General features: G+C 35.0%; 5 protein-coding genes across 11 annotated transcripts; 1 reads left to right on the top strand and 4 right to left on the bottom strand.

The window, feature by feature from the left end:
* Positions 1–12006: 12006 nt before the first annotated feature.
* LOC120270583 (isopentenyl-diphosphate Delta-isomerase I) lies at positions 12007–17492 on the bottom strand. The gene is made up of 6 exons (XM_039277639.1): positions 17131–17492; positions 14393–14448; positions 13803–13894; positions 12649–12751; positions 12425–12562; positions 12007–12346 (listed from the first exon to the last, which is right to left on the bottom strand). Exons 1-6 carry the CDS (start codon positions 17388–17390, stop codon positions 12093–12095), a joined length of 903 nt encoding a protein of 300 aa, XP_039133573.1. The 5' UTR covers positions 17391–17492; the 3' UTR covers positions 12007–12092.
* A 20617-nt stretch (positions 17493–38109) lies between these two features.
* LOC120270463 (guanine nucleotide exchange factor SPIKE 1-like) lies at positions 38110–44662 on the bottom strand. 4 transcript variants are annotated; one of them, XM_039277476.1, is made up of 6 exons: positions 44555–44662; positions 40265–40432; positions 39980–40171; positions 39757–39800; positions 38590–38659; positions 38110–38362 (listed from the first exon to the last, which is right to left on the bottom strand). In XM_039277476.1, exons 2-6 carry the CDS (start codon positions 40406–40408, stop codon positions 38318–38320), a joined length of 495 nt encoding a protein of 164 aa, XP_039133410.1. In that variant the 5' UTR covers positions 40409–40432; positions 44555–44662; the 3' UTR covers positions 38110–38317. The 4 variants fall into 4 exon arrangements, with proteins under 4 accessions (XP_039133410.1, XP_039133411.1, XP_039133412.1 ...); XM_039277477.1 differs by lacking the exon at positions 44555–44662 and adding an exon at positions 41445–43903; XM_039277478.1 differs by lacking the exon at positions 44555–44662 and adding an exon at positions 40826–41437.
* LOC120270464 (signal recognition particle 9 kDa protein) lies at positions 44141–47801 on the bottom strand. The gene is made up of 5 exons (XM_039277481.1): positions 47603–47801; positions 47403–47515; positions 47240–47308; positions 44872–44965; positions 44141–44730 (listed from the first exon to the last, which is right to left on the bottom strand). Exons 2-5 carry the CDS (start codon positions 47472–47474, stop codon positions 44654–44656), a joined length of 312 nt encoding a protein of 103 aa, XP_039133415.1. The 5' UTR covers positions 47475–47515; positions 47603–47801; the 3' UTR covers positions 44141–44653.
* A 2285-nt stretch (positions 47802–50086) lies between these two features.
* On the top strand, positions 50087–52821 carry LOC120270785 (seipin-1-like). Its single transcript, XM_039277849.1, has 2 exons — positions 50087–50790; positions 52075–52821. Exons 1-2 carry the CDS (start codon positions 50275–50277, stop codon positions 52738–52740), a joined length of 1182 nt encoding a protein of 393 aa, XP_039133783.1. The 5' UTR covers positions 50087–50274; the 3' UTR covers positions 52741–52821.
* A 341-nt stretch (positions 52822–53162) lies between these two features.
* LOC120270668 lies at positions 53163–59805 on the bottom strand. Of its 4 annotated transcripts, none has more exons than XM_039277736.1 (8): positions 59610–59805; positions 57658–57728; positions 56978–57042; positions 56685–56896; positions 56193–56266; positions 56015–56118; positions 55843–55911; positions 53163–53536 (listed from the first exon to the last, which is right to left on the bottom strand). In XM_039277736.1, exons 4-8 carry the CDS (start codon positions 56750–56752, stop codon positions 53297–53299), a joined length of 555 nt encoding a protein of 184 aa, XP_039133670.1. In that variant the 5' UTR covers positions 56753–56896; positions 56978–57042; positions 57658–57728; positions 59610–59805; the 3' UTR covers positions 53163–53296. The 4 variants fall into 4 exon arrangements, with proteins under 4 accessions (XP_039133670.1, XP_039133671.1, XP_039133668.1 ...); XM_039277737.1 differs by having other exon boundaries at positions 56685–56890; XM_039277734.1 differs by lacking the exon at positions 57658–57728.
* Positions 59806–72089: the final 12284 nt, after the last annotated feature.

Genomic DNA, 72089 nt, shown 5'->3' with positions numbered 1-72089 from the left:
ATCTAATTATTGTCATCCCTTCCCACTGCTACAAGTATTTTTCCTTTCAATAAACCTTTCAAAAAACATCCATCGAGGCTAATCAATCTACTGCAACCATTAACAAACCCATCTATAACTGCTGCCAAACATATATATATATATATATATATATCTTCTTAAACATTGGTAATTCAGTTGGTCTTTCTCTCTCAGATATAACAAGAACACTACTACTAGGGTTTGTTGTTTTTAGTTCCAATGCATAATTGTTCAACACAACAAAGTCTTTCCTGAATTGCCTTGTAATCATTTTTAATACCAAACTCTTAGCATTTTTGCAAGTCTTGTTAGTAATAAAAACACCCAACTCTTTTTTCACCATTGCTTTTAAGTGTCTTGGCCTAATGAAGGGCATTAAACTTATCACCTCACCAAACTTGTTAGCAATTGCAGTGGTTGTCACCCTTTTATTTCTTGCAACCCCAAGAAAGCATGTATGTTCTGAAATGTAATGCTTGACAACAAACAACTTCTCCCTACTACAACAAGAACACAATATTAGCCATTTACAACCTTTTGAAGAATATGTAGCCCTCACTCTCTTTGCCTCATTTTTAATATATCTGAATTCAAAGGCTTTCCTAGTTGAAAACTCCACAAGCTCCTTCTTGAATAATGTTAAATTTTGGAAGTTAAGTCCTAAAAAAAATCTTGCAAGGGCAATATTTGGGTCATGGTACTTCTTACAAGTCCTATTTCTGTTTACATCATTAGCATTGGAGTTCTCACTGGTGTCTTCATAGCTTCTAGGATCTGAAGATGCAATGTAGTCACTTTCATATCCACTTACTTTCCTCATTACATTAGCATTTGCATTGATATCAATAGGTTGCCTTATGCTTCCATCATCTTCATCATCATTTGCATCCTCATTGTCTTGAATTGTTTTCTTCAACTGGGCATACTTCCTTACATTTTCGATGGTTGTTTCTCTTTCATCATCAACGTTTGAATTCATCACTGGTATAGTTAATAAATTTTCTTCATCCTCTTTGCTTGATTCACTACTTTGGCTCACATCAAGCTCTATTACATCGATGGGTTGATCTAATGACTAATAAGGCTTTAGTTAGGTTCCTTTCTAGTTCATAATTTAAAGTATCTACATAGATACTCACTGATCTATGTTTTGTCAACTGCTCAACTAGACCAACAAGGCTATTATCACCACAAACCTTTATTGCTCCTCTCCCACCCTCCCACCATCCATGTAAGACAATTCGCAGTTTTTTTTATGTCATATCCTAAGTTCTTGACATCTCTTATGAGATCCCAATAATAGAGTTTGTCAAGATCAACACTAAATTTGAACACCAGTCCATTCACATATGTAAGCTTGGCTTCACATGTAAATTTCCCTCCATGATGATATTTTAGAATATATTCATCCCACTCAAACATTTATTTTTGCTGTATAAATATCAAGATTTTGGATATAAATTCAATATAATTTAGTATATCTAATATGATCTCACAGAACAAGTTTATTAATGGCAAGTAAGGATTATAACCATATTTTGAAACCTAATTCCAACAAGAATCTATAGAAACATATTCAAGAACTTCTTTATAATTCTCCAAAAAAAAAGCCCCCTTTTTTTAATAAAAAGAACTAAACCCCAACTCCATGGATTCTATCTCAATATAACTAAGCATCCATAAGAACACATTAAACAAAGATAAGGCCTTTAAATCGGAGATAGATGGAGGAATTTGTAGAAAAAATATAGCATTAAAATTTGGAAACAAACGCACAAGAATCAACTGAAACCTATCCAGCAAATTCTTTAAGAGAAATACTTATACCCATGAAAATCTTGAAGAAGCCAAACAAAAAGAAAGATAAAAAACGTAAACCCCTAATCACTCACAGGTTGAGGGTTCAAATCCATGGCATGTCCACATTTTTCGATAAAGAGAAACATGATAAAGAGAACCAGAAAAAGAAAAACCTTGAGAGTGGCCTTGTAGTGATGACTCGGAGGGTGTTCGGGAGTGGAAATTGGTGGTGGTCGCTCAAGGGGGAAGCTTGGTGAAAGTCAGGGTGGTCAACTAGTTGGGGACGAAGAAGAGTGAAAAAAAGGGAAAGTGACCCGCGCAGGGAGGGTGACTGTTGAAATTTCGGATCTTGGTAAGTTGGATCCGAATTTATGTGGCAATATTTAATAGTATTTTAAACATTTAATTGAATTTTTTATATTAAACTTGTCCACATCAGTAGTCGTGGATGCCATGTCAGCAAAAATGGACAGCGATGATGACAGCAGTTAGGGCAAGGACCAATATTTCTTATTTAAGAAAAATAGAGGGACAAAAAATACAAATTTTATAATAGAGGGACTAAAAGGGCAAAATTATCATAATAGAGGGACTATTTTGAGGGAAAATAGTGGGTTGAGTTTCTTTTTTTTTTGGGAAAAGGAGCGGGGCGAACCCACTAGAGACCCCAGGGACGTGCGCAAGTCTCGGTGGAACAAGTGGGGACGGGGTCGCGCTCACGTGGGCGCTGGAACCACCCGTACACAACCACTATTCAAAACTCCCAGAAATGTGCCCTCAGCCGAGAATCGAACTTTCACCACTCGGTGAGAGCTCTATCGGTGAACCGTGTACCAATAGACCAGAAGGTCGTTGGCGGTGGGTTGAGTTTCTTTTTTCACATATCAGTTTTATGAGGCTTGGAAAAAAAAAATAGATCCTGCTACACAAAAAACCATGCCTAACTAAAAGTTCCCTTTCTTCAGACTTGAGGATTTTCTTTAACTGCGGCACTTGTCATGCTCTGTTGTGTGGAGAATTCTAGAGCTTCAAACTCTGAGGTGGTGTACTGACTGGTCTCTTTCTTATTTCGTTTTTGAGTTTTCTCCTTTGCACTAGCCTTGCTACTCCTTCTTATTAGAGTATTAAACTAGCAAAGATCATATGCTATTTCCTAGAAAACTCAATCCTATTGTTTCATGGGTATAGAACCAGAAGCAAAAGTTTCCATCAATTCTTCTATAGTGATGAATAAAGTAAAATGAAAAATTCCCTTCCAATTATAATTTCCTCCAGTATGTTGACACTAGACCATACATTAGACAATTTTAACCATATTATTGATAAATTGCATAGAAATACTTATTGCAAAACAACATGATTACATATTAATTAATGTTTAACCACATTACACATAACTACTTCTTACTTAAAAATTTTGAGTGAACCTTGAGTGGAAGCAGGATAATTTTTTTCCCTTTAGGTATAACTGTAGTCTTTTTGGTTTTCTCTTTTGATGCAGCTTTCCCTTTATGACTTCTTTGGACAGCTGAAGCAAATGTTATTAGGATCTGTGGATGGAATTACATCATTTTGAGGGCTTTTCAATGTTTTCCTACAAAAAGATGGTATTATTAGGACCAACAAAATTAACATCGGGTTTAATGAGTAAGATGATATAGTAACAGAGCTTATAGGTTCTCTGCTTCTTTTTGGATATGTCAGTTTGTTGTAGCGCTCAGCAAGGCAAACATTGCACTTGAATACCCTACTTGTATTTGACAGCTTTGTGTTTACCCTTATTTTTTATGAGGACACGACTAGGATAGGTATTGACCTTATTCAAGCCCAATTGGTCTGGTCACTCGTTTGAGAACTAAGCAGTTCAAGGAGGCTTTAAATGGACTGGTCAAAGAAGTTTGGACCAAGCTAATTTGTTGAATGCCATTGAAAGGTGATGAACATGTATCACAAGGCAAGAAATCTATCATTTAAATTCAAATTTTGTGATAATTGGAGAAAGAATCCTTGAAGGATGCAACCTAGTTAGCACAAATTAAATTAAGGATTACTTACCATTTTGGTTTCGTCAGAAAATCAGCTTAATAATCATAGTTAGTTTAGAATGGGTACAACAAAATTACAATATGCGATACGTTAGGATATTATATGTAGTTTAGTTGAAAATTTGAATAAAAATACGGCAAATAAAATGGAATGTTTTATAATATATGTGTTATTTATATGAGTTTTTTTACAGTTTTTAAAATGCCAATATACATATATTTATAGCACATGCTATATATAAACCATATTAACATATCAAAATATGAACATCCAACAAAGTTAAGTGACATAGAAGTTTGAACATCAATAGTATATAGTGAGAATAACAACTCCATCCCTAAAGATGATGTTGAATAATTAAGTTCATAATATGGAAAAACAAGTGAATATCATCCATCCATGAAAGATCATCATCAACATTCTTATTTGCATATGTTGTTTCTTCCTTTTCTCACTATCATTTTCATCTCCCCAATCTAATTCTAGTGGATCTTTCAACATTCTTATTTGCATATGTTGTTTCTTCCTTTTCACACTATCATTTTCATCTCCCCAATCTAATTCTAGTGGATCTTTCAAATTAAAAGGTCCATCAAGCTTTTCCAAATTAATAAGTTACATATTTTTTACTTCCAAAAAATTGAAAATTTTCTATCATCATGGCATTCATTCGAAGATAAACAAAATCATTCAACAATTTTAGAGATAACTTTTTTTTGAATGAATTTTTCTTTTTATGCTTCAAATGGACTCTAATTTCACTTAGACATAGAAAAAATTTATGATTGGCTCAAAACTCAAAAAAAAAATAAGCCATACCACTTTCGGTCTAAATTATCACTTTAGGGATTTTGTTTTTATTTCAAATTAGTTGTCACTTTGAAGAATTCTATAAGTATTAATTATAATTTTTTTCCAATTTAAACCATGTATTTAATAAAATTTTTTTGGGAAAAATTACTGTTCACCCTCGTAATTTTTCAAAAACTTCCCAAAAAAACCCCCTCCAACTTTTTGCACACCTCGGATGACCCTCCGTTATATTTTTACATTCCTTTTTAACCCCTCACGGTAAGTTGAAGTGGGTCCACGATATGAAATTTTTGCCCTTGCAAAAGGTGGGAAAAATGGCGCCCAATCATAACTTTCTTTATGCATAGTTTTTCAATGCCTCCTGCTTGCTTTTTCTCAAACAAAGTTTAGAAGGCTCATATCTTGTTCTTCTTGTTCTTGTTCTTGTTCTTCTTCTTCTTCTTCTTCTTCTTCTTCTTCTTCTTTTTCTTCTTCTCATTTGGTGTATTCAATTTTAGCTCTTCCGATTAAATTATGGAGAGTTTTTGTGCTATTGCTAGATACAACGGGGAGGGACGAGTGCTAATGTTCACGGCGCTGACTTCTTGGGAATCAGTGTTAGCTGAAATATGTGAGCGATGGGGTCTCGAGTATTTCCCGTGTCGAGTGAAGTTTATCACACCCGATGGACATAAAACGAGTATGTCTCATATAAAAGCGAGGTTGACTTCCAGCAGCGATGTGTCACGTGCACTCCATCTTCAAATGTTACATTGTTGATCTTGTTGTTGAGACGGATGATGTGGCATCGTATCCTCACCGAAAACGCAGTTCTTCTCGTTGTAAGTTTCTTCTCGCTTATGTTTATATAGTTGTAGAAGTTAATTATTGTTTTATTATCCCCATCATCGCTTTACATTTATCAAGTTTCCATTAACTTATTAACTTATTATTTAACTTTTTGTTTTAACGCTTTAAGATTTATGTTTATCGTTTAAATATTTTTGTGTCTCTGCTTAAATATTGATCGTGTTCGCTTAAACTAAAGTGTTGGCGAGGAATTTGAAATCTGCGCAGCTTGCTTTCCACATCATGGCGAGCTCGAGGGTGTGGCATGCCTTCCTTCCTCATCCGATCAAGTCGAAGTGTTGTCGCTGGATATTGGACAATGTTTTGAAGGCGTTGAACATTTCGTAGACGCACTTAGGAATTTTGCAATCAAAAGGAATTTTGACTTCAAATTATCGAAGAACGAAACACCGGGTGATCGTGGAAGGAAGCTTCGACTTCAAAAATGGCGTATAAGGAAGCTATATTCCCCATACTCGGACAATGACGGGCGATGGATGAAAAATCGTGAATCGCGTTTTGCGACCGCTCTGTGACGAGAAGGCAACCCGGGTGTCCTAGAGCGAAAGAGGATCGAGTCGTAAGCGTCCCGAGGTCCGCGAAGTTACGCTGTAGCCATTGCCACGTTTCGTGTCACAATCGCAGATCGTGGAATGAATCATGCTGCCGACTAGGCATTGTGTATATACTTCTTATTATTGTTTAAATATTGAACTTTATATTTAAATATATCTCTTACGCTTTTAAATATTTTTATTCTCTGCTTTAATCGTTATTTTTTTATCGCTTAAAATAAATTTGTATCCGCTTAAAATGTACAACGGGATGGTGCTAGCGGTTCCCCAAAGCGTAGTAATACACGCTTTCGGTTCCCCAAGCGTTTCCACTCCCGTCGCACATAAAAAAATCGGAACATTACATTACACTCTATAAGAGATTATTAAGTAATAAGGATATTTTAAACAGAAAATATTAAGTATATTTTTGTTTAATTACATTGATATTATTAAATAATAAGGATATTTTTAAAGCGAGAAAAATATTAAATTTAAAGCAGAGAAACCTAAACTTAAGCAGAGAAAAGCGAAAGTTAAAGGGCAAAAGTTATCATTATACGATTAAAAATGAATGTTGATATTAGCCGATAATGAAAATGAAAAATGAAACAGAACCCTACCCGATAATGTACCTCACTGGGACTACAATATCATCCAACAAGAACGTAACCTCAAAAGCGAAACGGAATGAATTTAATTGAATTTAGATACATGTACATTTACATTGACAAAATTTGTCATGTTCTTCCGAAAAAAATGAATTAATTTAAACCGGTTTACATTTGAAACTATTACACCTATACAATGACTATGACCCCGCTATGTACACTCCCCTTTGGTTCGCTTTTTACGCATAGAAGCGGAGTTTAAACAATTACATTGATATTTACACAATGAACTATATACTTAAACACTCGAAAAGTGTATGTTAAACAAATGAATCGGATTATTAAAGAAAGAATCGTGTATACAAATATAGAAAGAATGACTAAGAACCCTGCGAAGACTCCCCTCCGGGTCGTGATGCCGCGCCTCCCTCCCTAAGTATCGGGAAACATACCTTAATCGCGAGATAAGGGACGTCGGGTCTGCGGTACCGTAGCTTCTCACCGGTGAGTAAGCGCTCGATAAACCGCATGACATAGACGCCGCGATCGACACTTCCTTTTTCTCGTCGTGGGGCTTCGATTGTCGTGAACAAGCGGGTACTACGGTCGCCGACTCGCCCAACTCCATGTCGATCTGGGATGTCGAATAGGTTCCACTGTCGAGATATACAAGTTCATATTAGAATGCCGATTATTTACCGAACACTATTACACAAACACAAATTATTAAAAGCACTCTACCATTTCTAGCGGCTTTTTATCAGTATTCTTCGCTTTGGCATGAAGAATAATGCCCGTATTCTTGTTTTTTTCATTGTCGAGGGACGACATGGAAGTGGCCACTCATAATTATCGGGAGGATGAGCGATGTCCACTTCATGCAAGTTGCGCGAGCATCTCCAATCATAGCCATCGTGGATTCATGTGCGCTCGTCGCCTCGCTTTGACATGAACAAGGCCGATGGCGCGTGTGATGGAGGCGCGCCTCTTATAACGATATGGCACTACGCTCATCGTCTTTTGCAAGATACATACGACGCGTCCCATCACATCGCCTCGTGACCATCTCCTTCCCCTCGAGCGGTGTCGAATAGATTGGCCCGTGTGCGTGCCGAGCAGTCGTTTTCTTCCACACGACAGTCTGTCGTAGTTGAACGGAACAAAGACATGTAAACAATGTTGTAAGTATAAAATTAAACGTTAAAGTATAAACTTTAAATTCTATATTGAATGTTTAAAGCAGTAGCAGTAATATTTAAAAGGGTATCACTTATAAGTTAAATGTTATACATGAAATTTTTAAAGCGTTAACGCTCCTACTTAAATGGTAACTAAAACAGTTTTAAACAATATCATAAAAAAACTTCAAACTTACTTGTCCATAGGGCGCTGAGGAAGATCCTTATCAACTCCTACTCAGTACTTATTGAGTAGCCGATTGGCCAACGTATTTTTTTCTTCGAATGAAGACTTTCCGAAAGTTCTTCTACTTTTTATTGGCTTCCTTTAATGGGGGCACGCACTGACAGCAGCATCAACGAGGAGACACTTCTTTACATGCTTCTTGTTCTTGTGGGATTGTGTCGCGCTTCGATGCGGGCACGGTCGACCGTTGGTTCCACCGTGAATTCCACTCGCTGAGGATAGACTCAACGACCTTCTCAACCGTGAGTTCCACGACGCCAGAGATCAATGGGAGACACAACGTTGTCTGGTTGTTCTTCTTCATGGATTGTGTCCATCTTTGATGCCAGCATCGTCACGCCGCACGGTTCCACCGTATGCATGATGTCGTCAACAATGCAGTCGACGATCTTTTCCACGCGGCAAACTCGGGCGCCATCTTCAATCTCCTCCACCGTGATGGGCATGTCATCAGCGTTAACAACATCGGCCACCGATGGTGCGCTATTATTTCATCGTCGGCAGACGGGTGGAGACGGAGGCATTATTGTTTTCCTCTTTTTGCAAGCTTCTTGAATGAGGCCGTCTTTTGAAGGGGCCACCCGTGATGTCCTCGTCGTCGAACTCCGGCCGGCGTATCCATCCCGGGTGCTTCATTTGTTTGAAGGGAAGGCGCGATCGATTGTAGTCGTGACCGGCCTTCCATACGCTCCACCCGAGCGACAAGTCGAGGGAACTCGGTCATCAAAATCTGCAAGCCTGCGATGAGAGTTGCGATGACATCCTCGCCTAGTGCCGAGGGAGCCGCCACGTTCGGGGCTGACACGGTCGGGGAAGCCACGGTCGGGCGGGGCTGGGGAGGGCTTCTCGGCCTCGACGAATGCGTTTTTGACACGAAGCGAGGAGAATGTCGTCCAGCGCGCAAGGAAGAGGTTGCCCTCTCATCTTGCCTTTGAGCAAGCGGTTCCGGAGCAATAGCATCCGACCGAGCGGTTGGCTGAACAAATACTTCTTCATCAAACGATTCGCGGAACCATCTCAGAAACTAGCATGTGTAAAAGCAAACAATCTTAGCGAAATTATTTAGTTTAAACAATTAAAAACTATATTTACATATGTAACTCGTATATTTAAAGCGTTATAACCTATTGTGTTAAACGATGAAACAAACAAATTAAACATTAAACTAAAAAAGTTTAAAGCGGTAGTTGAACAAAGTTAAACGGTAAGTTATAATGTTAAACGATAGATGAATAAAGTTAAAGCGGTAAATGATATGGTTAAAGCGTTAACGTCTACGGTTAAACAAAATATTTTTGAATTATTACCTCTTTTCCTTCGAGAGATGACAAACTCGTCTCTATCGTCGCTTGCTTCCCGAGTAAGTATTTTTCACCGTAGCACGACGATCCTTGGGATCTTGCAAAAAACGGACTTTCTTTCCGGTTCCGGGTCGACTCAGTAAAACCGGATGTTAAGCGCTCACCTGCGACCCTTAACATACCCGGTGTTGGTCTTCTTCCCCAGCATCTAGATTGCACTCGGGTAGCGGCTTGTGGTATGTCCTCCATAAGCCACTTAGGCGTCGCTTGCGCCCATGCGTAGCGCCCATTCCGGTAGATCATCGACATAATCAGCGATCCGAGTTAGGAACCGAGCGGGAGGTATTTGGGAAGAGGATTGTACCGTGAGAGTACACCATCGATGGTTTGGCAAAATTCTCCTCTTTTCCCCTCTGTCCAACGAGTTGCTGAAGAGTGCTCCTGATGGAGTCTCTGTGTCTCTCGTACGTCTTCGATAAATACCTCTCTTCGAAGTCGACCGTGTTTTCTTCTTCGAAACACGCATCGCCTCCCCATCGCAACGCAGTGACAGAACGATCGCACATCTTCAGGGGCTCGAAAGTCGACATGCTTTCCCGATCCCCGAATTTATTGGTGCGGTTATCGTGATCTCCGCAACGGAGAGTCAAGAAGGGCCCGCTCTTGGTATACGACTTCCAACTCGATAGAAATGTCGTGAGCGGTGTCCTTCGGATGATCTCCCGATGTCGAGGGATCATGTGAACTTTCATTCGACCCACGGTCTCCACTACTAGGGTGTCAAGTAGCATCGCCCATTAACTAGATCGACCGCCATAATCACAAAGCTCGCGACAATAATAGCACATTGTTAAGCGGAAATGTAATTTGTTAAAGCGGTAAACACTCGGTTCTTAAACACCGATATCATTTTTAAGCGATGACGTATACTATTAAAGCGAGATACAAATAATTAAAGCGGAGACGAACTAACTTAAAGCGGTAAAAGCTCGTTGTTTTAAAGCGGAGACCTCATTTTTTTACAACTACAACCATATCAATCGAAAGAGTAGCGTAGATTATAAACATTACACAAAAGCACAACAATCGGGAAAACCATTTTCGATCGTATACATAGACGAAAATGTAAAACAAAAACAAAAAAACCCTAGCGAGACATCTCCCTGCAGACTAACAAAAACCCCGATTGACATCCCACGAAAGCTTCGATGTCTTCCAACAAAAACAAAATCACAAACCAAAACCGAAAAAAATATCTCTTCGTAATGTAATAGTTAACAAAAACCATAATGAATACCTTAGGGATGCAAAGTGATCGAAATGCGAATACTTGCACGGGACTTCTTCTTCGAGCACGGTGGAAAGGGAAGAGTCGCGGGTGGGAAGAGAAAGAGTCTGGAGACGCGAGTCGAGCTGGAGTCATGAGTTGAGAGAAGACAAGCAATGTAATGCTTAAGAAAAACCCACCCACTTCCTCTCACACGCTGAAATGGGTGCAGATACGACTTCCCGTCATGAGGCATTTTCGATCCATAAAAATTTTTAAATACACTCCGTTTAATGCCGTTCACGTACTTTTGGGGTTTCAAAATCATGGAGTTGAAAAGGAAGGGGTTTTTGGGTATTCTGAAACTATGGGGGTTTGTTTGGCAATTTGGCAAAGTGTAGGGTTTTTTTGGCAATTTCCACTAAAATTTATGTACCAAGACTGTGTCTCAATAAAAGAAAATAATCCCAATGCAAGGGTGAAATTATCCTATCATTCCATTTTTTTTTTAAATTTTAATAGTTTTAATAATACTCTTAATTCTTGTACAAACCTAAAATGTGATAAATAATTTGGATTAGATGGAGTAATGTTTTTTAAAAAAAAATGAAAATTCACATTTTTTTAAGTTTAATACTTCAAAATTCTAAAAAAAATTATTTTTTTTCATATGTTTGAACATGCACATAAAATCCTTTTTTTCAATTATACATATATGCATGTATAACTCATGTATTATACATGAATAAACCAACTTAGCGAGTTGGTTTAGGACCTCCTACTGGCAAAATAAAAAAATTATGAAGGGATACAAGGGGCATTTTAACTATGATAGAGACTATTTATGGTATTATACCATAAACAAATAAATATAAAAAATAAATAAATACACTAAAATTTAATCTTAATTGGTTTTAACTATTATTGTTATATATAAGTAATCTAATGAATTACATAAGTTTCTCTTTAAACTACCTATTATATTAAAAAATATTATATTAAAAAAAAATCTGCAAATCATAAGTAAGCTCCCAATTAAACAAAATTTACCTTAAATGAGAAATAAACTTGTTAGACTTTGCTATGGATGTTTAACCATTACTGACTTCATTAACAAATTGATCACAAATTAAACTCTGTGACACCTATCATAAAGTAGAAAACAATAGGGCGATGTATATCACAAAGAAAATTAGTAGTTTAAACATCAAAATTAGATCAATGATTTAAATGCATCAACCTGAGAATAAAGCTTGATCAAATGGATCCAGAATCAAAAAATAAAATAGAATAAAATAATAAATAATAAATTTTCAACCCATCAAACCAAGAAAAGATGGTATCTGCAAATTGTTTCCATATCATTATTATTGAGTTCTGAAAAATTTCCCAAGATAATGGCAGAATTGAACACCTCACAATAGTTTCAGGTCAATTTGTGAATGGTCTTCATGTCTGCAGCTTCCTCAAGAGTACCTTTCTCAACATGATCCCACCATTTTGGCAGGAAGTTGTCCACAACAAGCCTAAACCACGGTGACAGCTTTATACCATCCTCCCCAGCGTCAGCTTTTCGCAGCAGTTCCTTCAGCTGATCCCGATTAACATATTTTATGTCAGCAACCTCGTCGGGATTTGGATGCACATTAACATCACGTACGATGAAAAGCAGATAATCAACTGCATAAGAATAAAGCGGAATACATATCACATTAGTTAGAATAGATAAAAGTTTAGATGTTCAATGCAAGGCTGTACGCTCGTGTTCGCCCCATTTGCCATCAGATGGAGCCTTGTATAGCATGCGCCCGAGAGGAATGAACTGGTCGACAGGTAAATCCTCAGCGGGTATGCCCAGTTCATCCAGTAGTTTTCTTTGTGCAGCGTTCCTTACTCCTGATTATAAAGAAGGGAAAGAATTATTATTAATAATTGCTAAGAAAAATGAAATGGTTATGCTTCAGGTTAACATAGCAGAATACCAAGGTAATTTTCGTCAATGAGCTCAGATTCGCGATAAAGAGGGTGACTGCAGCAAGTATTGGTCCACACTAAAGGAAATGTCACCTTTGTCTCAGATCTTTGCTGTAAAAAACATGAATCAAAGATATCAAAAAATATTTGATAAGCATGTCGATGAAACATAGGCTAGAACAGTGCTATATTTTCTGTTGAATATTTAGTGCTTTGTTCTCTACAATAATCTTGAACTCAAACACATCCGTTGCACTTTTGGCATTATTAAAAGCAGTAACGAGTCAAACGTACTCCAAGCAGCAGAGTGAAGTCTTGCCTACACTGATGCATTGCCCCAAGCCATTTGATATGTCTCGCAACAATGAAAATCGATCTGAACAAATGATCCATTATAACAGTGCCATGTGAACATATCCAATGTGCTTGTTACAATACACCCCATGTAGGCTGGTATCTTCCAACAACAGATAAGCTAGTGGAAGTAGAAACAAATTCTGATGTATACTTGCTTATGTAATATGCTTTCCATCAATATGAGAATAGTTCAAGGTCAAGTTGTGCAACCACATGGTACTTGCAGTAAAATAAAAAATGCTTTTATCAACCATAGGAGTTTGAAGGACATAGAGATCAACACTAGTACAGAGGTTTTTATTGTTAAGGAGACTCACATAGCATAAATCAATACTAACTTTGGCTTGCCAGGGATTTTAGAAGTTCGATAATGTGCATATGCTCACACTACACCTCCACAGGACATTACCATAATTGTAACTCTAACCACTTTTTGCCAGGTGTGTGATAAAATGTACTGATTTGTGAACAGGACAAAAATGCCCTGACCAGAACTAAGAAATATCAATTGCTAATTTGTTTTTGATACTTAGAATGATCTTCCAGCTTCACATCGCACAATTCATTGGAGTAATTGTAACTGGATATTAGGCTAATGGGAAGGATATTTTGTTTATTCAAACTTAAGAAATTTCACAAACTAAGATCTTTCCCATCAAAAAATAAAAAAGGAATTGGCATACACTTGGGCATAAGTAGGGGCACATCACACACGCGCGCACACACACACACACAAAGGGAACCTTATACTGAATAATTATGGACCATTCATGAGAAAGCAGGATCTTCTTAATCATATTCATACCTGAAGGAGTAACTCATACTTTGAGTTGAAGAGGAAAACACTGAAAGCTCTATGAAGCAGATTTTCTGCTTCAATTTTCTCCATCAGATGGCCTAGCAAAGGAAAAAGCTAAATATGATGCTTGCATGCTCTAAAGAGCTACCACCAGAACATAAAAAATTACTCAACTTTTCATCATAAGATACTAATAGAAAGTCATAAAGTGTTCAGCAAGGGAAAATAGAGACAACAAATAGGAAGTGTTTGATATTGAACAATCCTGCCCTATTTAATGTTGCAGAATTCTGGTTTTTGCCCCCTTCATGAAATTGAATATAGTTCATGAAAAATCAAAAGATTCTTGATAAAGTAACAAAAAGAAAAAACAAATAGGAGAAGCTAATCTACCATGTTGTAGCAAAGCATTGTCATTGCCAAATGCATTAGATCAATACAACTATCTATTTCCAACTCCGCATAATAAAATGATACACAATAAGCTTCACCACTCATCAATAAGATGACTGGAATAGTAAGGTGCAATTAGTTCTCTCCCGTTTTGAGGTCTAATATGTAGGATATGATCAATATAAGTGTGATGGGACACTCACAGTTATACTTGGATTCATGTCCAACAACACGATCTTGCTCATCCACCAGAATACACCTGCATAAAAGAAAAAAAATATATATTCACTCTTCACAAAAAATTTTGTTTCATAGGTTAACACCACAATCTTATATTTTATATTGCCAAACATTGTTCTCAACTCCTGACTGCCACTGTAAGCAATTTTAAGACACTTGTGAGAAATAAGTTCTTATAAGCATCAACTTGTTGAACTGTTAAACGCTATACCTACAGTAAATCCACAGATTTCTAGGTCTATTTTTTGGGAACAATACCTGCCTTGGTTGCATTTGTACCATAATTTCTTTTCAGATATTAACTTCATATGGTTATAATTATATATATATATACACATACACAATTGAAGAATAAGTTTTGGTTCCTTGGCAAGTGAATTGAAGCATGCTTTTTAAAACTTGGTGTTTTAATATAGGCTGGTGGCTTCAATCTCTGACTAAGGTGTAATCAAGCTGACCTGCGCTCAAGAATGTTCAGACATGGCTTACATATGTTCATAAACTCCTTAACAAACTTGGTCATGATATTATAACCAAGAATTTAGTGAGATTTTTAAAAAGCCTAAAAGGCCAACACAAGAGGTCCGCAAACATAAAAAAGCTTCAAAATAAAGCTTGAATTTTTCTTCAGTAGTCTTAATAACTGAGTTCTCCATCAAAGCCAAGCTCAAGTTATCAGGAACAATTTGGTTCCTTCACAGCCCCTACCCTGGACCAATGGAACTAAGTGGTTGGGGAGTTACGATTCAGAGGATTCTAAATGACAACAGGGATGAAAATAAGTATCTAGAATAGATCTTCCCCGTTCAATCATTTTATTCATCCATTTTCCCCCAATTAATTTCTTTACAAGTTTCCCTTTCCAAGTGCTCTCATTATTATTTTAGACAAACAGACCCTCAGTCTCAGTCAAAATGTAGGAAGTTGTTTGTCATATAAGAGCACCCTCATCATAAAAATCTCTAGAATAATCTGCAAATAATTTGCTTGTTCTTGTTACAACTTGGAAAGGTAAAATGAAGGCTTCAGTCCAATATGAGCAGAATGAAACGTATGAATACATTGCAAACATAATTAAATAAAAAAAATTCTGAAAAGTGTGAAACAACATTGCTTTTAACATAAAAAATTGGAAACGATAAATAAATAAATAGAAAAACAATAGTAAAAAAATTAACACATTAATCCAGAAAACTAAAACACTATCAAACAAGTAAGAAACTAAAACAACTGGAGGTCCACAAAAATAATCAAAATAGGGGGAAAATCAGTAAATAAGCAAACGCTATTTTTTATACTACCATCAAAATGGGAACATGCAACAATAACAATTAAAGCATTGAGACATAGCAATATCGAGTATTTAAGCAATACAAACTTTAGGTAAGAATTACTGAAACTATGCTACATTGCTTTCATAAAAACAGTCGTTAATCAAAAAGAAAATAGAAAGGTTGTCTCTTTACTTGAAAGAAGTTTGCACACACAATAGTTGGTGATAACAAAAAAAAAGCTTCATTAGCATTTCCCTTCCTTCTACTCGTTCATAAGATGATCCAAGAAAACGATAAGGAGAGGAAAATAATAAACAGATAGAAGATGCGAGCAAGAGCAACCATGCAATAGATGGCTCAAAGAAAATGGGTCAGGTAGGCACAAAAGAAGTGTGAGAACATGGACAAAAAAAAACTACAATATAGTATATATCAATGAGATTTATTACATCTGGAAACAAAAATAATGATTTATTTAATCAAACAAACTACATTTCACTACTTCCTCTTAGTTATTTATCTCCAAATTGCTATGTTAACTTAACATTGCATCAATTCCAAAACAGATAAAATATTATAAATTGGAAACAATTTTGGTTGAAGCCTTGAAAGCACAGGTTCAGCAAAATGTCAGCCTCTATCAGTAATGAGAAAGTCAATTAAAATTTTGATCAGTTGTGGTACACTGGATTAAAATTATTGCTGAAAAAGACTAACAGAATAGTCAGCACAAATCAACAAACGTGTTCCACACATCTAGACTTTGTAATCTAGAAAACAAAATTCACACAGAAACCCAACCAAACAGGATACCTAAAACTGGGAAAAAGGAAAGTATTACGAGAAACAACTATAAACAATAGTGATGCAGCACATGTTTTTTTCACATTTTCATCCTCAAAAAGCACACAAAGCACACACAGACACAGACCTGAGTTCAAAATCACAATCTCGACACCAACACCAAGCAAGAATTAAAACAAAACATGCCAAAGTGCAAAAAAGACAACTATTTTGAGAAACAGGATCACCATTCAACAAGCAACAATAAAAATCTTCTCTTTTTTAATAAAAAAAAAAAGAAGAAATCTCATTTTAATCCCAATAAAAAATATTTTCATTGGAAATTCGACCCACGTTTTTCACGTTTTCATCCTTAAAAACCCATACAACTAACATAAACCTCAAACCAAAAATCACAATCTCCATAACCCAACACCAATAAAAAAACAAAAACATAGACTCTAAAGTTTAAAAATCAACAAAAAAATCAAATCCCTAAACAATATGAGTAAAAGAAGACAATAAAAAAATCAACAAAAATGGGGAGAACAGAGCATAGAAATCCAATCAAACACCACCAGAAAAGAAAAACATACAAAAAAATAAAAAATAAAATTAAAAATAAAAACGAATCAAGAACTCACTCATCCTCGAACATAAGACGCCGCTGCACAGCATCCATCCCAGAATCATCAACAACAACAGAAACAGCAGCAGCGACATCTTTGGAGGCCATGGAAGCAAGGAAGCGAGAGCGAAGAGGAGGAGGGGTGGTGGTGGTGGTGGATCTGAGGGGAAAGGAGAGGATTGAGTGGTGATGATAAATAGGCGCAAAAAAGGAAGGTGCGGATGGTCGAGCGATGGCGCACGAGAGCGCGTGAATAAGAGCAGATGGCGCCGACATGTGCGTTGGGATTCCGCACCCGAGCACTGCACTCTGCAGCGCAATGGCGCACTAGTAACTTTGGTGTTTTTTCCCCCTCGATTCACAGGCCCGGTTGGAGCAAAACGACAATGATTGCTATGTTGCCCAGTGCGTGTGTGTACTATATAAATTTATATAGATATAAAAGATATTTCTTATAATATTAATTATTACATGAAATGATTTTAAAAATTAAAAATTAATAATTTCACCAAAAGTTACTTGGTCTATTGGTACTAAAACCTTGGGCCCATTTGGTAGTTTACAGGGAAAGTAATTACATGTAAAGCTTTTGCTGGGAAAGATTTTGCATGCAATTACTCTCCCTGCAAAGTAATATTACAGTATTTGGTGTATGCAATGAAAATTATAATTAAATTGCATGCAAACTTAATTTCTCCATTTGGTATGAAGGCATTTGCTATGTAAAGTTATGTTTATTCTCAATATTACCCTAAGTTATTTTAGTTATAAAAAATGGATTTTTAATAAACTCTAATGACATACTAACTTAATCCATATAATAATTAACCTTTTTTTCATAAAGTATTTTTACATTTTTTTTAAAGATAGTTTTTATATTTTTTTAATACACTAAAAATAATATATAGCTTTAAATCACCATGAGTTCCTCAACTTTTGTCCATTATACAATTTTGTTTTTTTAATATTGTCATGATTGATATCATCCAACAATGTGTTAGAGTTTTTTTAAAAAAAAAAACAAGGAAGAATTTTTATTTAATAAGAGGGTAATATAGTAATTTAACAATAATCAAAATTTTCCACCCAACCTTGTAATCACTTTCACACCACCCCCATGTGAATCACTTTCTATGGTCAAAAGGAAAGTGATTGCAAAGAGACTAACTATTTTTAAGAAACCAAACGAGTGAAAGTGATTCACTTGTTACTTTCACTCATACCAAACGGGTCCTTTGGGTAAAGCTCTTATTTCGGAAGCAAAAAAAGAGCAAAATATTGTTGAGCTTATAAGTACACTCAAAATTTATACTCGTCCTCACTTAATGTCAAAAAAAATTTTAGTAATTGATTTTAATAATTTGATAAGTAATTGATTTTAAAACCATGGAAGAAATACTAAAAGATTGAATCAATTTATGATAGTGTGTACATTGACACGTGGTTGGTTTGTTTTATAAAAAAAATTATGAATTTATAAAAAAATATTAGAGATTATGGAATAAAAATTAGATGTTTTTTATATTTTACTAGTAAAAAAGGGAAAAAAAATTTATATCATAATTATGATATAATAAACCGCCTTTGTCAATTGGTATCGGGTCTCTTACGTAGGATGTTCATTTCAGAAAAGACCCGGGATCGAATTTCATGTTTTGCGCAAAATGAAGACACATGGGTTGGCGTTAAACTTTGCTCTCATACATGCACATCTCTGGATTTTGGTGCTTGTCATATTTTTAAAAAATAAAAAATAAATAAATATTATGATATAAATTTGAAGAGATATAAACACATGGTTGAGGGATTGTCGGAGCATAGGCCCGCCCTTGGGCATAGGCTACAAAGACTATGCCTAGGCCCATAGTTTTTATTTTTTTAATTATATTTAAAATTTTTATTTATTATTTTATTTATATAATTATAATTTAAAAATTTTAACTGTATATATCAATAACCAATAAATCTATCTATCTACCTATCTATCTATCTATTTATATCTTATTATATATATATATATATATATTATAGGAAAGCCCCTTGCAATGTCAAGCCATGAAAAAAGTTTTACTTTCAAAAACTATATAATATTATATTAATATTAAAATAATTATAATATAATATATAATATAAGAATTAAATTGTTTGATTTTGTACTTTTTAAATATTTAAATAATTATCTCGTTCTTTTTAAAATATAAAAATTGATTAATTTAACTCATGATACATTAAATCTTTTTTCTTATCAAATTATAATATTGTTTATCAAATTATAAAATTAATATAAATGTCCTATTTTATATTACTTTTAAGATTACAGATTTTTTCTATAAGTCCAAGTTTTCATTATTCAATTAATTATTCACATTGATATTTTTAAAATAGTCTTTCAAAACATGATTGAAAGAGTTGATTTTGTCAATTAAAATGTCAGTAACAAAATACAATGAATATTGAAGGTTCGAGTTATTAGACTTTGGGAGATTCAAAATGTTTATAATTTAAAAATATTAATAGTTTCAAATTTTGATAAAACTTTGATATACAAATATCACTAAAATAATTGTAAATTATTAGAGGGGTGGTATTGTAATAACATAAAATATTTGCAATTTAGTTATATATTAATTATAAATTATTAGAGTTACTGTCACAAAGGTATTTGCAATTTAGTCCAAAATTAATTATAATTTATTGAAAGGTAGTAAATTATAAATAATATATAGCACAATGTCATATATATATATATATATATATATATATATATATATATATATATATACAATTTTATGATGGTGTTTTTTAGTAATATGTAAAGGATAAATATTTTTTTTTAAGTGGAAATTACCAAAAAACCCTCTAAGTTTGTAAAATTGCCAAAAACACCCCGTTAGTTTTTGGAATCCCTAAAAACCCCTCCTTTTTAAACAATATGTTTTTCAAATCCCCCAAAGCTCAGTAATCGGATGTTAACGGAGTGAGTTTCAAATTTTATGGACGAAAATGCCCTTGCATGGGGAGTCGTGGCTGCAGCCATCTCGGCGGTTTGAGAGGAAGTGGGGTGGGTTTCCGTGAGGGTAACCCCAAGAGACGAATTTATTGAGCCGCTTTATTTGCTTTTTTTCTCAACTCGCCTTCGCCTTTTTCCATTTCGAGTCGCCTCCGGTTGTCTCTACCTGAAAGCCTCCGAATTGGCATTTCATCGACTTTTCCCTTTCCACCCGAGTATCTCGAAGGAGAAGTCCCCCACGCGACTAGTTGGCATTTCATCGACTCGCAATCTAAGGTATTGAGTATGGTTTTATGTTAACTGCTACTTACTAAAGAAAGATTTTTCGGTTTTGTTTTGTGCTCCTAGTTTTTGTTGGAAGATATCAAGTCCGCAGAGGGATTTCTACTGGGGTTTTGTTAGTCTTGCGAGGAGATTTCTCGGCTAGGGTTTTGTTTGTTTTGCATTTTCAGATGTATACACTATCGAAAATAGTTTTTTTCGATTGTTATGATTTGTGTAATATTTATAATGTACATTTCCCTTTTGTTTGATATGGTCTAGCTTTTACAAATGAGGTTGACGCTTTAAGAAATGAGATGTTACAGCTTTTAAAAATTTGTTGTCTCTGTTTAAGTATTCCCGTCTCGCTTTAAGAAAATGGGTCTCGCTTTAACATTTGATATCTCGCTTTAATAACCGAGAGGTTACCGCTTAAAACCTTATATTTCCGCTTAAACTTTTGTCAATACCGCATGTTGAATGTGTTGTTATTATCGCGAGCTTTGTGATTATGGCGGTCAACCTAGTTAATGGGCGATGCTATTTGACACCGGTCGTGGAGACCTTAGTCGAATTGAAAGATAACACGACCCCCTCGACACTCGGGAGATTATTCGAAGGACACCGCTTGCGCTGCTCATCGAGCTGGAAGCTATATACCAAGAGAGGGCCCTTCTTGATTCTCTTTTTGCAAAGATACGATGGTCGCATCAATAAATTCGGGATCGGGGAAAACTCGCTGAGTTTCGAGCCTCGGGATGTGGCCCCTCGTTCTTGGTCTCGCGTTGCGATGGCGACGCAGCTTGTCTTCGTAAGAAGAAAGACCGGTCGGTGTTCGAAGGGTGGTATTTATCAAAAACCTCACGAGACAGCAGAGACTCCATCAAGAGCACTCGCTGCAACTTGTTCGACAGAGGGAGAAGAAGATAATTTTTGTCAAACTCCCGATGGTGTACCTCATGGGTACGATCCCTCTTCCCAAATACATCATGCTCGGTTCGAACTCGATCGCTGATTACGTCGATGATCTACCGACCATGGGGCGATACGCATAGGGCGCAGCGACGCACAAGTGGCTTATGGAGGATATTCCCAGCTGACCGCCCGAGCGCAAGATAGATGCTCGGGAAGAAGACCAACACGAGGATACATTAAGGGTTGCTCGGTCGCGCTTAATGTCCCTGGTTTTACGAGATGACCGAACGGGGAAGAAAGTCCGTTTCGCGAAGATCCCAAGGATGTTGTGCTACGGTAGAAAGTACTTACCGGAAGTAAAGCGACTGGTAGAAACCAAACTTTTGTCATCGCTCGATGGGAAAGAGGTAATAAATCATGGACAATGTTTAACATAAGTCTTTAATGTTTAAACATATTATTTAGTGTTTACCTTTAGTATTTACCATTTAAAAGCTATTCATACTCGGTTTAAATATTTTTGTTCTCCGCTTTAAATATATTCTATAACCTTTAAATATATAACCAACTGCTTTAAATATAGTTTTTTTATAGTTTAAAAATGACCGATTTCGCTGACATTGTTTGCTTTTACATATGTTAGTTTCTGAAATGGGTTCCTAGAATCGTCAAGAAGAAATATTTATTTGGGGCCAACCGACTGGGATGGATGCTATTGCTCCGAAACCACTTGCTCGAGGCGGGATGAAAGGGCAGACCTCTATCGTGCTCGCTCGACGCAGCTTCTCCTACTTCCACTCACCACGCCACGACGCAATCCTCGACGCCGAGAAGCCCTCCCTCACCCCGGATTGCAACAACCCCCTACCACGACAACGATCCCCGGATTGGGCGCCCCGACCATGGCAGCCCTCCGACCGTAGCGACCTCAACCGGCGACATTAGGCGAAGATGTCACCGTAACTCTTTATGCAGGGCATGCCGATATTGATGATCGAAGTTTCTCGACTTGTCGCTCGTGGTTGAGGCACTCGGAGGGACGTCCCACAACCGATCGCGCCATCCCTCCAAAGAACTCGAGCACCGGGACGAACGAGGCGTCGGAATTTGGACGATGACGATATCATCGGGAAGGTCATTCCAAGACGGCCACATTCGAAGAGACTTGCGAAGAAGAGGAGAAACAATATCGCTCTCGTCTCCACCGTACCGTGACGATGAAACAATACAACACCATAGGCGGTCGATCTAGTATCGAGGTCGTCACCGCTGATGACATGAGCCATGACGGTGGAGGACATCGTCGATGATGTGGCCGTTGTCGCGGTTGAGAAGGTCGTCAACTCTCTTCTTAATGAATCGATGGACCCGGTGGAACCGGTTGCCGAGATTGGGGCATCAAAGATGGACACAATCCTTGCAGATCAAGAACAAGCTAAGGGTGTGTCTCCCAATGACGCTTGCCGTCGGGCTACGGCTGAGAAGATCGTTGAACTGCTGCGGTGCGTGGCCGACAGATCGCATGAAGCGGGTGACACAATCCCACCACAAATACAACCATGTAAGGATGTGTCCGCGGTTGATGTTGTCGCTCGCCGTCCCACGCATCGGGAGCCGTGCACAATCCCACAACAAGAACAACCATGTAAGGATGTAGTCCATGAGCTGATGCTATCGCAGCTGTCCCCTCGCGATCGAAGGAAGATCTCGCTAGTGTCTGTACACCGTGAAGGTGCAACGGCAGTGCCCCATGAAGACCCCGACCGAGCAACGAGAGAGATGATCAAGGCCAATCAACAATGGGACCAGACGGCTCGAAAAGCTTTTATTCCCAAAAGAAAAAAATGGGTTGGGTTGGCCTGTCTCGTTTTAACAAATATGAGCAGGAGTTGATGAGGATCTTCCTCAACTGCTCTATGGACGGGTAAGTCTTAAGTTTTTATGATAGTGTTTAAAGTTTTTATTATAGTGTTTAACGATTTTCTAATGGTGTTTAATGTCTTTATGTTATCATTTAATTTTTCTACTTAACGTTTAATTATATATAATATCATTTAAACATTTACAATATGGTCTTATTATATATGTTATCGTTTAACCTCAGCACTGTCGTGTGGAAGAATGACGCTGTCAGCACCACACGGGACAAATTGTACACGCTGCTTGAGGGGAAGGAGATGGTCACAGATGATGTGATGGACGCTTTCGTATGCATTATACAAAAAGTCGCGAGCAAAGAGCCATATCCTTACAAGAAGCGCCTCCATCACCGAGCACCACTTTGCGCTTTTTTTATGTCAAAGCAGGACGATGCACATGAAACAATTATGGCTATGGTCGGGGATGCTGTGCGTAACCTGCACGAAGTTCAAATTGTCATCCTCCCGATAATCATGAATGGCCACTTCCATGTCGTCGTCCTCGACAATGATAAACAAGAATACAGGCATTATTCTTCATGTCCGGGGTACGATAAAGACGCGTTGGACATGGTAAGATCTTTAATTATGTCCGATTAATAGTGTTTGGTATTTAATCGGTATTCTAATCTCAACTTGCATATCTCGACAGCGGAATCTATTCGACAATTGTGTCGATATGCAGTTCGGCGAGTCGGCGACGGCAAAGTACCCACTCGTGCACGACATGGAAACCCCACGCTAGAAACAAGGAAGCGTCGATTGCGCCGTCTACGTCATGCGGTTTATCGAGCAATTACTTTGGGGTGAGAAGTTACGGCTACCGCAGACAGACGTTCCTTACCTCAGATTAAGATATGTTACCCGCATACTTAAGGAGGGGAGGGCAGCCGGCGTCCATGACAAAGGGGGGTCGTCACAAGCGGGTTAAGATTTGTGACCGAAGAACATGTCTTGTATATCTCAATGTCAATTTTGTTTTCGAATGTAAACCTGGACATTCAATTCATTGTTTTCGTTTCGGAATAACATGACTTGTATATCTCAATGTAAATTTTGTTTGTTTTCAATTGTAAGGCAGGTTAAATTCCATTCAGTTTTATTTCATTGTTTAATTTACGTTGTAATTGTGTACATTTCCGTTTAATTGTTTAAATATACCATATATCGTTTAAACATCAGTTGAAATATTTCAAATTACAGTGTATCCGTTTAAAATAACAATGTCTCTGTTTAAATACATTCAATTCATTGTAAAGAGTAAGAGTTTAAATATGGACAGTTGCCCATTAATACATAATGTTTCCCTGTCATCGTCGGCTTGTTTACAATGCCTAGTCGGCGACAGTTTCATTGCAAGATCGTCGATTGTGACCGGATCCAACACTTCAGTCAAATGAAAAGATCAATATGTTAAGCGGAGAATATAATGTTTAAGTGATAATGACAATATTAAAACGTTAAATTAAATACTTAAGCAGTTAACTACTAACGTAAACGACTAGTACAAGATGTTAACTAGTGACGGACATATTTAAACACTAATGTTCCCAGACATCTGGAACAATTAAAAGAGAAGGAACTTACAATGAGTAAAACTCATTTTCATTAGGATTCGGCAATGTCACATTTTTTCCGTCTCGACGACAAGATCAACTACTGACGACATTTGAAGATGGAGTGCACGTGACACATCCACTGGAAGTCAACATCGCTTTTCTATTGGGCAAACAGCTTTTATATCCATCCGGTGTGATGAACTTAACCCTGACAAGAGAAACTTTGAGACCCCATCGCTCACATATCTCAGCTAACATCAACTCCCAAGAAGTCTGAGCCGTGAACATTAGCACTCTTCCCTCCCTGTTGAATCTAGCAATACCACAAAAAACTCTCCATAATATATCGGCCAAAAACCAAATCGTACAAAACCAAATGAAATGAAGAACAAAAAAATAAGCCAAGAAGAAGAAGAAGAAGAAGAAGAAGAAGAAGAAGAAGAAGAAGAAGAAGAAGAAGTAAACAACAAACAACAGTCAGATAGGCAAACAAAAAAGTGCATATATATATATATATCACTATCGCGATGAAGACAAAAAAGTGCATAGAGGTTACACTAGACGTGATGTGATTGGGCGGTATTTTTCCCTCCATCCCAAGGGCAAAAAAGGAAAATTATATGCCACTGTCGCGATGAAGGCGTATTGTCATCGCTCGACATGAGTATCTGTTTAAACATCAAGCTTTTTATGTTTAAACAGATACATATAGTGTTTAACATAATGACGTTTAAATAACGCTTATCATGTAAATAATCGTAAAACCATTTAAATAAGTCATTAAACGTTAAAAATATATGTTATCGTTTAAATTGAATGCTTTCAGCATCGTTGAAGATGGGTACCTCCTGGGTCACTGTTTAAACATGTTTACGTATTTTCTTAAACACCGTTGTCATTGTTTAAAGAGTAACTTGAGTATTGTTTAACTTTTTCTATTGTTTACAATGACGTTCTTTTGTTTCCCACATTGTTTTTACTAGGTCTCTATTTAAATTTCAGAAGTTCACATTCAAATAAGCTTGTTTCATTTTATTTATAAAACATTTACAACATTTACAACATTTACAACGTCTTCTCGGACTTTGGACACTCACGACTCGACCCTCGTAGAACGAAACAAGTGTCTGTACATTTGAATGCTCACGGCGATTGCATAACATGCGCATCAACTTGAACCTGCACAACGTACAACATTAAAAAAAGGTTAAACAAACACATTCATGAAAACGTCTATTAATCAATGTGTCATGGTCTGACTTAAGCGAAGATCCTGATAGTTAAACACAGAACGTAATAGTTGTACACTAACGTAATGTTTTTAAACGGTAACAAAAAGTTTCAAGTGATAAATATCAACTCCGTCTTAAAGGATGTTTCCTGATCTCCCTCCTCTAGAGAATCCTCCGCAATCACACAATAAGTGAAAACTTTCTTTTCTTACCCAAGTCGAAATGCCCGCTTAATTGCTTGCCCGTCATCCACCGCTGGAGAATCCTCTGCATTCAGGCAATTATACGAGTATTTCGACTTGGGCAAGAAAAGATAGTTTAACTTGTTGCGTGATTACGGCTGATTGATTCTCAAGATAAGGAGGATCACGAGACATCCTTTCAGATAGAGTTGATCTTCGAACTTTTGTCTGACTCCAGTGAATATCATACACAGGAAGCAGATGACGAGGAGGAAGAGGAGGAGGAGGAGGAGGATGATGAGGACGACGAGGAGTGGTTGTCCATGGGAAGGGTTCTTCCTTGTTATTTATGGTCTGAAGTCCACAAGCAGGCTGACTCTTCATATCCGAGAAAAAAGTTAAACGCACAGTGGACCGACAATGACTGATGACAACGAACGGGTGTTCGGATATTTATGTTACCGTGCATAAGAATTAATGCCGTCATTAATTCTTATGCACGGGATACCATAACCTTGCCACCTGCCATGTGCCACCTGCCAACAATTCAGATCAAACGAAAAAGATCACCGTTTTACGCAGAGACTTTGAGAATTTACACGTTAATATGAATAGTTATACATGTAAAGATAAAGTTAAACGGAGATGACAATTATTAAACATATTGGTAATATATTTAAAGCGGGTAATAGCAAATAGTTAAACAGTATTTAAAATATACAAATAGATAACCATAAACGAGAAGAACTTTACAACGAAATGAACTCGTTTTCAAACGGAGATGACAATGGCACATGCTCTGTCTCGACAATAAAATCGACTATAGCTCATTTGAAGATGGAGTACACTTGACCAATCCGATGAAAATCAACTTCATTTTCTGTTGGGGAAACCGATTTATATATTTCGGGTATGATAAACTTCACCCAGACTACCACAAATGAGCTGCCATAATAAACACCTACGGAATGGTCAAACTGATAGCAACGAAGAGATTCTCACCGTATTACGAAACCGGTAGAACTGAAGTCGAACAACTCAAATGAGGAGAACAACAATATGTAATGCAACTCCTAGGCATTGTCTATTAGAAAACAAGGAGAAAACCCTTGAAAAAGTTGAACATGATGTGATTTGGAGCTTTCTTTTCCCACCATTTAAGGCCAAAAATGGGATTTCACAACATGGACCCATTTGAAGTGAACGGTAGGGGGTAAAAGGGAAGTTAAACACTAACGGAAGGGTTGTCCGGGGTGTGTAAAAGTAGGAGGGGGTTTTTGGAAAGTTTTGAAAATTACGATGGGTGAACAGTAATTTTCCCTTTTTTTAATCAATATAACTACATTTGATTTAAAATTATCTTTTAGTTTTGTTGAAAGCAATGTTGTTGGATTATATTATTTGCTATGAATATTAATATCAAATCCGTAGTCACTCACCTTATAAAAGAAAAAATAATAATTGAAATCACTAAGTATCATTAATATGTCCATAGATTGAGAGTTATTTTTAATTTTTCAAACTTCTAATTTCGTATTAAAAAAAAATTAGATAATCATTCAATAGTCAATAATGGGAGAACCAATAAACAATTTTTTAACATTTAGATTAAATTTGTTGTTTTCAAACATTATTATCAAAATCATCTTTGATGAAAGAGTAATGCTATATGAGGCGAAGAAAACACACGAACCAGCCACACGACTGATGTGGCTGGTTACGTGGATTTTCTTTTTTTTTTTTATTTAAAAATAATAATAATAAGGAAAATGATGAGGGTTTGCTTCTTCTCCGCTTCCCGCTCCGGCTGTTGCTTCCGCCGCTTCCCTCTCCCACTCCCGGTTGCCACTCCCGTTACTTCCCTCTTCGGTCGCCGCTCCCGCCATTTCCCTCTCCTAATCCGGGTGGCCGCTCCCGCCACTCCCGCCTCTTCCCTTTCCGACTCTCGCTGCCGCTTCCTCTCCCACTCCCGTGGCCGCCTCCAGCCTTCCCTTTCCGGCTCCCAGTCGTCGCTTCCCTCTCTGGCTCCCAGTCGCCCCAGTCGCTGCTTCCCTCTCCCATTCCCGGTGGCCGCTCCAGCCGCTTCCCTCTCTGGCTCCCAGTCGCCCCAGTCGCTGCTTCCCTCTCCCACTCCCGGTGGCCGCTCCAGCCGCTTCCCTCTCCGGCTCCCAGTCACCCCAGTCGCCGCTTCCCTCTCTCCCACTCCCGGTCGCCCCAGCTCCCACTCCCGGCCGCTTCACTCCCCCGCTCCCGCCCGCTACATCAAAGGTATAATTTCTGATTAGTGATTAGTATTATGATGATTAAGATTGTATTTAAAAAAAATTCTTATTAGTATTGTGCATGAAACACAATTAGGTACAAGTATTTTGGTTTATAAAGAGATCATGATGATTAAGTGATTCTATTATAAAAAAATTTCTGATTAGTATTGTGCAGGTAACACAATTAGTTGCAAGTATTTTGGTTTATAAAGAGATCATGTTGGGTGATTAAGTTTGTACTTATTATTTTGATTTATAAAGAGATCATGGTGGGTGATTAAATTGCTAATTTTGATCAAAAGCTAAAAAAATGTGAGTGTTTATTGTTTGCTTAATTTGTAAATTTATTGTTTGTCTAATTTTTGTTTAGAAGTCTACTTAAAGCACGAACATGGAAGAAGTGATACTTGGGTGTAATGAGCAAGGAAAAGATGATGTGGAAGTTGGATGTTCAAGTTATGAAATACATGCCAAAGAAAAACGGGTAGATTTGGATTTAGTTGAAAATATTGTGCCGGAGGCCGGTATGATACTTGATTCCGAAGAAGAAGTTTATAAATTGTATATCAAGTATGCGCGGGATGAAGGATTCGACATCACCAAAAGAAGCACTAGATTAGGTGATGATGGAAAATTGAAATATTACACTCTAGCATGTTCAAGAGGTGGCAAACGAATATCTACTGCAAAAAACTCATTCAACCCAAGGCTATCCACCAAAGTAAATTGTCCGGCAAAAATTAATGTCATTGTTAGCAATGATGGGCGATTTACCATTTCAAGTGTTAATTTGGAGCATAATCATGCACTTAGTCCACAAAAAGCCCGTTTCCAAAAGTGCAATAAGAAAATTGATACATATGTCAAAAGAAGGCTTGAATTAAACGACCAAGCAGGAATAAGCCTAAGCAAAAATTTTCATTCCTTGGCGGTTGAAAGTGGGGGTTATGAAAATTTAACATACACTGAGAAAGATTGTAGGAATTATATTGCGAAAGCAAGGCAATTTAGGCTTGGTGTTGGTGATGCCGTGGCACTTGGAAAATATTTCTCTCGCATGCAACAAAGAAACACAAAATTTTTCCATTTGATTGACATGGATGAGGAAGGTCGTTTGAGAAATGTTTTTTTGGGCGGATGCGAGGTCTATAGCGGCTTATGGAGCCTTTGGTGATGTAATTTCTTTTGATACAACATACTTGACGAATAAGTATGACATGCCATTTGCTCCGTTTGTCGGTGTAAATCATCATGGGCAGACGGTATTGTTTGGGTGTGGTTTGTTGTCAAAGGAAGATACAAAAACATATGTTTGGCTCTTCAAAACTTGGCTAGAGTGTATGTCAGGAAAGGCTCCTAAAGCAATTATTACAGATCAGTGTATGGCTATTCAGGGTGCAGTGAGATTGGTTTTTCCAAATTCCCATCACCGCCTTTGCCTTTGGCATATCATGAAGAAGGTTCCCGAGAAGCTTGGAGGTTTAAATGAATACAAAGCAATCAAGAAGATTTTGAAATGCATCACGTATGAAGCAGTGGATACTGAAGATTTTGAAGACACATACTTGAAGATGATGGCGGACTATAACATTAAGAGCAATGAATGGCTGAATTCTCTATTCAAAATTCGTGATCGTTGGGCTCCAGTATATGTTAGAGGCATATTTTGGGCTGGAATGTCTACCACTCAAAGGAGTGAAAGCTTAAATGCATTTTTTGATGGTTATGTTGGTCCGACGACTTCATTGAAGCAGTTTGTTGAACAATATGATAATGCCTTGAAAAGTAAGATTGAGAAAGAGAATAAAGCTGATTTTGCTTCATTTAACTCATGTTTTCCATTGATCACTGACTGCTATTTTGAGAAGCAACTACAAGAAGCATACACAAATGAAAATTTTAAATTGTTTCAAGATGAGTTGCGATGAATGATATATTGCAATCTTACTATCACTGGTGCGCATGGTGCAGTATGCTCATTTCAGGTGTCAGATGTTGTCAAAGGGAAAGAAGGTGCATTTAGAAAGCAAGTGGTATACAATGTTTACACTAGCGAGGAAGAATTTGACATTAAATGTTCTTGTCAGTTGTTTGAGTTCATGGGGCATTATTTGTAGGCACATCTGCAAGGTGCTTATTGAGAAGAATGTTAAAGACATTCCTTCTAGGTATATTTTACCACGATGGAGGAAGGACATCAAACGCATGCATACATATGTACAAAATTGTTATGATGACCCACAAACCAATGAGGAGAAATTACGGTACAATAAATTGTGTTCTCATTTTACTAAAGCCGCAGAACTTGGAGCAGAGTCAAATGACAAATACATGTTCTTGATGAACTATGTGGATGAGGCAATTGGGAAGTTGATGGACAACACAACTTCAAATGAAAAGTTTAAACCTATGTTGTCGGAGGAGACTAATGTGCCACACCAAAAATTTCTCTCACCTTTAAAGGTGCGGAGTAAGGGTCAACCACCATCAAAAAGAAAGAAATCAAAAGTTGAAGAAATAATTATTAGAAACAAGAAAAAGGTATTTTTATGTTGTATCATAATCACTAGTTCTTTATTTTTGTCCGATGATTTTTTTTTTCTTGTATAACATCCATGTTATTATTTTCAGAAGCCACAAACAAGGGGAGATGCCTTAGCTCAAAAACTTATACAAGATGATCATTGCACACAAGAGAGTGTGGTAATTGTCTTGTAATTGTCATTAATGCGTGTTGTTTGATTGTTTATACGTATTTGACAAATTTAATTTCAAATAATGATTTGTTTGATTGTAATCTCTTTTCTTAGGTGAATTCAAATTCTATATCGATCAATCTGGACATGCATCACACTTCTTCTTTAGGTTTTACAAGCCAATGCAATGATCTCTAATTAAGGTGATTTGCAAGATGTACATATTTATTTTTGTATTTTTAAGATTTTTGGTTTTATGATTTTGTGATGTATTATTCATTTTAATTTTTCAGGGAATCGTATTGTGGTGCAAGTTACTTGTATAGCACAAGGGATACTTTTTGTATTCGTATTCGTGTTCATGTTTATGGAGTAAAAGAAGGTGTCCATGAAGACATGTTGTTTGATTTTGTAGCATGTGTGTTGTTTATGTTTGATGAAGGGATGTTGTTTGATTTTGTAGTATGTGTTGCTTATTTTTAATGAAGACATTTTTAATGAAGACATGTTGTTTGATTTTGTAGCATGTGTGTTGGAGAACATACTTGAATTTGATAAATACGAATTTAACCTCGACATCACAATGGACCAACTGTGAATACGAATTTAACATTAATGAATTTAACCAGAGGCCTACTAAAAGAATACATAAATTTTCTCTTTGACAACATTAGCAGAACTTCCGCAGAATACTAAAAGAATACATAAATTTTCCCATGGTTGAAGAACTTCCTTCTTCACATGGAACAACATTAGCAGAAGGCAAATTTGCAGGTTCAGGTTGCTTTGAAGCAAGAGCTGCTGCCACAAACATTGCAGTTGCTCCCTACAAAATAGTTCTATTAGAGATACCAATACAAGGTTTATACATATACCCATGAAATACCAGCAACGTACAGAATTAAATAACAGCCCCAACACTCCCAACAACATCATCTTTGGCCCACTTGCGAGGCAAGACCCGGGCTGAGATTTGCAGAAGATATCGCGACAATAATTCAGTCAAAACAAATCCTCACAAACACAGGTTTAGATTGTGCACATGCACAATAGGAATCAGTGATGCTCAGTGAAAATTATATTACCTGATATAGTGTTTTCAGAATGTTGGGAGGATGTGAGTTTCTTGGAGGCTTCACCATCTACTGCCATGTCTCAGACACATCACCTCTGAATGCAGAGAATTATTTGCTTCCAAATTTTGCTTTGAAGTATTGAGAATGCATATGGTATAAATTCTTCAGCTATTAAATGCAAAAAAACAAGTTCATACTATAGTATTTTGGCATACCATGTATTTGTTGTAAGCCAATCCTTCAAGCATGTCCATTGCAGTACACTCGAGTTTTCTACAGAAAATAAGAAAAAGGAAAATGCATTTAGAATAGATATCAACGAATGTCAGGATAGTACATAATACGAGATTTTCTGGAAGCATGTCCATAAGCCAATCCTACAAGCATGTCCATAAGCCAATCCTACAAGCATATCTTCTTAACCTATTGGAACAAAATATGAAAATTTTATTAGATTTTCTGGGATCATATACACACCATAAATTGGTACATAATACGAGATGGACTGAGTGTGATAGAACAGAAATCTTGGACTTAGAATTGATAGAAAATAAAAAAGACAAATAAAATGCACCTGCTCAAGCAGCTTCTCCTCCAAGTTATTGATACCATTTGCAATATCTTCCTCCTCACTTTGTGTTAGGTCAGGCTATCAGTTTTTTTTATTAAAAAAACATACAGTAAATAGATCAGTAGCTCTAATACATAACTTGAAAATAAGAAGTTCAGTGTTCATGACAATTTTGAAACTTAATATTTAAGAAAATGTTGGACGAACAATAATATCTAATACAGGAAGCCAACAATACAGATTGAACAATGACCTGATGACTGTTATTGTATCTAAGAAGCAAAATCATATGGATAGTGCAACAAGATCAAATGCCCAATACTCTTAAGTGATTCATGCCAAATCCTCCAAATCAGATTCCCAAATCCCTAAATTCACCAAAACCTGCGCTCAATTTTGATACTCCGCAACACTGAAAAATCATCCATTCACTCCAACAACAAAATTGAGAAATGTCTAAACCCAAATCACCACAAACAAATTTAAACACATTAAACAGCATGTCAAAAAAAAACAAGAAAAAAATAATCTATGATAAAGCAAACAACTTGCCAAAAGCCAGAAACAAATATTACTGAATTAAACAGGAAACAATCATGAAAATCTTCAATAACAAGTTAGTGAACTTGATAACTTACTAGCAATTTAAATATTTAGATGATGCAAAAGACGAATGAAAATCGTCAATAACAAGTTACTGAACTTGATAACTTACTAGCAATTTAGCTTACAGCTTCTCTGGTGTCCATCTGCAGGTTACATCAAGCTTGATAGATATCAAAAAATAGCAAACAAACAAACAGTTTCAGAATAATAAAAAGGCTCAGATCTTGCCCCACTGTTCTAATGCATGGATAAACATGAATCAAGGGCTGCAACTAAAGTTGCCACGCCACCCAATTTCTATATTCTTTTATAGGGCAAATCATCATGGCCAAGACAATCATTACTAAAGAGTAAGAGTAATGCTATATAGAGCGAAGCAACCACACGAACCAGCCACGTCGACAGAAAGAAATACATGATGCAACAAAATATATCAACCAACAGATTTAAAACAGAGGCTCAGATTCAACAATAATGATGTTCTCCCATCCTTCCCCCTCCCTCTACAACAATAACAGTGACGGTTGCCTACTAGGCCATCCAAGCCACTATGCCATCGTTGTAGAGAGACGAAGGCAGGATAGAAATTTTTAGGGCATCATTGCCTCTCTTCCTGATTTCAAGGTGAGCCGGGCTTTTGTGCCAAGAAATTCAGAGAACCAGCCACACAAAAGAGAGAAACAAAGTTCCATACGAGAGAGACAGAAACTAGGCCGATATGTGCCCTAGTTTCTCTTCAAAGCCAAACGAGAGGCGGGCGGGCCGAACGGGCACCGGAGCGGGAAGGGAAGCGGCGGCCGGGAGCACAGAGCCACACGAGAGAGAGAGAAAGAGAGAGAGAGAAAGCGCGAGAGTCCCACATGAGAGAGCACGAGAGAGACAGAAACTAGGGCCGATCTGTGCCCTAGTTTCTCTTCAAAGCCAAACGAGAGAGGGGCGGCGGCCGGAATGGATACCAGGAGCGGGGGAGGGAAGAGATCGGTACCGGATCCGGGGACAAAGAAGAGAGCTGTCATAACGGGTACCAGGAGCGGGAGAGGGAAAGAGAGCGGTCAGAACGGGTACCAGGCACGGGGGAGTGAAGTGGCCGTGAGCGAGGAAGGAGGAGGCGGCTTGAACGACGGCCGAGAGAGGGGGAAGGAAGCGGCGGGAGCGGCGACCGGGAGTGGAAGAGGGGCTTGAACGAAGCCCTAATTTCTAGATAGAGAGAACCCCGAGAGAGAGATGCGCTTTCTTTGTTTCTCCCCTTTTTATTTTTTTTAAATAAAAAAAAAAGAAAATCCACATAACCAGCCACATCAGTCGTGTGGCTGGTTCGTGTGTTTTCTTCGCCTCATATAGCATTACTCTTGATGAAAAGGTTTACATGTCATGGGTCTAAAGAGGGTGGACCCTGTCATGAATATAATATATATATTTATAATTTTAATTATATATAAATATATAAGATGTATTATGAATTAATAAAAATTTGAAAAGCAATAATATAAAATTTCAACAATTAAAATACTCTTTCTTATAATTTATAAACATTAATTTAATATCTTAAATAAAATACAAGAAATACATCATTATAATCTAATACAATTTAAAATACAAATTCAAGCACAGCATAATATTAGAAAAAAAATTTATACATTACCCGTGATTAACCTGGTACTCAATAGAGTTATCCGGGTCAATTCTTTTGTGCCGGATATTCATATGACCTTACCCAATAACATGATGAATTTGGTCAAAATAGGTTGAAATAATCGAGTTAAAATGGGTTTCAAATTATTGCTTTATATCATCTATGATGTTTATCTCTCCCATGCATAGCACGGACATAAAACATTAGTTTAGCATTATAAATAGGGCCTCGGATTTTCATAAGGTGTTATAATTTACTTTTTAAATTATATTTAAATTTTTATTTATTTTTATCCTATCACATAATTTAATCTTGAAAGTTTTCAAGGGTTTAGTAAACTATAAAATTTGATTTATAATAATAACACTAAACTATAAAATTTATTTATAATAATATTACAATGCAATAAATTTGGCCATACAATAGACCCCATAATTTTCTAATTAAGGTCCCATAATTCATGTTTTTTAAATAATTATATTTAAAATTTTTATTTACTATTATTCTACACATATGATTAAAATATTGAAAATTTTAAATGTTTTTGAAACTATAATATTTAATTTATGATAATATCAATATGCAATAAATTTGATCATATAACCCACAATTTTTAAGAGCCCCACAATTCATTTTTTTAAATTATATTTAAAATTTTCATTTACTATTATTATTATTTCTATTGCATAATATTACTTATCATTGAGTTTTTTTATGCATTGCAAGTAATTAAACAACCCATTAAAAAAATCTCAAATATCTAGATTTTTTTTGGATAAATATTATTATTATTATTATAAATAATGATTTATTATTTATTATTTTTTATGTAACTTATTATTTTATAAAAATAATTTTTAAAAAATTTATCATGCTATGAACTCATTTTCACTGAGACTGGTCTTGTGTGAGCGTCATCAAACACTAGCTGGATTTTTATAACACCTTATTACTAGCTGTAACTGCTCTCCAATCAAGGATTTAATTGAAAAAAATTTCTAGCATCCTGATTAACAAAACAATTAGGGATCAGGAATTCTTCTGAATGTTTTTTTTTAAAATTTTTTATTTTTTTAAGTCTTGTGATGCCTTCTCACCTCCTTTTCTGTCATCGTATAGTCAATTGTTTTTGACAATTTTGCATAAACTTCATCTCTAATACATTTATGGTGATTTATTATATTTTTTAAAAATAATAATTATGATACAAAAGTAAAAATACAAATAGATTGGTTTGGTAATATAGATAAAATATTATATAATATATCATAATCCAAATCTAGCTAACAAATACTATAATTTAAGATTAGAAGTTATAAGGGCATATATAACTATTAACTCATTTGGTTACTTCCAAAAGTTTAATCGAGTCAGTGTTTACATTGTTCTTCCAGTTATTTATAAATTTAAAATCCTCTAAAAAGTACCAAAACCATCCGAGATTTATGTCCAATTCAAATATCTTTCATAATAAAAAGCAAGGGATTGCCTTTCTAGGCAGTCTAGAGCTCTTAAAAATTTTACAAAAATTTGATGTGTTTTCAAATATAAACATTGAGTGATTTTTTTTTAAAATTTATAAAATAGAAAAATCATACTATTTACACTATTTACTGCATGAAGTGAGATTCCCGATATTATTTTCTTATTTATTATTGAGCTATATTAATATTGAAAAAGTCATATTATTTACTACTAAGATATACCAATATTTATGACCACTTATTTTCTATTCCATAATAATTTAAAATATATTGGGATGAAAAATATATCAAACAATGGTGTAACTTCCAAGGTTAGAGATGGTAAATCTTTTTATTTGTCATGAATGATCTCTTATATTGAAAGAAGGATTTTATGCTTCCTTCTAACTTGAGTAAGCAATTAAGTGGGGTATTCATCAATCCTGTGTATGTTAGTGGATGTTAGTGAAAGATAGAATCTCATTGATGTTTGTGTTCTTAACCTCCTCGAAGAGGTAGTATATTTTTATAATATTGCCTTTTTTTCTTTTTTCTTTTGTTGATAATGAATACTGATTTGCGCATGTTCGTGGCTACAGTTATAGTTGAACCACATATATCTCATTTTATGGTTGTGTTCGTTCTTATTTCTTTGACTTTAATATATTTGTGTTAGATATTCGACAAAGATATTGCTAATATCTAGAACTTTATTCAATGGGTGTTTTGTTTGCAAATGGTGGCCAAAGTAAAGGTTGCAACATTTAATCTCTTGATATGACCTTAGAAAATAATCCACAAGGACACATTTGTTCTGCCTTTACATCCATTGAGCATGAACGAAAAATTAGAATTGCCCTTGCTTCAATAAAAGGAGATATGACATATGGAAAGCCATTTACATGCTTTTTAAATTGCTAGAAAAATCACTCCATGTTCTTTCATACTAACTCATTTTCTAAATATTTTTCCTTTTATGTTTTTTCAATATTTCAAATAATTCAATGCTCTCAATTAAGAAAATTAAATCCTCCATTCTTGCTCGAGAAACATTAGAGATAATGTGAGCTCTGCCAATGGCCTCTTGATCTGCTAGCATTAGGTTCCTTGTGTAGAATGTTTATATTTTTGTTTAGGAGGAGAGTTTGAACATCAATCCTCTCAGTTTGATCATCTTCAACGTCCATTATTTCTCTGTAGATATATGCTGGTGAACACCATATTAAACATATGGTCAAGTACGGAGTTTCTAATAGATCTTCATTCTAAAGACAGTTTCACAAATCACCGACATAGCTTACCCGACGTAGCGAGTACAATGATAGCTTCTATCTATCAGACGAATTGAAATATGGGAATCCAGCTGCCTTCCTAAATTAACCCTCATCAAACTGCAAGTTACCACTTATGCAGCACACTCAGGAAATATATCATACTCAACAGGAAATTCTAATCTTACTATAACTTAGATTATTCTTGACAACAACTAGAATATATGAGCATATGGAGACAATGAGGAGAAAGACATGATGCAATAATTTAAAACTACAGCCAAGAGATAACAGCATTTCATGTCCACAAAGATCAATGCACAACCTACTAGAAAAATCAAAGCAAGAAATTAAAAAAATTTATATCAAATAACATATGCAGATTCAAGTTGTTTTCAACATATAACTTTAAGAAAATATGAATCATACCTCAAGTAGCTCGGACCCCCAAGGAGGACTTGTGCAGAGTATATGCTGATCATACTCCAGGAAAAAGTCCCTTACTCTCTCATTGACTGGAAACAAAGAAGAGTATAACCTTAAATTCAATCTGAAGACATTTTTTCCACCTCCAAATAATCCAATCCTTCCTGAAAATATACATGTGAAAGGTAATCTTAAGTAATAAGACAACAGATTCACTCTGCTAATAGAAACTCAACTAGATTTGTGTCTTAATAGCATTCAAGCAAATTTATATTCACAAGCATTATTCACGGTTGTAAAGGAGAGATACCACTAAAATGATAGGCACTAACACATTTGAAGAAAATTCTGAAAGACAAATTCAGTTTAATTTTTCAGATATAAGATATACCTTGATACTATCTTGAAGATAATGCGGAACCAGCTCTCTAAAAATTGGCAAAGAGACTTCAGAATGCAACCTGAATGAAATTATAATTTCAAGCCTCAGTAAAAAGATCACATTGGGTAACTAAAGTAGAGAGCAAAATTTGCTATGTTGTCCCTACAAACTCAACCAAAAAAAGCATAGAATATCTATGAACATCCATAAGCATATGGCAGATGTGACATCTACATAACATTATTATGACTAGGCCTGCCTGCAACAAAATAATCATATCATTTAACAAACCCACATGATAATTTTGGATAAACAATACTAAATTTTTCACTATGTTCAACATCAAGCATAGGATTGCAATCCATTTAGAAATCAGCTAAGATACTAAACATAGTAGAGAGTAAGAAGGGGTAGATTAAAGACAACTTGATTGTTTGAGAACAATATGAGCTTACAATGGCTCTGCAAACCTTTGAATTGTTCTCAACCTTTAAATAAGGTAGCTTCTTTTTTCACAGTTCGTACACTAAATTAACTAAATCACATTAATTTTCATGAGGACAAGATACCCACAGGAAATAAGAGCAACTCTTCCACTTTCTATAGATCATTAAAAAACAAATTCACAAAAAATAAAAACAGTCTCAACTAGGCATGCCTTTGACAAGAGGACTTTTATGACTGCTAATTTGTTGCATAATCTTAGATCATGCAGCACGTGATATACTGTTATTAAAATGTTTGATCACACCATTGAATTTAAGTTCAGTTTCAGTTAGAATTTTAATTAGGATTTCATATTCTAAAGAACTGAACTGTTTCCATTTAGTTTGAGATTTGCAGAAAAAACTACAAACATCATAACTGTGTGCCATCCTGAGCTACATTTGTAGGGCTGCCTCGAGGAATAAAAACCCTTCATATAAAATTTTAAAAAGATTGAATATTGAGGCCGGATAATCATAGGAATGACAAAAAACAAGCAAGAAAGAAAAATCCTTGAATCATAGCTCATGCAAAATATTATAGAAAGGATATTCTAAGAGTTAAATGATCTCGTCATCTTGCGCAACTTGAGTTCAATATTTGATGGTTAATGGCATAGAAAGAATCTTGAACCTAAATAGAATAAACCAACATCATAGCCAGACAGGCTTTTAAGGTGAGTAAACATACTGGGCATGAGTGGACAAGGGAAGTGCAGCATATCCTACAATTACCTGTAGTAAATAAAAAAGTAAAAATAGGTTATGTAAATATTTCACATGTCTACATATTGTTTGAGAAACAAAACTTTAGAAGCCTGGATGAAGATATAAAAGAATCTGGGTACAGCCTAACAAATAGAGAACTCCACAAGTGTACCCTTCAACAAATACAGAAAACAATGAAGGCTTACAGGCTTTGGAGCCTCCTGCTTGGTTTGGAGATCGACATGAAAAAGGGTAAACAAAAGATGATGTTGAGGTGACAAAATCGCAGGGAGGAAGATTTTAATCTCATCATGGCAACATGCCATCCTAGAACCAACATAAACTTGTGTATGAGCCCATTTCTGAAGCACTGCTCCGTCATCCCCTGGATACATAGCCTGAGAATTCATGGAAATGCAAAAGCTGAGTGAAAAGGTTTTACAATTGAAAAAAGGTTAAATGTGCTCAAAGTAATTACCAAAATTAAGGACCTCCAATGGGTGTTTGCGAATGTCACTATCATCCTTTCTCATCTCCACCCTTATGAATAAATTCCTTTTGCGGCCCAAACTAACAATCAAGGGGTACACATACAGACAATGAAGAAGTTGAGAAAATGGCTCGCTTCTGGTCATCACGCGAAAATCAAAAGCATGGAACTGCAAAGTGCCAAAGTTGTCATATATTAAAGACAAAAAGTGCAAACCCGTGTATAAGTAAGATCTAACCAAAAAAGAGAGCTCAGGAAGGCATCATTCAGACAAAACCCTCAAAGTGCAGGTAATCCAATAATAATCACTGAACAAAAGTTCATAAAACTCTTATGGCTGTGCTTATTCCTAAATCCTACAATCAAAATTGTTTAGAAAAGATAAAAGGACATCCATTACATTTAATTGTTAAACTGCATGGCAAAATATGAGGCCTACATGCTCAAATGAAAAAGGTCAAATAGGTCACTAATGCTAGATATAAACCAAACACATGTCAATTTTTCTTAAAATATGTAGAAAAATTTACTAAATTAGCCAATGAAGAACTATTAGTTATACCTAATAGCGCCCTTGATACGTTGTAGTCTTTCAACTAGTCACCATGCAAACAAACGAATCTTATAACTTTGATACCATGTTATATCCAAACTGAACACAAGTTAGTGAAACTCAATTCAACCTAAACCCTTCAAGTTAGCAGGATTAAAGACACATATTTACATACTCATAAATTAGCCAAAGTGGAGCACTTACTCATCTCTGGTGGAAAACTTCTCTGCATGATGTGGACACCTTTTTAGTTTGAAAATGTATGAAATTTTGTGCTTAAATATGTTCTCAGAAGAGAAAAACCTAAACTATCAGGAAATACAAATCTTATGTAGATGGTATTTGGCACCAAAATTATCAAAATATTGACATAACGCCCGAGTTATTTATGGCACATCTCATGGAATGAACTAGAAAGATAAATTGATGGCTTACTCATCCCTCATTGTGGGGCCCAATGTCCTTGCCGATAAACAGAGGGCATGATTCCATCTTGTAGTTATGGGCATCTATCCTAGAAATGCACATTTTAGTCTTTCTTTGAAAATGATTTATGCAGTCTTACAACAATCTTTAACACAGTGCAATCAACTACAGTATCTCATAAACAAAGGGTATGACTAGTCACCTTGTTAGATTAAGACCAAACACATCATCTGAACTCGATTCATTTCAAAAGCTTAAGTTAATAGGACAAGAGACATATTCAAGTACAAACTTACTACATTAACAGATGTAGAACTATTAGTTACCCTTATAAGCCCCCTTGATACATGCTAGTCTATTTTAACGAGCCACAAGGTAAAAAAACCAATTAACCACAAGTCAATACCAAGTTAGATGGGAACTAAAGATATTCTACAGGCTTGGTAAACACAAAAGCTAAAGCTAATGTGATGAAAGACTTGTCCTTACATATTCAAGTCCAAACTTATTACATTAACCATTATGGTATTATCGGTTACTCTAACACACCTCAAGCTGTCTCCAATGTGATTGGTGCATACAAAACTACTACTTTTAGTTGCTTTTCATTGTTAAATTGGAAGAGGACAAAGTCATCATATAGAAACCACATACCAAACAGCAGAAATGGAAATCCAAATTTCACAATTAATATTGTTCTTTGATAAGATGCAAGACAATAGTGTGTCTAAGGGCTTAAAGTAACTTGTTTACTCATCCAAGATTAAGTTTCACAGAAATATTAACAATGTTGTGTTATACGATAGAAACAAAGTCTCTTGAATGCATGCTGGATCCTTATTTTGACTCTAAAAAGAAAGCCAAGGGAATTTAATTTAGTCCAAGTCTAAATCAATTTCAGTCCAATTTCAAAGTCCATATTTAAATGGACAAATAGATCCATCTTTCTTAAGGAAGATGGCAAGGATATATGGCATATCTAGTCTTCAAGGAGTGTCAATGTCTTCTTCTATGCTTGAATTGTTATATCATAAATCCAGCCAAATGCAACCACCTTTTAAAAACAAACAGTCAACGCAATTTCCTTGTCTTTAGGTTATAGTAACACAAATCTCAACCTCAAATCCTGTCAAGGCAGTTAAGATATGCATAGGTAATACAAACTCCAATTATTTAGGCTGACCAGCTAATGTTCTCAACAGCATCATGCACATAATTAATTATACACGTCTATGATTCTCCCAATTTATTGGTCAAAGAGAGCCACATAAAGTTCTTGGTGGAAAAGAAAATGTCAATGAAAAACACACTAAATCGAAATTGATTAATAATTCTAAGAATAGCAAAAATTTCTGAGTTCTATCCATATCTTGGTCAATCCAAGATCCCAGTTTTAAGTTAATGTCATTTCTTGGTTCCCCCCAAAGGTTTCATTCAATTGGTATTTGGTCATTTGTGACATGTTCATACAAATTAAGCATTTATATAAATAGCTAAAGCACCAAACTATAATCAGCAAATTGGCAGAATCAATTCTAGCTGGTGCACACAAACAGGAGCATTTGACAAGCACACTAACAAACATTAAAGAATATTATCTATTAGTTCTTCAACAATATCAAGCAAAATATTACGAACTTCAAAACTCATACATAATTCATATATACAAGCATGCATGATTAATGGCTTCATCTAAATGAGGAACTGTACACATTACTCCAAGAACTTGATTAACTTCGAATTCACAGAAGTGCTAGATTAAAAATGTACTAATGTCATTGGTCTTGAAAACATCAGCCAAATGATTAGTTGCATCTGCTCCCTCCCTCCTAATTCCCACATATAATAAAGCATAAACATTTATATATTGGAACATGGTTTAATTTTTTGACGTCAATTGAAAAAATGAGTTTTTGGTTTCTTTATGATACATAAATACATGTGGATTTGGCAGAATTTAGCAGAATTAGGGTCTTCGCAACTGTGATACATAAATACATCCACCCGTTATTGTTCATTCAAGGCAAATGCAATTGCACATTTTATAACGCCGCCACCAAGCATGCAATATCATTCAAACTATATAGTCCAACAACCATTTTGAACCTCCTGATATCATTTAATGCTCAACTCTCAAATAGGTGTCAGTTTCACAATGCAATCCACACATTATTCTTCATTTACGACAGGTGCCATTTTGCATGTTAAATCCCCAGCAGTTTATTAAGTATGCAATATTATTTACCTGTATGGTCCATCAACCATTTTAAGCCTTTCAATATCATTCAATACCCGACTTTCAAGAGAGGTGTAAGTTTTGCAATGCGATTCCATATTCAGCAACTTAGTAAGCTACTCATTATTGGGTACTTTTTATCACTAAATGATACCACACATCTGGTCATTTAATTCTATTAGTGATATATAATGATGATAGCAGTAATAGCATCAGCAAAGGCAATAAGATTAAAATAAAGGGAAAAAAAACAACAAAATGTAGGTAGTATATCATGTACGTAAGCTATAAGATCAAAACTTGCTTATTAGGGAATAATTACATATTTAAGAAACAGGTTTAACAGTCTGTGCAACTCCCTATAATTCAATATTTTAACTAAAAAAGTCTACTTATATTTTATTTAAATTTCATTTAAGTGTCAAACATTTTTGCCCTAACATTTAAGATATTTTTATGAGCTTAAATTGAAAGTTCATTTCGATCTAAATAATTACTGTTAATAATTTTTTAAACCTTTATATATATATATATATATATATATATATTTTAACATTTGGACAAAAATGCGAGTCTTAAGAGGTAGACAAGAAAAGAATAAATTTTCTTATTAGAGGTACAACACAATAGTCATACTTTAAGGTAAACAGCCACGTAAACAATTATACATTTGCTAATCATTGCATAATTTTTTTTTACCCATAATATTTTATTTTTGGTGCACATCGTGTTTTGTTTCAATAAAAATACACAAAAGGATTAAGAGGTCTTCAAACCATTAAACCTTCTCCCTATTTGGTTAAAATGAAATTAACCAAGGACTAAGAAGTAATTTACCAAGACAGGCATAACTAATTGTTTACAAAAGCAAGTAGCCATCTAATGCTCCATGAAATGATGCCTATGTGACATTCAAATCAAAAACAACTTGAAATTGTGAAGAGTTGAGCACACACCACATTGCATTTGTTCACATATCCTCAACTGTAAAGCAGTTTCACTTCTATTGGAAAAAAAAACTATTAATCAAATGATCACAAAAGTTCAATGCTAAAAGCCTCAAATTTTGGTCGAACCTCGTCAGCAACAATGAGAAGTAAATTAAAAATCCATTTCGTCTGTGAATTTAAATGAAATCAAAACGGTGCCGGTCAGATGGGATTAGTTAAAGCCTTTCACTGCCTCCGGCCTCTGCCTTTCTTGGAAGCTAACTGCTCCGCTTGTTCCTTGCCTGATACTTCGGATATATCAGCTGTGCAAAAGGTAAACATAATCTCAGTATTAATCAACAATAATGGCCAATGACTTGATCAAAATACCAAGGGAACGTAAACCATTCGAAATGAAGGAAGTGATCAATATCTATAAGAAAATTACGAAAACTGAGTTTTACCATCAGGGCCTCGAGCCATCAGAGTGAAAAAGATGTTATTCAGTTTCTCCATCTTCTTTACATCTTGGGCCTGGTCCGTCTTAAACTTCAGGCACTATAACCATAACACTTCTCATTATGACCAATTCATCATATCAACATGAGAACAATGATGAGTGATTTTGGAAACTTTGGGATTATAAATGGCGAATAAATTATTCAAATAGAGAATATTTCTTACTTTAGGAAAAAGAATTTCCAACCACCAAACTTATTATGTAAATCAAGGATGCCAAAATACACGAGGGAAAAGTAATATTAATATTATTAAAAAAAAAAAATGTCAGCTAATATTAAGGGTCCACATTTATCAAACCAAGATAAATTTCCTGCAAAAAAAATCCATTTAATTTCAAACACACCCACACACAGTTACTGCTATCTGATGTCTGATTAGTAGATGAATAATGTAATCCTTTTGTAAATATGTATTCCTTGAATCCATAATTAGCCAGCTGACATAGCAATGAATCATGTCTCCTTAAGTACACTCACTAGATATGAGAGTGTTACAAAAGCAAAAGACAGAGGCTTTCCAAAAAAACAAAAATAAAACCCAACTGTGGCAATGCAATCACGGTCAAAAGATGAGGTTTATCACCTGAAAGTTCACAATGATGAAAAGGTCAATTAGAGTTCGGTTACCGAGTACAATTGGAATAAAAAGTCTATTTACCAACCGGAATTTATAGACACTTAATAGAAGAAAAAACCCTTACAGAATAAATTTAAGGATTTGTAAACAAGGCTATTTTCCATTCTCATAAGCACCCGTTAAAAGATACAAAACGCCTGGCCCAACCAACTGATGCACTTGCCAAGAATAAAATATAATATCAGGTAAAAAAACAATAATAAGCATCTGTTCATATAAGTAATCAATTTAGAGAGACACAGACTCGAGAACACTTCAATGTGGAAATAAGCTGTGCAAGAAATATGCGTGAAGGTTGCTCCAACTGTTTAAGGTATGCTACAATCAAATAGGAAGCAAGCTTGAAATCAATTCAACCCCACAAAATAGGAGAAAAAGGTGAAGAGGATACAAGAATACTGATCAATTTGAGCATTTTGTTCAATTCATTGGAGGAGAAGTAAGTACATAGGTATTATTGACAACAAAATGAACATTGAGAATTTAGTAAAATTAAACATACAAAAACATATTGAGAATGAAACAAGACAATGAGAAGCTAACAAATAATGGATGAGAAGCTAATTTCTAGGAATATAACTAGGCCAATATAAAGATCAGTGTATAAAGTCAATAGAAGACCTAGAGGTAACAAAAATCAAAGTTCCAAAATTTGTCTACAAGACCAACATATAATCAAAATAGAAGCACAAAAGGAAAAGGTGATCACGTCTTGTAAAATGGAGCAGGCATAACTAGCCCCATGATTTGAAGTCGATAAATGTGAAAATATACACAAAAAAAAAGGTCAACGAATGGGAGATTAGCATAAGAAATAAGTAATAAGATGATCAATGACTTGAACATGGGAAGACTTTCAAATGGTGTAACAGAAAATGTTCTTCATATAGCCATAACATGAACCCACAACATTTACAAAGGCATGATACAAAGCATTCAGCAAGTAAGTCAATAATCTTCCTTATGGATTGACTTCAGGGATCTTAGAACCATGAACTCTTTATAAAACTATATCCAATTGCTGAAATTGCAAACAAACAAATTATCAAGTAATTCCTTCATGCAACAATGGTTCATATTTTTCTAAGATAAACTAATAAGTTTCTTATAAATCCACAATCTTTATGCCCGCAAAGGTGAGTAAATATTTGGCTTTACTTCGAATTGCACAAAATTCGGAAATGAAACAACCTTAAGCTAAGACTACTTCCCTAGAGTGCCGTTCAGTACGGCCAAGCTCACATGAATATCAAATACAACTAATACAACCAAACAATGCACAAAGAATCCAAACTTGAACATTACATCGAAGTCAAAGGCCAACCTAATGCACGTCAAAATGAGCACTCATAATTCATAAATATGTGTACCAAAAACCATACAAAATTTTATCAGCTAATGCAAATATCTTCAAGTTCATCCATGTGCATAAGCAAGATGAATTATTGCTCCAAAAGCCAATTCAATACCACCAACGCAACAAGAACAATAAGTAATCTCTCCATAAATATATTTTTAAAAAAACATCACAGGTGGAAACAGCGTTTACTCTTGCAAAGAATACAATCAGAATCATCATAACCAAATTGGATAGAGATGCAAAACAAAATACTACAATAGCAGAAGAAACCAATAAAATTTTGGCTAAAAGAGATCAAAGAAACAACAAAATACCTCACGATTGTCAGTGACCTTGAGCACAAGTTTTCCGTCGCAGTGCCTGTACTTCATCACATACCGAGACTGCACAAACACAACCAAAAAAAATCAAGCAAAGATCAAGAAAAGAATGATCAGAAATCGAAAGGAACACGGAGAAATAAAAAAGGAAACGCACAGATTGGGGATCAGCGCGGAAAAGCTGGATGGATCTCTCGACGAACTCCTCCCAAGAAGCGATGTACACCATCGTGAGCACCGCTCTTCTTCGCCTTCCAATCGGGAGAAAACCTAGATCATCAAGCCAAAGATCCGGCGAAAAAACTCAAGCTAAAGATCACTAAACCATACCATTAGAAGCACCAAGCTAAAGATCACCTCCAAAAGCTTCAAAAACCCTCAGATCTGGCGAAAAAACTCACCAAACTCAAAACCCTTAGCATCCTCCAGCTCCCCCTTCCATCCTCTTCTCCGTGGATCTCGAGATGGCAACGGGATGGCAACGAATGAGAGGAAGAAGAGAGAGAGCAGAGCAGAGCAGAGCAGGTAGGAGCAGGCTAGCAGCCCTACTGAACCAAGAAAAATAAATAAATAAATAAATATTTGGTTTCAAGACTACTACACTCTCTCTTCTAAAAAAAAGAAAATTATTTATTTATTTATTAAAAAAATGGAGGAAAAATACAAGTAACAAAAGGTCGAGATTATTTATATTTGAAACGAAAGGAAGACTTTTCCTTTTGCTATTTAAATTTTACTTTCTTTTTTTTTATTTTTTTTATTTTGCTTTGGTTGGACGCTGGTAGGATTAATTTCTTAAAAAGTCACCCAACTTTGTCTTATTTTCAATTTAGTCATTCAACTTCAAAAGCGTACTCAAAAGTCGATCACTCAAATTACAAAAATTTTTCTGCGGCAGGGTCACTCGAGACTTTCTGGTGCCCAGTAGTCTACGTGGCCACCTTAAAAGCTGAGTCAACGGCTAATATCCACACCATTAGGCTTGCATGCCTTGTCCATGTCAGATTAAGTTGCGTTTGAGTTGGCAAAAAGAACTTGACACCTCGACTCGCTCTTGGTCTCCTTCTTCTCTCGATTCTTCTTCTATTGCCCCAATGAAGATGACGGTGATGAAGTTCTATTCTCCACATATCTTTCTTCCATTTCTTAATCGCTCGACCTCATCCTCACCCCTAGCAACCGATCTCACTCCGATGACATGGTATGAGTATTCTCTCAGGATGATGTTTTCTATAGAAGCCTAGTTCACTGGGACCGGCATCACCCTATGACTCCTCCAGATATCTAGTCACGGCGAGGAGGAAAGAGGGCTCGCTCCCCGCTCATCGTCACTGTCACCGATCTAGTCGTTGGAATGAAGATGAAAAAGGGGTAGAGAAACTTTGATCACCGGATCGAAAATCTCCGAACAATGACAAGAAGTAGAGGGTAGAGAAGAGGAATCGAGAGGGAAGAAGAAGAAGAAAAAGGCTAAGGTGTCTATTGTTTTGATGACTCAATAATTTAATTTGATGTGGATGTGGACAAGCCACATATGCTTGATGATGTGGACATCGGTCGACTCACCGCCACATAGAGCTATTGGGCACCGGAAAATCTCGAGTGATCTGTCCGTGTGAAAGTTTCAGTAACTTGAGTGATCACTTTGATACATTTTGAAGTTGGATGATCGAGTGAAAAATATGGCAAAGTTTAGTGATTTTTCAAGAAATTAATCCGACGCTGGTAATTCCTAGAAAACGCAGAAAAAAATGATTTTTTTTATTTTTTATTTTTTTTTAAATTTTGAAATTTATCTGGGTTGTGATCGGTTGAGCAGGTGTCAGGGGTGGGAGTGGGGCCCATGAGAAACGGAGCTAATCCGTTACTGCCGAGTCGCTGGACGATTTCGGGCCGGTGAGTTCGTTGACGAGTCATGTGGGACCCGGCCCGGCGTGCGGACGTCACGGAGATTCGATTTTGATATGTGGGTTTAGGTTTGGGGATGAGTTGGGATTAAGGGACAATGAACCGTCATATATCTATAATAAACAAAATGGCCCATGATAGATAAGGATAATAACAAATAAAAAAGAAAAAGAAAAATATGGGCGTTCATTCCACTGTAAGTGAAGGGAAGTCAAAGTGAGGGAAGTGCCACTTTCCTGAAGTGGAGGAAAGTGATATCACTTCTAGGACTTTTATGTTCATTTGTCAGAAAGTTAGAATAGAGCGGAAGGATTTAGGTGTTGAATGAAGTTCTATGAGTTCAAAAAAGACTTTAGAAGTGAAAATAAGTTAGTTTTTATTAATTGACTCACTTCCCTCTACTTCAGTAAAAAAAATACTGAAGTGGGTTTAGTTCAAAATACAGACAGAAGTGGGGGAAGTGTCACTTCCTCCACACTTCAGCACAAATGAACACCAGAAGTGGGGGAAGTCAGACCACTTCCCCTCACCCCCTCCCCCCTACTTTTCCCGAAATGATTGCCTAACATGCACCCCTAAACCCTAAACCACCCCTAAAAACCAGTAGGACCCATCCCAGTTTTAAAAATATAAATTTTAATATTAAAAAACTAGTGGGACCTACCGATTTAAAAAAAAAATTTAATATTAAAAAACCAGTGGAACCCACAGCTATTAAAAAATTTTAAATTTAATATTTAAAAAAATAAAAATGCTTATTTTGGTAAATAATTCTAAAATGCCTATTCTAGTAATTAATTAAAAATAATAATATTTATAAAAAAATGCCTATTCTGAAAATGCTTATTCTAGTAATTAATTAAAAAAAATAGAATGATTAATCTTAAAAATATCATTTTATCCTTCCATTTGTCGTTTATCGTCTTTATAAAATAAAAAAAATTAAAAAAAAAAATTACCACTCCACAATAAAATATTCCTTTCTCATTATTCAAATCACACGTGCCACACGCAGCACGACCTTCTTTTGCCATGTGTCTTCAACCGCCAAAACCAGAGCTCCGGCGAACCTTCAAATTCTCCACCCCCTTCTCTCTCTCTCTCTCTCTCATTCCTCCACCATGGATCGACGAAGCCACCGCCACAACCTCTCCACCGCCACTATCCCTCCGGTAAAGAACGATCTCGCCGGCGATCACAACTACAGCTCGCCGCCGGCCCCGTGGCTCCTCGACCTGATCGCTTACCAGGTGGATCTCATCACCACTCTTCTTCTCTTCCTCATCTCCCCCTTTTTCACCTCCCTGTCCGACCCCCACTCCGCCGCATCCCGTGTCCGATTCCTCCTCCGCCGGCTCGTCTTCGGCTTCATCGGCGCGTTATACGCCGGTGCAGCCCTCCTCGCCGTCGCCGCTGCGGCGGCGCTGCTTGGCCTCGTGCTTGTCAAGCTTTGGGCTGATGAGCCTGTGATCGTGCGTGAGCCCTTGTATTTTGATTACACGGAGCCTTTGCCGAGTGCTAGGGTTTCTTTGAGAGATGGAAACGGGAGGCCTGTTCCGGCCGGCCATGCAGTTCGCGCTTCGCTCCAGCTCGTGATGCCTGAATCCGATTACAATATCCATGTCGGCATTTTCCAGGTTCTTTCCTAAATACCAATTTTGCTTTTTTTTTTTCCTTTTGATTTCCTTAAAACTTTAAGCTTGGCATTTCAATTTCCACCATTGTTGTGGCTCTGAATCCGTTTTCTTCAGAAAATGAGTTTGAATGTTTATGAAAATTAGGATATTGGTTTGTTGGAATCAGAGAATTTTTGGAATAATTTTAGGTTGTTTTGTTGGAGGATTTTGATCTTTTGATACTTGAATTACATTTTAGTGCTGGTTTAGATTTGAAGAACCAAACTTTAGGAACTATTATAGTTCTTGATTTAGAGAAACTTAGGCTGAAAATCTCACTCACCTTTTAGGTTTGGAGAACCAAACATTGGAAATTAGTATAGTTGCGGATTCAGAGAAGTATAGGCTGCAAAATGTTTAAAAAATAAATTAGCATGTGAACTACACAAATTTATTTGTTTTAGTACTCCGGACTGACATGCACATTAGCTTGAGCTTGCAGTGGGCAAAGAGACCCAAAACAAACAATTTGTGTAATTCAGCATCAAGATGAACAAATTTTTGTGATTCAAAAGCTGAAATGGATGGCTTTTATTTTAGGGGTGAAAAGGAATGGCTTTCTGTGATAACATATTATATAGAAGTAACAATCTAATATAGAGAACTTAGCCTTATCAAATATGATAGTCTCAACTAACTCAATTGCTTAGTTAGTTCTATTATAGGTAAGTTTTAGCAAAAAGAAGGTGAACATTTCAAGTGCTCACATCTTTTGATTCAAGTTGTGTTTAATGACGACATCCAGGGACAGCATCTAACATTGTCCACTTAATAAAGATATTGCTGATATGGATCTTGAGATTAAGAATTTAATTTTAACTTAGCACTTCAATTGTGGGTCTTTGAATCAAGTGGCTTCACAATCATGCTGTTCACTTTCTAGCTTCTGTTGTGTCCTTGATGATGCCCCCACTTACAGCTCTTGATGCATCAGCATTGGCATTTCTAGTATTTTCTTTCATAAATCTCTTTTCATTTCAAATATCTGGCACACATCCAACTTTAGTCCCAGTCATTGACTAATTTTTTATTCAGTTTCACTCACTCATGGCTGAGACCTTTTTCAGATATGTTCTACATATTGGCATGTTGCTATAATGTTTGTTCACAGCTTGGAGCTCTGTATTAAGTTTGCCTGGACATAATTCTGTATTTGTTTGGTAAATGAAATTCCTGCTGTTTGTTGTGTGCAACCCTGCTCGCACATATTATGTTGTATAACATACCGTGGATTTACTTTCTCAGGTGAACGCAGAAGCACTTTCATCAAAGGGAAACATTATAGCAACATCTAGCCAACCATGCATGATGAGGTTCCGAAGTCTTCCTGTTCGACTAACACATACATTCTTAATGGGTGTTCCTCTCTTGCTAGGAATGTCCACTGAGAGCCAGGAGATGATCGTTGAAATACTAAGATACAAGGAAAGTAATCAGAAAACCGAGATGATAAGAATTAAGTTAATGCCAAGAGCAGGAACCTCCGATCTCCCACAGATTTACTCGGCAGTAATCCACATAACCTCACAGCTTCCTTGGACAAAAGAATTAGTTTACAATTGGAAGTGGACTGTCTATGTGTGGAGCTCCTTGTTTGTATACGTATTTCTTTTGACTATCCTGGTTTGCTATTACAAATCGTTTTTTGTACCAAGATGGAGCCCGCTGATGGACCAACCTCCGGAAGTTGCAACAGATGAAAGTTATACCTTGAGAGATGGAGAACAATCTGATGCTTTGTATGATAAGTTAAGGAAGTGGCAATTACGGCATAGGATCAAAAGGAAAGCACCGGCACTGGGTGAATCTCCTCTGGAACTTGCGGAGGGTTATTCTTCGAGCACAAGTGAAGCAGTGAATGACTCGAGTGAATTTGCAGCATCTGAGTCTTCAGTGTGTACTGGCGGTTAAAATGTTGATGGTACCCTTGCTTAATTTGCTGTTGTATGATAAACATGTAAATTATAAAGTCATGTTTCTGGTTATATACCTCATTTGCCATATTTTTCCACTGAAAAATATACTACCAAAATATTGGTAACAGAAGTTTTTGACATGACGTGATGTTTTGTTCAGGTTCCACAAACAAAGAGCTATAAAGGCTGAGAGTCAAAGCAAGAGTTACACAAACCGAGTCAAAATTGAAAAATCAGCTGCAACAATTGCCACCATAAGTGCACGAACTTCTTAATAGTTTCAACCGAAATCACAACAAATGTGGGTATGAGAAACAGTAACAACTTTGCAAACTGCCATTATAGAATTGGCAAACAATCATGAGTACATAAGCAATTACAGGTATTTTCAAGCGTACATAGACAAAATGGAAACAAATAGCTCAAATAAAACATGGCCCTGTTGTAAATAGACATAGCATTGGTATCACAAGCAATCAGATTGATACAAAAGCAAGTGTTGGTTGGACAAATAAATGGGGCACTCCTCAACATGTGGTTGGTCATATGTATTATATCCAGATGCTGCTGAAGGCTTCTTCAAGGGCTCTCTTCTTGCTGAGTTCAACAGTCCAGCCACCAGCTCTTGCCGCCCGTAGCTTCACCGTCTCCTCATCCTCAGCCCCATAACTATGTGAGGGATCATGTGGACCACCAACAGGAACAGGCTGCATTCCTGTCGGTCGTGGCTGAGCAAGTCCACCGCCTGGCAAAGCAGGAGCATATTGCCCTTGAGCAGTATGTCCAATGCCCTGTGGTTTGAAATTTACAAAGCTTAAGTCAGCAGTTATGCATGGACCTCCAAATATCATATTCACATAAGATGTCAAAATCTGTACAACCTTGTGACCTACATATTGAAAATCCTTTAAATAGAGATATTTGCAATCGTAGAGCAGGTTTGAATAAGCCATATGAAGGTTTGAGCTATTCACAAGTATATTTGGGGAAAAAAGAATAACTTCAGCTCAATCTGAAAATGGCCACCACATGCATAAATCAATTTTTGTGGATATTATAAAAAACAAAAATGGCTCAATAGAATAAAAACTTTCTATACAATATGTCTGACAAAAGCATTTCAATTGTATTTCTTTTTTCAATCAAATATAGCTCAAAGAATCATGAAATCTATAATTATAACTTAATACAGAGTAAGCTACTGCCTAGCTGTAAGGTGCCAAATAAGCATCAAAATTTCCTTGATCCAATGATTATTTTGCACTTATGACCACCTTTGAGCCAGTAAAACAAATTACAAAAGAATTCAAGAGGAAATTCGAGACCTCCTTTTAAGATTAAGTTGATTAACCCACATATATAAGCTTCAAAAAAGCAGACATTCTGGGTTTTCTCTGTGCACAATAACAGACGAGGAACTCCGTATCAAGATTTCAAAAGCACTATTAGTTATCACTTCTTATGGTGATTATGGTATAGCATTAGCATGTGGTTGATATAATTTTGCTTCTACACATGCCAAATTTAAATTGTTAATTGATCATTCTTCAAAAGCAGATACAGCCCGCAACCTAGTCAAGATTCAAGAAATGGAGCAGGACCATCTGAGTATTAGCAACAGAATGGATTTTATAATATTTGATGAATCTATATTTGTAATAACCTAAAACAACTACTGTAGCATAGAATTTCATTATCTTATTGACTAAAAGTAATTGCTGACCTTGGTTCTGCGTCCTTTTTTACCAGCATATAGTTTTAGATGAATAGATGGCCATGCAGTATAATAATGCCATTTCAATGTAAGGGCACGTGATGCCAATGATTTGTCAAACTATTCAACTAATTTCCAACACACTTTTTTTCTTTTTTTTTATTTTATTTTTTTGGCAAAAGTAAATGCAGTACTTTGGATGAATGCCAGTTTTCCACACATGCATAAACATTTTTGCTATTGTTGTTTATGACTGTAGACCTGCATGCTGCAAAATATATTAGTTTATTTTGCACCAAATAAACAGCTTTATCAAGTATAAATGTGTGTTGACCAAAAAATTTTATATATTCTTTTTTTAAGGGCCTTGTATCTATCCATTCAAAGCACCTATATTAGCACATATTTTCTGCATTCTTTTTTATTTGCAGCTTGTTCTCTATTGCAATAGTTATTTTTCCAATTAAAATCTATATATTTACAGAAATAACTGTTTTATGTTTAAAACTTAGAGACAGATCAAGTAAATTATTCACCTTGAACCATAACAAGCATAATAATTTCATGATTGGAACTCATGCTTGGCTCCAATTTCAGCTCAATCTTCATTTTGAACTAGTTTAAGCTTGAGGCTTACATAGTGAGGGTTACAAACTTTGGGCTCGAATCAAACTTAGGCTACAATTAACATGTTGCAAGATGAACTCAAGCTAACCCCAGCTTAATCAAACTTAGCTTGCTTAGAACCCAATGCCCATCCTAAACCTAGGACAGTAAATTTAGACCTAAACTAATCTTCGGATGCAATCTTCTTAAGCCCTGGACATCAACAGCCCTACTCTAACAAAGGCACTCAATACTCCTTTCTCCATTAAAGTAGGATTCAGACGAAAAGGATATCATCCAAGTTATCCCCAATCCTATAGCCTTAAATCGTTAAAACTGCTCCCAAAATTCACCCTTACCAAACCACAAATATTTTAGCGCAGAAACTTTGAGACATAAGCTTATTTGAAGTGGGTGTTTTTCAAGAATTTTCAAACTAAGATAAGTGATGATCATCTATCTTGAGATTGTCTCCAACCAAGTAAACTAACAACAAAAATTTATGGAGAACAAATACTTTTCTTCCTAGGAAATAAGACGCTATTCCCTCCCATATACTAGCCAAATTCTCCACTCTAACCACTTCCTGCTTAAAATTAATGAAAGAAAAAGAATCAAAGGAAAAACATAAAGAAGAAATATTACGCAAACAAACAAATATGTCCCACATGTTAATTCTAATCCTCTAGAAAATCAAAAGATAATTTTAAAGTTTCATCATTTCCGTGATATACACCTAATAAATTTATGGGTAAGACATAGAACTAAATATCTCACCATATCAGAAGGTTCAGCCTGTGCAGGGTTTCCCATGCTGGCCTTCATGGCTGCTGCTAACTCTTCAGCCTGTGCCAACAACGTAACCATAGTTTGTACTGTGTAATTCATAATGGTTTTGCACCATTGAGAGGAAAATATAACTGATATTTAAATATGACAAGAATAGCACCTTACGAGCTCTGGCATTAATTATCTGCTCAGCATTTTCTTCTTGGTATTTAACTATCTTAGCTTCAATTGCAGCAACATCTATGCCTTCAATTAAGTTGAAGGCTTAAAAAGAGCACAATGGATAGGGATGGTCAGAGCCCAACATTAAAAAGCAGCAAGAGAAATATTATACTTACTCATATCTTCAACTTCTTCCAAGTAATCATTGTAATCTCTCAAGGATGGAAAATCCTCTTCCCTTTTATTAAATCTGTGCGTTAAAAGAAAAAACAAGTAATGAATATCGATAGAGAGCATGTATAGGAACTTCAAGATGAACAATATAATGTGATATCTGAAGATGAGTAGGCAATTATAAACTATTTTACGAAGGATGCTAGCCTAAGAGACAGAAACTGTTTGTTAGACATGCAGCTCACAAGTAATTAAATATTTCATTGTAAAAAATGTATTTCATGCAAATAAAAGCACTACGAGATTGCAAGATTATCACCACCAGTTGTCAACCTTGGACATGCATTTTACTGAAAGAGAAGACAATGTTTTTTCCTCAAAATTACATAAAATTTTATTTTGATTATATAAATTTCCCTGTACTATGACATTTTAGGGATGATTCTCATTGCCTTCCTGAGGTATTCAAAAGAAAAAGGTGCTGAGAACAATACATGTTACTGATTCTCTTTCTAATAGCTATCTCTTTTGCGAAGGTGTTGCCACTAGATGCCGCTACCATTGTTCTACTACCTTCTTTTGCTCCAGCGGCACCCTTGGATCCCTCCTCACAGCAAAGAGATTGAATGGCCAAGCTTCTAGATCCAGGACAACATGTCTTCACTTCATTATTTGATGCCGAATACAAAGCAGGTGCCGGCTGTAACTATTCTTGTGACACAAGAGTAGGAACAAAGGGGTCCAGAGAAAAAGTAAGATATGCCTTATTTGCAATTCAGAAACTCACGTGGTGCTGATGATTGGAGCTAGTAGATCCACTCAGGTCAGTCAACGTCACCAATGCTTCGAGCCCTGGAAGAGAAGTTTAAAAGAATCCATTTGCTTCAGCAAAATATGGTTCAGAATACACATTCCCTTTTGTCTTCACTTTTAATTCCTCTTTCTAAGAGACAAAATATTAAAAAAAATAAAAAAGAAAATCCAAAGTTTCATGAAACTTGTCAAATATGCATGTGACAAGTATTTTAAGCCAATAGCTATATATTTATATATACAAAAAAAAAAGGTCGAAGCAAAATAAAAAAAGAGACCAATTAGAACAAGATAAAAGTGGACAGACTATGGGAATTGCATGAAAGGATTTAACTTATTAACCAAAGAAAAGTTTGAACACACTGGTTATTATATTCCTCAACATATAAAACAAAGATTTAAGAAAAAGAAGAAAAAGCTAAGTGCATTATATTTCAAACGTTCTAGATACTGTTCAGAACTAAAATCATAAACTCATACACCTAATCAAAATTATTTCACATTTAAATATCAAATACAATCAGAAACGATCTTTGGGAAGTATGGAGAGATCTCGAAGAAAACAGAACGCCAACAAAAATAAGTTTGTGAAATAACCAGACATTGACAAGATTAAAATACCAAACAAATGATATGTTAAGTGGCACTACTTACCCACTGAGCATATTCAGGATCAAGAGAGAGCATGAAACCACCACCAAGAATCCAAGAAGACGGATACAATTCTTCCAATAAAAGTTAAAGTCCATTATCAAGAAAAGGCATTCAACAGCCCAATAATCATTTTGCAATGAATTGGAGTCACTGCCTCATCATATATCTTATAGAGTCCACTTTGAAATCAATTATCAAGGTAAATTCAAGAATAAAATATAACTGCAATGGCTAGAAGTGGACTGGTGACAACACAAGATTTCACACTATTCTAGCCTTCATTCTATGACAATATTATATCTTTCACAAACACAGAAACAGGTATTTGTTGATGACAGAAGAAACCAAAAATAATCAATTGAAAGTACAAGATACCATGCAACATCGAGGTGTTTACCAATACAAAAACAATATTATATCACACATATGCGCACATACGGGCATGCACAGACACACAAAATAAATAAATAAATAATAAATTGAAAGGACAAGATACCAACGCAACATCAAGATGTCTGTCTGTTAAACCACATACAAACAAAAATCAGACTTTGAAACTAATTAAGCAAATGAAAACACGCTCGACTTGGTGGTTAATTCATAAACAATAATATTGACAGAGAAAATAAAGTCATATCACTAAATCAAATCTTAAGAGCCAAAGTCAAACTGAAACAGATTGAACACATTAACAAAACACTGAATTTAAAATATTAAATAAATAAATAACCAAATCTGGCAAATCTCTCACACAAAATTGAATTTCCACTCACTAAAATCTACACATATACCATCAAAGAAACATTAAAAAAATAGATTCAAACGCAAATTAATGTTTACTAAGAAATCTACATGGTGAGTTGATTTTTAAGACATTGGATGGTAACACAGTTCTAGATAACAAATATTGAAATTTGGGTGACAGAATCCAAAGATAACCTATGATAGTCCCTATTTTCTCATTGAAGTAATCATTCATCTAGTCAATTTAGAATAATATCAGTTATTTCTTACCACGGCAGTAAAGAAAAGATATGGAATTTAAATCCAAATTGTTCAAATGAAACCTCATGATTAATGCCATTCATTCAAACCATAAACAAGAGCATGGAGATCTCATAATTAGTACATAAGCGGATAACATCCATTATAAATTGTGTTCAGGTAAAAAGAAAGATAAGACAAACTTGTGAATGTCAGGCATATATCAGATAAATAAATCAATTAGGCTGAAATGTTGAAAAAAAGTACAGCACAAATAGCTCAGAAGATTTCAAAGAAGTGATGACGAACAAAAGAGAATGAAGATTATGCTTCTGAATAGCAAGACGAAATGAAGAAGAAAACATCTAGATTCCAACTTCAAATGACTTTGGAGCAAATGATGAAAATCAGGATCACATACAATTATCACCAATGAACAATCAACTACTGTTTCACTAAATTGAGCTTTTGAAACATTAACAGAAACTATCTTAAATGAGAAACAGAAAGAATTCAAGAACAATATTACAGTAAGGTGTGGGAGCATATACACATCGCCACACATTATGCAAAGAACAAGTAGAAAATTCACATACAAGCTTCCATAAAGTACTAAATTTAGATATTGCAATAAAGAAAAGACCATTCTTTTCCAAATAAAATTAACAACTTAAAAGCATCAGTCTAATACGTCAAAGAGAACCAACACAAAGGATTACAAGATAGGTCTTTGTTAACTCCATTAAGCCATGATTCCAGCATCAATCAATAATTCCATATTGAGAAAGATTGCAAGCATAAGAAACAGAAAATTTTATACAGTTAAAATGGGACGACCCATTGATTGAGATAAAAAAAGACATGCATGAGATACAGAACAATGGGGAATCAGAACAAAATTCAAAATAACAAAAACCAAAAAGAATAAACACAGAACATTCGGACCATGGGAAGAAGGAAAAGCTCACCGAACGACGAAAATGTTACTGCTCGAAAAGGACCAAGGCTCGACCGAACTCGGCTTGTTCAAGGTTCACGAGCAGGACGGGCGGCAGAGAGAGCGAAGGGGCCGCTCACTGGTGATGGAGATAGGGGAGAGGGGCCGGCGACCGGCGACCGGCGACGAGGAAGGGGCTAGGGTTCGGTTTTGAAATTTTTAGGAAATTGGGGGTTTAGATTTTGGATTTTTGCAAAATTTCGATTTAGACCTCCGAAACAAACATAATTAGAATTTACCTCTTTACCTTGGGTTTAATATTTATTTTGGATCTTAAATTTGCATTGATCAGATGGTAAGAAAGGCGAGATTTACTATTGGGATACATGCTTATCACTTATATATATATATATATATATATATATAATATAAAAAATGTTTGTTTTAATATATAAATTATAGGTATAATCACTGAAAATAGTCCACTTGTATCTCTCTCACTTTAGGTCCACTCTCTTTTCAAAAATCTCTCGACTAGTCACTCTATTTTTTGAAAATATCTGCTTTAGTTAAAAATGCTTTCACTCTGGGTCATCTACTTTAAAAATGTCCCCAGTTTTAGAGGGACTAAGTGGGCAGCGTTCTAAAAGTAGAGGGGACGGTTGAGGCAGTTTTTAACTAAGTGGGCGTATTTTTAAAAGTAGATGGGTGAGTCATGAGCGTTTCAAGTAGAGGGGACAAAGAGAGAGTGAAAAGTAGAGGGCAGAGACTGAAGTATTATCACCAAATTATATCACTGTAGATGGGGTTTTAGTCTCTTACAACTATAGGGGTTGTGAGAGTTATCGAAATCTTGATGAGAAGTAAAAAGAATGTTAGAAATTTGTGGAGAGGGTGAGAGAATAAGAGCAAGAGAACAAAAAGCTATTATCAAAGACTTATCTACTTCATACTTCAAATGGTTACAAGGGGATTCTTTATATAGAAGGAGAAATTACTATGACAAGCTATACCACTAAGTCATCCCACCTAGGAGTAGGTTTTAACTAATACATTATTTTATATTACATGGAGTTATTAATCAAAACCCAATAACCCTAACATAATGTATAGGGTTTGACACTATTTTAACCATAATAAGTAACCTCCAAAAAAGGTAAGACACCCACTCATACATACATTCTCTTATACATATATTTAGACATACACTCTTACATTCTCTTATACATACATTTAGACATACACTCTTACATACATATGTACATACATTTAATTTTTTATAATTAAATACCATTCTACTTTTTTCTCAGGTAATTTCACTATGTTTATTAACTATGAATGCTCTAGTTTTACGTAGACTTTGAGTTTTAGTGATTAGTTTTAACTCTTCTAACTCTTTTATATGTTTTTTAAATTCTTCTTATTCATAGGGTGTTGCTTTGATTACAGGACATATTAACCTTAAGTCAGGATTTATGATTTCTAATTTACAAATAATATTACCCCTACTATTATTTTTGACAGGGTTTTCTCCTATAGCTCCATCGGTTTTCAATTTTTCTATTAGGGTTCTAATTTTTCTTTATTAAATCATTTTCTATTTCCAAATTGATTTCTTAATTGATTTCTACTTCTTTTGGAATTATTTCTTCAATAAGATATTCCGCATTATTAATTATAGGTGAAGTTAAAAATGCTATCCATATGTTTACATAGTAATTTTTTCTCCTTGGACTATAAGTACACCATTTCTATGTTTTATAAAATTCATTCCTATTAGAAGTCTGACTACTATCTAATGCTAGTTTTACCAAGACAAATGGAAAAGGATATTTAATATTATTAAATAATCGTAACCTAATGTATAGGGTTTGACACTATTTTAACCATAATAACTAATAAGTAACCTCCAAAGTATGTTAATAAATAACCTCCAAAAAATGTAAGACACCCACTCATACATACATTTTAGATATACACTCTAACATATACTTTTACATATGTATGAACATACATTCCTGCCACCCACACACAAAAAACCCTCACCCACACACAAAAGAGACCAAGTAATGGGCGACAAACTATGCTTCCATGAGATTGACAATGTTTTGCTCAGTCAAGGAGTCGGTATCAAGTATTAAGTCATCACTAGGAATGCTGGCGATATCACTAGGGCTGGCAAACAATCAAAGCTGATCAGTGAGTAGCTCGAGTTCGGTTTGATATTGGTGCGAGTTCGATTCAATCATTTTAATAACAAACTAAACTTAAACTCAAATTTGAGCTCGAACAATAAACAAGTTGAACTCAAGCTAGAGTCAGCTCAATCGAGTTCGGTTCGAAGTTCGAATATATATATATATATAATAATTATTGGTTGTGTTTTTAAATTTATTTTTAAGTTTTAAAATTAAAATAAAATTAATTTAAATTACAACAGCTTTTTTTAATTGTTTTTTCTTAACCGTTGGATCATTTGATCTAACGGTTAAAAATTATAAAAATCATCTTGAAACCCTAAATCCACTCCCAGTCCCCACTCCCCGTCTCCCACATACCACATCCTCGCTGCCACCATCTTGAAACCCTAGAGAAAGATCATGGTAAAAGTTGGCATGAAAACCATTGTAAAAACCATTATGTTCTTCTCTACGAGCGAGAGAAGAGAGAGAGGCAAAGAGATCTTTGCCGCTCCCGCCTGACGTGTCACGAACTCCCAGCCTCACTGGCTCACGCTCTAACGCATCGCAGAACTCCCGACCCTTGCCGCCCCCTCACCGCTTCTTCTCAACCTTACATCAAACCCTTTTCATTCGGCTTTCATCCGTCATCCGTCACGCTTTCGTCGATCCATCAGCCACAGCATACAGGTACTCTCTCCTTCTCATCCTCTTCCTTCTCTCAATAGATCTATACTTAGGTTTTGATGCTTGGATCTTGTTTGTTTTTGCTTGATTTTATTCGAATAAGGGTTTTTGCTTTTGATACCTTTTGAGACCTTGATTTTTGGATTGTGATATTGGTTCGTTGAATCTTGTGTTGCTCTTGAGAAAAATGAACAATCATCTTGTGTTGCTTTTTTTGCTTTTTACCCTCATCTGGCTCTTTGCATCGTCAGAAGTATCATCATTAATTAATTAGTTGTTCTTCTTTTTAATCCTTAATTTTTAAATCTGAATGTTAAAGTTTTTATTGCTAATGATTTCTAACTTTTGATCAGGTATCATTCATTTCATCACACTCGATTCGGAACAAGTCCAATGATTGTTTTGTATGAAGTCACTCAGAAAGAAATGTGTTGTTGAATGAACTCTCTAAAAAGTACGTTTTTAGAAATTATGTAATTTGTTCCAAGTTTATGTGATTTGTTACAAATTTATGAATTTAGCATATTCTAGATTTTTGAATCGAACTCGAACTAGAACTCGAAATTTGAAGATTAAAAATTTTCGAACTCAAAACCAATTTAAACAAAAAAATTAAATTTCGAACTTAAACCGAACTTGAGCTAAAAATTAGAATTTCGAACCGAACTCTATCTGGGTTCAGCTCATTCGAGTTCGGTTCATTGCCAGGCCTAAATATCATGATCTCGAAAAATAGGCTCAGCCCATGAGTTGATCTTCTTCATGTGAAAGGTAATAGGTGACATGGTCGTGTGTAGATTAGAGAATGGTGAGCAAGCGGGGAAAAGGAAGGTGCAGGCGAGTATAGACCTTCGCATGATGGGTGTCTCAAGGATAAAGCTGGCAATGTAGGTGCAGATGCGTACGCTTCGATCAAGTGCAACCATATGTGTTCTCTATAAATGGATTTGCTGTTGAAGTTCACCAGGAGTTAAGACAGTAATTATATCATCATACAGAATAGGAATTTGATAGGGCTCGTATCGGCAAAATAAAGTGAGCTTGATGTGGTGGCATGCATTATCAGGGTATGGTCCAAAAGCAAGTGGAATAGTACAAAATTCTAAGTTGATGAAGCCTCCTTGTAAAAGTATCATATTTAAAGAGTCGATGAAGAATATGAACAAGTTGCCAGTATCTATTGAGAAGCTTAACCTGGGAAGGATCGGTGATGATGATTCGTGCTACATGACTGTTCTCGATTAAGTCAATCAAGTGGAATTGGACGCCTTCAATAATTTGGTTCTTCTAGGAAGCAAGGTTGAATGAGCCTTATATGATCATGAAACCTTGTTCACAAAGACATCCAGCCTCTTTATGTCTAGTTTCACAGAATGCAATTTCTCCTAAAGCAAGTCCATCAGGGATCCAGGCTTCAGTTTGAAGAAGTTGTTGCATTGTATTTTTTGTTCTGCTAATTGTTGCTCTTGCTTTTTCTGCATAACTATTTCGAAATTTTTTTTCTTTTTGTTCTCTTGCTCTTGTTCTCTCACCCTCTCCATAAATCTCTAACCTTCTTTTCTTGCTTCCCTTGCTCCACTCCGATAACTCTCATAACCCCGTAGTTGTAAGAGAGCTCAAACCCCATTTACAGTGGTATCAGAGCTTGTAAAGTTAGGATATGAAGGGGTAGGACTTCTCTTCTCTAAAACCATGTAGTTTTAGTATGAAGTTTTTATTTCTCTTTACATGTTTTAAGAATATATGCTTTTATTTTCACTCAGCAAGAGCCTCATAAATCTTGTGCTTTATCAAGTAACATGGCTCTTTTTAAGGACAAGATGAGGTGTTGATTATTTCTCTTTAAGGATAGGTAGTGAGTGGTCGCTTGAAGGGCAAGGACCTGTCTTAAGGCCCAGTGACCAAAAGCAAGAGAGAATAATTATTTACTAGTCTTGTTTTCTTTAGAGTGAATGTCTATGATGCTTGGTTCCTAAGACAGTTAAAATACTGCTGATCTTATATCAAGATAATGGAGACAAATTTATGTGATGCTTGGTCCCTAAGATAGCTAAAATACTGCTAATCTTATATCAAGGTAATGAGAATTAAGATTTATTGAAGTAAAAGCTAAAAAGAAAACTAAGCGTGTGTTCTTTTCTTGTGTAATTGGAAATAATCTTAAAGCTTGATATCAAAAACTGTATTGGAGAAGAAAGAAAAGTCCTTATCATAAAAATTTGGAAGTTTTCAACAACCTGTAAGTGTTCTTTAAGTTTGATAATAATAAAAAAAAATTACAAAAATTGTTAATAGTAGTAAGAAGTAATAATTATTATAATCCCGGTTTTATAGCAATAATCATTTACAAGTTTTGTAGCAATAATTAATTTTAAGTAGTAATATTTCTTATCAAGCAGTATTTTTTTGGGGCTTTTGCAAGTGTACGCTTAAAAAATTTTGAAATTGCATATTTGCCCATGAATAAAATTTAATTGAATACATAACCTTAAATAATATACATAATTACGTATATACCTTTGGGGTTCAAATTAGTTGAAAAACCATCCATTAACAAACAACAAATATATAAAATTACCATTATACCATTGTACATATATACCCTTTGAAATTTTTAAGTTGTACAAGGGTTATTTTTGGACCTTGCTATATCTTAATCCAAGTCATAGACATAGTTAATCAAGTTTTGATTACCGGAATCCAATAGTAAGGCATATCCGTAATTATTTATATTTTTCAAAGGGTATATATATAATTATGTTAGAGATAAATATGCAATTATAAAAACTTTTTGAGGTTTTATAACTAATTCTCCCTTCTTTTAAAGTAGCTAGCAATAATTATTACTAGAAGTATTTAAAAGTAGTAATAGATTATTATCAAATACTTAGAAATACTTACAAAAATTATAAGCATGATGTTTAGCAATACTTATCAATGTTTATTAATTTTAGTAATAATGCTTAAATCTTTTAGCAATAACTATTAGCATAATTATAGCAAAAATGCTCACAATCATAGTAATAATTAATAAAAATAATCTACCAAAACAGGAATATAAACTATGAGACACAAAAGAATTAAGTATTTTTAAAATTAGTAGATTCCATAGAAATAACTAATAATAAAATAAAACAATAATTTAAAATCTTAGAAGAAATTAGAGTATATTTATTAGAAAGAAATGCATTAGCAACTAGTATATTGAGTAAACCCATCAAAATATCTAGTAATATTAACTAAATTAGATTATATCAAAAACTGGATTAGAAAATCAGATTACAAGGCAAGTAACTCTTAAAACATTAAAAAGGTTATTAATAGAGAACTTGGTCAACTAAAAACTATGATAGAAAAAATCAATAAAATACAAGTAGAATTAACACAACATATAAAGAAGATAATATGAGAATAAACATGCCAGGCTTAACCTTAGAAAAAGAAAAAGAAATGTTAAATACACAACTTATCAAAGTAGAAAATGAACATGGGAAAAAAAAAGATATCTACAACATATACCCTAGAAATCTACTGGAAAGAAGATTAAGAGGTTTAGCTCATAAACTTAGAAATCACTTGGAAAAATTAGAAGAAATAAAAATGGAAATTGAAACAATAATTATATAAACAATATAGAATCATGAGATCAATAGTCGAGTAACTCTTCATGGATTTAATATGCCAGGATATACTTTAAAGACAGAAATAGAATATATAGAAAATAAATAGCTTAAAACATAGCCCCTAAATGATCATTTTGAAAATTACATTTACAAAAATGATGAGAAATGATCCCATATTAAAAAGAATTAGGCAAATAAAATTAGTAAATTAAATCATAGATTAGAATACTTAAAGAGCAATAGAAAGAATGAAATATAATGAAACCATATATTCATTTTACAGTGCAGTTAATCAATAATGAATATTGTAGAAGAATTTCTCAGAAAAACTGAAGTATTTTTAGATAAGCCTGTAGCAATATTAGACAAAATAAATAATTTATATAATGAACCACAAGTAATAAGTGAAAATATAATTACTAGACAAAATAATGTTATAATATTGATGTTAACTGAAACAATTAAATTATTAAGACATGAAATAAGAAAGGATAATGACATGAGGAAATTACTAAAAGTTTACAAATCTAAAAAGTAACTATGTAGATCTCATTTTTGTACACATGGTCGGAAGAAGAATTAAAGAAAACCCATAAATGAAAGTAGGATTTCCAGATATAACATGCTATAAAAATTAAAAATTGAAGACTTAATTAAAAAAGTTATTTATTCTAAGAACTTAGAAGAAGCCTCTGACCTAATTTTAGGAAATAAATTAATAAGACAAGATTTTAAGGATTTTAGTGTTAAACAACAAGTAAAATATTATTATATCAGATTGTAGAGAAAATAATGAATAATTATAGGGTTTTGAGCTAGAGAAAATATTTAGAAGAATTGGAAGAAATTGGGACTTTTTATAAAAATGCCCTTAAAAATTGTTAGATCGATTGGATAATACTAGAAGGTTTAATTCATTTTAATAGAGTTAGACATACTAGGACACTCAGAAACAATTAGGTACACCAGATGATCAAATTGAAAGGATTAAAGAGAATAATCTAAAAATTAGTACAAGGTGAACAATTATATAAACATGGTGTTTTTTATTTCCAAAATAAAATATATGAAGGATATGATGAAATGGAAATATGTTGTAATAATGATAATGCATAAATAATTATTGATTTCTTAACAGCAGAATCTTAAAGAAACTAGTAAAAGCTAATTACTCCTTAGTACATTTAGGATTAATGGTATTTATTATAATAGGATTACATATATTGGAATTACAAACTAAATTAGCACTATCATTAGTAGATACTAGACAAATAGATAATATGGCTAAAGCCCAGATAGCAACTGCTGAAGTAGATATGACAAATAATTTTGAAATAACTTATATGATTCAAGGATTTTTAGTAACACTATATACATTATATGAAAATATTTAACTAGTAATAAAATCTAAAGGATATACTATGACTAATACAAAACCTAATATATTACTTACAAAGATTTTTATTGGGCAAATATCAAATAATAGTGAAATAAGATATAATGTTAGTAATGATAAAATTATGAAAATCTTAGGGTCACAAGGAATTGAAGCATATCCAGCTAAAATGTATAGTTCAGAAAGTTTAGCAGGGACAAAATGGAAATTAACTAATATATCAACGCATGCAATAGCGGAACCATCAGATATAAAATATTATGAATATGAAGATGGGGCAGTTAGTTTTAAAACACAAACCTATAATAAAAATGTTAAAATTGAAGAGATTATTGATGAAGAAGATGACCGATTAAATCTTGACTAATGGAAAGCTTAATAGAACAGTTATATCCTAATTACGATTGGGAAGAAGATTTCTTAGAAATACCAACAGATATAGATGATATGTATTTCCTAATACAATGTAGATATGAATATAATGAGTATCCTAAAAAAGTAAAAATAGAAGAATATCTTTTAGCAGATGAAGAAGAAATTGCTAGGCAATTAGAGGATATAGATATAGAATAATTAATAAAAAATTCCGGAATAGTAGATAACTATGATGAAATACACATGAATGTGCAAAGTGTAGGAAGCAATAATTAAGAAAGTTGTAGTAATAATCAAGCAAGTTCCAGTTCATCTAGCCCAGCAAGTTTAATAACTACTGAAAGTGGCTTAAAAACAACACAACCTTTTAGACAACAAAATATTTATGAGTTTTATAATTATCTAGAATAATCTTATAGAACTTTTAGCATAAGAGGAAGACCAGATCCCTTAGAAGTAATAAGAAACATGACACAATAAAATTATCATGATAGTATGCTAGTAATAAGTACAGTACATCCTCAGAAATGACCTGAATAGATAGATGGGAATTCGATGCTATTAATGCATTAGAAATATTACCACATGCATTAGACAATATAGGAATAGTAAATTTTATAGAAAATCTATTAGGAACAACTACAAGAAATATGATGAATAGTTGGAAAATAAACTTTCCAAAAAATTAGCAGCATTTAATATATATGGCAAATAATCCATATAATATTACAACTCAAGTTGGACAAATTATATTAGGAACTGATCCCTCTAGGGGAGAAACACTATTAGAAGACATAACTGCAAGAGATTTAGAAAGATTGAATTTAGATAGTTTTAATGATATTATAAAATTTAGCCAAAGCTATGTAACTTTAGCTGCAAATACAGGAAAAGCATTCTCAGGACCAGAATTAAGTAAAAATTGGTTTAGCAAGTTATTAAAACCATTAGGAGATTTAATTTATAAAGCATAGAGAGACCAAGGTAATGAAAATATCACAGGAGCGGGACCAACTATTTTATTCACTTTTAATTATTTAAAAGAAAAATGCTTAGAAAATGAGGCAAATAAACAAATAGCAAGTTGCAGTTATTGTAATAAAATATATGTACCAGTAGTACATAGAGAAACAAAATCTAGAAAAATACTCAAATATAGCACATATTATAAAAAAGGAAGACCTAGGGAGAATCATGTAAAGAAATTTAAAATTCATAAACCACCAGTATAATGTAAGTGTTTTATATGTGGAGAAGTAGGACATTATGCAAGACATTGTACTAAAGATAAAGTTAAAAAGGAAAGGTTAAATATGTATCAACAAGTAGAATTACCATATGAAGTAGACATAGTTAGCATAGCAAGTAATGATACGGCTAAAGACAGCGATATATGTAGTATATTTGGAGGAGAAGAAAATAATTTTACTGAAGAGAGTAATCTTTTGGAATTTAATCAAATTTTTGGTGATATGGAACCAATGGATAACGGATGGCTTACAACTTAGATCAAAATCCTAAGTTTCATTTAGAAACATATAAGCAGAAATTAGATAATAGTTGTATACATAAATTTATAGATCATAAACTAAATTTTAAACAAAAATGTGATATTTGTTATAAATTCCATATCACTAAATATAGAACAACATCTAATAGGTGTGAATTATCTTTACGTAAACTATGTGCAAAAGAATGTTATAATCATATAATTAGTCAAATAACTATTGAACCAGTAGTTACTCAGGCATAATTAAACGATAAGAAGGTGATAGATCAATTAATAAAAAGAATTGAACAATTAGAAAGAGACAACAAAAGAATAGAATTATTAGAAAAAGAAAATACTGAGTTAAAAGAAAAATTATCTTATTTTGAGATTAAAGGAAAAGGAGTTATAATTACATAGGCAATTGAAGAAGAACACTACAAGAAAAACATCAATTAGCTGAATCATTTCCCTCTAGCTAAAATTGTAAAAACTCCCCTGGTAATATCCCGATTACCGAGGAATTAACATCCCTAGGTAGCCTCGTGGGTAATAATTTACCCAGGATTTACAATCCCTGCTAGATACAAACGAATTATCTCCATGCGGGTAAATAATATATTCCTGGGTAATTAATGTTAAATCAATTCATCAAAAGACAAGGAATTTGTCGAAATATTTTTCTAGAAATCTCTCGGGTGATTTATGTTAACTCACCATTCGCATAGACAAGTGAATTTGCTTTTGAAACCTTCCCTGAAATCCCTAGGTAATATTAGTAAAGGATTTTTCATAGTATCATATAGCTAAATTTTCAAAAATTGAAATTTTAGTTCTGGCAATCCCCGGTAATATTTGCACTAGATTATGTCCTCGGGTAATTTGTTAGTATTTGAAAGGCAAGAATGAATCATACTTTGGTAATCCTTGTTATCATACTAGGATTATTTCCAATCCGTGGGTAATAGAAAGTTTTGATTATTCCCTAAAGTAATCCCTTGCTAATATAAAAACAAAAGTTTTAATTATTTATATTAAATTATATTATAAATCATAATACACCTCAGATAAATCATTCATTTAGAATAATCAATAAATTTTACTAGAATATGCTAAAAATAACAATTGCAATCTATCATGACCAAGTATGAAAGATTATACTAGAACATTGTCAAAGACTATTCAAAACAACACCATTCATATTAGAAATAAAGTGCAAGCACATATAGCTAATATAAGTGGCAAGTACTAAACTCGTAAGTATCATGCAAACAAGCAACAACACGAGAAATAGGCTCACAAGATGCAGAACATTAACCACTAATTTGGTGGAGTCGGGATCAACATCTTCACTCACGATCGATTGATTTTATTTGAGAGAAGGTGCTTGATTTTGAGATATAAGCACTGTAGCATCCTTCATCATCCACCCACCCTCTGTCGAAGTTTGAGCGAGCTCTTGTTGAGTTTCTTGGACGCCTTGTTGATGCCGCCGCTTCTTCTTGATCGTAATTGATTACGGACAAATGCTAACTCATTTTGTAAATCTTCATTATTTTGCATAGTAGATGTTGAAGTTGAGTTATTAATATTTGAATTAGAGAATCCATAATATGAAGATGCTTGAGAACCAAGACCATACACTCTTCTTTTCTTCTCTCCACCAACAAATTTCAATATAGCGGCCAATTCATCTAATTGAGTAGGTCTTGAGTTTGTTGATGCAGATTCAGAGAAATTGCATGTTGTTTCCCAAGGTCACGATTCATATCCCATATTGAAAACAAATGTTACTAATAAAATATAGAAGAAAAAATTAACAACTTGCACAAATGTTACTATCTGAAAGTTTTAAGATTTATTGTCTCTTGACTTGAGGACCATACAAAAGTTTCCCCATCACATTTCTGGCATGAGTAAAGCAAAAAAGCCTGCGAGTGGCTTTTCTAACCAATTTAGATTCCTATAGCAATAAGAAATATTAAAATTTAAGTAACATGTACATATGGAATTTGCAAATAAAATAAATAAACATGGGTCAATACATTTAAAATCTTATATTTATACTTATATAAGCTTCTTCCCATGCTCAACATTAGATATTGACCCTCCTCAGATGCCATGATGGCTCAAAAGAATACTACGTCATTTTAGAATCACTTATCTCGTTTCTTCTAAATGTAGGTTTATCCCTGCATGCCCAATGCTCACTTTTCTCACTTAGACAGATCTCGGTTTTGTTGTTGCATCCCTTACATCTCTCAAAAATCACTATCAGTGAAGCCTCTAAACTCAAAGCCTTTGCATTTGTGCCTCGAATGAGGAACTCCAACAGCGTTTTTACAAGATAAAAAAGTATTTCAATGTCCAAACAAATAAAAAGGAAAACAAATAAATAATTTGAAATGAGAAATGAATAATACCTGAAATTTTCAAATAAAAGTCTTGAGATTGTGCAATTGTTTTCCATGTGTATCCCAAAAGTCAACTTTTCCTTAAACCTTTGTAGACATCTCCTGTAACATTTGCTAGATAGCTCAACTCACAAGAAGTTTAAGTAAAATGCTGACAACAAATTGTTACATAATAAATAATGTGAAATTGCATTTTACAACCATTCACAACCTGCGGATACGTGAAATCTCCCAACAATGGTTGAAGCATCTTGCATGCCACTGTTAATTTGCTTGAGTATCATCACTAATGTACCAGCAACATTTTGATTGGGTTGTTAAGATCCAACATCATTCAACGTTTTTCC

The sequence above is a fragment of the Dioscorea cayenensis genome, chromosome 10 (genome assembly GCF_009730915.1).
Source record: "Dioscorea cayenensis subsp. rotundata cultivar TDr96_F1 chromosome 10, TDr96_F1_v2_PseudoChromosome.rev07_lg8_w22 25.fasta, whole genome shotgun sequence".
NCBI lineage: Eukaryota > Viridiplantae > Streptophyta > Magnoliopsida > Dioscoreales > Dioscoreaceae > Dioscorea > Dioscorea cayenensis.
This window is presented reverse-complemented; position numbering and strand designations above follow the sequence as displayed.

Bases quoted from the DNA above. Each gene is read 5' to 3' on its own strand.
- LOC120270464 (XM_039277481.1), bottom strand. From the start codon at position 47,474: ATGGTGTACATCGCTTCTTGGGAGGAGTTCGTCGAGAGATCCATCCAG. The intron at 44,966-47,239 runs GTATTTTGTTGT...TTATGGTTATAG, and splicing joins AGGTCACTGACAATCGTGAG to TGCCTGAAGTTTAAGACGGA. The intron at 44,731-44,871 runs GTAAAACTCAGT...CCTTTTGCACAG, and splicing joins GATGGCTCGAGGCCCTGATG to CTGATATATCCGAAGTATCA.
- LOC120270668 (XM_039277736.1), bottom strand. From the start codon at position 56,752: ATGGTAGCGGCATCTAGTGGCAACACCTTCGCAAAAGAGATAGCTATT. The intron at 56,267-56,684 runs GTATTGTTCTCA...TTTAACGCACAG, and splicing joins AGAAAGAGAATCAGTAACAT to ATTTAATAAAAGGGAAGAGG. The intron at 53,537-55,842 runs GTGAGATATTTA...TTCAAACCACAG, and splicing joins AGGCTGAACCTTCTGATATG to GGCATTGGACATACTGCTCA.
- LOC120270463 (XM_039277476.1), bottom strand. From the start codon at position 40,408: ATGACCAGAAGCGAGCCATTTTCTCAACTTCTTCATTGTCTGTATGTG. The intron at 40,172-40,264 runs GTCCTTAATTTT...ATGAATTCTCAG, and splicing joins TTCGCAAACACCCATTGGAG to GCTATGTATCCAGGGGATGA. The intron at 38,363-38,589 runs GTATATCTTATA...GTATATTTTCAG, and splicing joins ATCTTCAAGATAGTATCAAG to GAAGGATTGGATTATTTGGA.
- LOC120270583 (XM_039277639.1), bottom strand. From the start codon at position 17,390: ATGTCGGCGCCATCTGCTCTTATTCACGCGCTCTCGTGCGCCATCGCT. The intron at 12,563-12,648 runs GTATTCTGCTAT...CTTTATAATCAG, and splicing joins CATTGACGAAAATTACCTTG to GAGTAAGGAACGCTGCACAA. The intron at 12,347-12,424 runs GTACAGCCTTGC...ATTCTTATGCAG, and splicing joins CAAATGGGGCGAACACGAGC to TTGATTATCTGCTTTTCATC.
- LOC120270785 (XM_039277849.1), top strand. From the start codon at position 50,275: ATGGATCGACGAAGCCACCGCCACAACCTCTCCACCGCCACTATCCCT. The intron at 50,791-52,074 runs GTTCTTTCCTAA...TTACTTTCTCAG, and splicing joins TCCATGTCGGCATTTTCCAG to GTGAACGCAGAAGCACTTTC.